Below are 72,089 nucleotides of genomic sequence, written 5' to 3'. Positions count from 1 at the left end.
ATGGTACGGCATGGAGGCATCAGCTTGGAGGTGGCACATCCCATTTCCGCTCATATCTCGTTGGCGAGAACTCCATCATATGCCCACACCTACCAGTACAGTGAGAAGTTACACTCAGCGGTATATTCTAGCTGTGTGTCCAGGAAGAAAAAGACCTCAACTTAGAACAGAGAGCCAGCCTCTTCCAGTGTTTATCCTTCTGCTCACTAAATATCCATTTCGCTCTTCTGCATAGGGAACACACGAAGCCCCCTCCTCAAGCAAGATAACCCCAAGTGCAATCCAGTCACTGAATACAACTGGATATGCAGGATCTCTGGTGATCTGCACTCTTCTCCACAAGATCCAGATGTTCCTTTTGTGGTTCGAGATATATGTTGGATAAGCAATGGTAAATCAGGAACAGGGTAAATATCATTAAAACTTTCATTCGGAACAGAGAAGAATGAAAACCACACAGCAGTCACTGAGCTATAGAAATTGTCAAATCCTGCTGGGGTCCAAGACATTTCTTGTCTCTATAAAAAGGAGTGAGAAATTGCTGATATTTGGAGAGTAGCTGGAGTGCAGAATCTTTCTATTTTTGACTTTTTAAAACTTTCATAGTTGTCTTGCTGGCATGTAGGATCAGGACACTATTTGGCAGCAATTTTCCTGGGATTTGGCAAGATCGCAGATGATGCCAGACTTGAACTACATGCTTTCCAGCCTTGCTGAAGATTCCTGTGTTTCAAACTCGGCAAGGGGGGTAACAGAGAGGGGCATTAGGACTACAAGCAGCCCAGAGATCACCATTAGACCAAGGATTAGGGGCCAACACTGGGAGAGGGGAAGTCTGAAGAATAATTAGTGTTGAATATCTCACTGGCCCTGTGGGTTTACTCTTGGGGTCAGTTTTGATTTGATTTAAAGAAATAAACAACTGGATATTTCTTCAACAACTAAATTTTAGGTTGAGATTCATACCTGTTACATAGGAAGGATTGTCCTCCAACCACAAAGATTTGGAAAGGCATGTTAAAGAGACACTTATCCCAGAACAGCAAAACATAATGGGTATCATATTGATATTGTTAAATATGTCCAATTTTGAGGAAATATGATTGGCAACAAAAATTTTAGGTAATGGGGTACAAATGTTGGCACCATCAGTGCAATACTGTCTGGGAAAACAAAAGCCCAGATTTCTTTCTTTTTTTTTTTTTAGGATTTTATTTATTTATTTGACAGAGAGAGAGACAGCGAGAGAGGGAACACAAGCAGGGGGAGTGGGAGAGGGAGAAGCAGGCTTCCCGCTGAGCAGGGAGCCCGATGCGGGGCTCGATCCCAGGACCCTGCTATCATGACCTGAGCCGAAGGCAGACGCTTAACTGACTGAGCCACCCAGGTGCCCCCCAGATTTCTTTTTTAAAAGTCTATGCAACAGAGATAATAATGCCCACCTTTTAGGGTTAAATTTCATAAAGTTTGTTGAGACCCTTACACATTATCTATAATGGTAGCTATTATTGTTTAATCAACTAACTTTGGATAGCAGTCAAATTACCAGCCAATTACCAGCTAATAAAATAAACCACAAGATGGAGTTATAAACCAAAGTAAAGTACAATAAAGCAAGCTTTGGTTGAGTTAAGATCTGCCTTAAGGATCAGTCGCTAGTCTACAGCGGAGTCATGTCAACCACATATGTGACTTTTGAGAAGTCCACTTGCCAAAATTTCAATGCGTACAGAATTCTGGCTACGTCAGCCCTGCGAGTTAGCATGAGATGGGACAGGTGCATCTTTCTCACAGTCTGTGTCCCAGTAGCTCTGACAGTGGGAGCATCTCGCCTCAGTGGATCTGGTTCTATTGTTTTATAAAAGCTGTTTCTCCTTTTTTGCCAAACATTAAGCCTGAAGCGTGAGAAAACTTTAATCTGGTGCTCACCTACGGAAGAGCAATCTATCTTAATACTGCAGGACAAACTAGTGTTGCACTTACTGTAGTCACAGGCAACGTCATGATGATCTCCAAGGGGTGCCTTCCCTCAGGAATCTTTAAAGGGGAACATTCAATACAGTTGATTTTCATTGTATGGGCTTATGCTGTGATGCCACCATATCCTCAACATGGTTTATTTACTGTGTTGTTGTTGTTTTTACCTTTGTTGAAACAGCAAAGAAACTTCAGTCCTAAAGCACTTGAGCCCTTTATTGAAAAGCACACTGGCTTGAAACTTCTGCATGACAAAGTACATTAATAAGTGAATCAGTCCAAAATTGTTGGCTTATATTTTTTATCGCCTATAAATGTTTTAAAAGAAATTATCTTTTCACAGTACTACAAATTCTCCAACTAATGGTATAAATTTTATATGGGAACAAATTGTTCTGGCTTTCCATTCAGACAGTGCATGGTTGACTAGATCTTCAACTCTACCAGTGTTTATTACTGCAAGCAATCTTATGTAAAAAAAAGAAGAAAAGGAATTCATGTTTTCATCATTTAGTTTGTTGATGCCTGAGGTTTAGAACCATTCCAAAGCACTGTTTGTCAGCTCTCTTTGAAGTCCAAAATATTTTCAAAGGCTACACATAATTTTCTGTGAAGTGCACCAAATCACGCGGATCCCCTTACATACTTAATGTTGATATACTTTGTGCTTATTCTTGTTACGTTGTCCTGAAAACCGTGGACCAGGTAATAAGGGCCTAATACCCTTGGGATATCAGTAATCTTTCCATGGCTTATTTTTCTGAGTTATACCATTAAATAATGAAGGTTCTTTGGTTTTAAGCAACAGCAATAATCTCGTTTTGCTGAAGTTAAGCAGAGTTTATGTGGAACACTCTCAGGGGCTAGTTTTTTTTTTTTTTTTAAGATTTTATTTATTTATTTGACAGAGAGAGAGACACAGAGAGAGGGAACACAAGCAGGGGGAGCGGGAGAGGGAGAAGCAGGCTTCCCGCCGAGCAGGGAGCCCGATGTGGGGCTCAATCCCAGGACCCTGGGATCATGACCTGAGCTGAAGGCAGACGCTTAATGACTGAGGCACCTAGGCGCCCCAGGGGCTAGGTTTTTAAATGGGCCAGAACCAAGGCTGTCTTTCAAGCTGCCAAGCAGGAATCAGCAGCTGGGACAGTCAGAACATCCTTCCCTCAATCTCCCACCCCAGGGAGGAATGAAATTCCAGCCATTGTTAATCTTTATTTCTCTGGCCAAGATTTACATTGATTTGGATTGGGTCACTTGCCCACCCCTTAGCTGGGGTAGGACAGAGCCCGTGTTCACAGGCCACCAGACTGTATTCAGTGAGGAAGAAGTAATTCTCAAATGCTTTGAGGGAAAGCAAATGGATGCTGGCCTGCCAAACCCAACAAATTTCTGCTGCAACTATAGAATTTTTTTTTTCGCAGAAGGAATTTTACTAAATTGTCATTTACTTAATTCCTCCTCCCCTCCCCCAGCGTCAACGTCCTAACAGGCTGCAAGTTTCCTTCTGTTCTCCATTAGGTAGTTTAACCCTAACCTGATATAAATCCTCACACTTGGAGACAAGAAAACGATATAAAGGAGATCTGGGAGGTGGCGAACGTCCCTCAGGCACTTGAGATTCAACAGGAAGCTGAGAGGAGTTACTGCAGGGGCCCCTGGAGAGGAGGAAAACCACCCCCACATTGCCAAGATGTCATCTTGAACTTGAAGAACGACGTCAGGGAACCTCTGTGTGCCAGCCACAGCGTAGTGTGGCAGCCTGTGAGGCAGCCCTCCCTGTCTCTCCGAGGCAAGGAAAGTTTCCCCAACCCCATGCGCTTTCAGCTGCTGCCTACTTGGCAAAGAGATTCCCACTGAGGTGCCCCAGCAGCTGCCGCTGTTCCAAAGGGGAAGGGGTTGCACAAGGACCCAGCCGCATTCTAAGTAAGGAAGGGCTCCTGACACAGGTGCTGAGGCATGGCCAGAGGCAGGGCGTAATTTTGCACGTAAATCTTTGAAGATTTTCACTTTCCTTTTATAATTTCCCAGTGTTGAAGTGAGTTTGGGCCTCTTCGTTGGAGTAGTTTAAAGGAGAAACTCTGTCTTTTAGGAAGTATCATTCGAGTCATCTTCCTGCCCTCGTACATTAATGAAAACAGAGTGATATATCTTCCCGACACATTAATCAAAACAAAACAAAACATCATAGAGGAAGGTGGTTTTTCACTCTTATGGTATTCTTTGAAAACATTACAAAACTTTAAAAAAATAGAAGTTAGGAAGTATTGTGGAGGAGAAGAAGAGATTATATTGGTTTGACAGATAAAATAGTTTCCTGGAGAAAGGGTTATTTGAAATGGCCGTGAAAAGTAGCCAGAATTTGAACTCTCAGATGGAACTTGGGGAAGATGGAGACAACCTGAGAAAAGACTCAATGAGTCTGATGGTTCTTTAGAAAAGTGTTAGACTTTTTAAAATATTAAAATGAACCCAACTGCAACAAATGGCACATGGTTGGAGATGTTTGTTGACTTGAGTTTTGACTTGTTTTTTTGTTTCTTTTTTATGTACAAAAAATCGCACATTTCTAATGCATACGGTTTGATGAATCCAGACATGTGCATACACCTGTGAAACCATCACCAAAATCAAGGTAAGAGACAAATCCATCACCTCCAAAAGTTTCCCTGTGGCCTTTTGGGTTTTGTTTTGTTTTGTTTTTTGGTCTGTTTTTGTGGTAAGAATAGTTAGCACAAGATCTATCCTCTTGACACATTTTTAAGTGCACGATACAATATTATTGGCTGTAGGTACTGTGCTGTACAGCAGACTTCCAGAACGAATTTGTCTTGCCTAACCAAATCTTTATACCAATTAAACAACTCCTTCTTCAGTTCCTGGTAGCCACTGTTCTCCCCTCTGCTCCTATGAGTTTGAATATTTTAGGTACTTCCTGTAAGTAGAACCACACAGTATTTGTCCTTCTGTGACTGGCTTATTTCACTTAGCATAAGGTCCTCCAGGTTTATCCACATTGTCACAAATGGCAGGATTTCCTTCTTCTTTAAGGCCTAATAAGATTCCATTGTATGTATATACTACATGTTCTTTATCCATTCATCTGCTGATGGACAGTTGCCTGACTAGCTCAGTAGATAGAGACTCGACTTATTTTTTAAAATTGGGCTCAGGTATCCCAAAGTTAAGGCAGACTTTTTTTCTGCTGATCTGAACTGGTGAGTCGTACATTTCCAGGATAAGAGACCTTAATGCCTTGCCATTCCTAAAGTCCCTAAAAAAATACTTAAAGCCCTCTAATTTATATTTTAATTTGTTAAATGAAATGAATACCTCTGAAATAATGTGGGGGAGGTACAAGGTACTTACAGGAGAGAGACAGCTTTCACTTAACCTTTTGCAAATCTGTAGTTTGAGGGAGAGAGATATTAACCAGTGAAAAGTCTCTCATAGGATTTTGCCTCCTCAGATTTTGGGCAAATAATCTAGCTTTGGGTATACTGATACATGCCTGGCACATATGTGAAGTAAGTGTTAAATGGCCTCTATGAAGAAGGAGCTGATTATGGTACACATGCCATCAGTGCAGCTTGGTCAAAGTTATTCTGTCTAAATGGCTCGCACTAAGGTGTGTGCTTGTCACAGATTTGGCAATTCGCTATTAATGAAGGATATCTCCTGGTGCAACAAACATGGGTGCGAGACAATTATCTAAATATTTTCAAACAAAGAGTCAAAACTCTTATTTATACAATTTCAGAATTATTCCACTTCTTGTCTTACTTTGCCTCGAGCTAGACTAAAACCATGGATAAAAATTGGAGGTGCACCGCAGAGGGAAGAAAAATGAAAGTATAAAGGAAAGGGTTGATTTCTATCCCAACCACAGTCAAAATGCAGTAGCTGTGGGTTAGTGTTTAGGTGTGAGGCATTAATAGTGGAATACTTCAAGGTCCACTATCTGCCCACACATCAAATATTAAGCTTTTTCAGGGCACAGTAGGTTGCATGTTATAGAGATTCCATAGTATATGTATGACTTGGATTGAACTGAACTCTGAAGTTACTTGCTTTAATTGCTTGCTGACTGAAAACGCTTGCCTGAACATATACAACCCCTACCATTTTGGGGGAGGAAATAGCTGGTATACATGGCTATCTTAATATGGAAAGTAGTTTTACTAGTTGTTAAAATGTGTTTATGTCTTTGGCCTTATTAATGGAAATGTTCTAGTCAAGTCTTCATGTGAACTGTCAGCAGATGGGTTTGCAGGGCTGTCTTACACGCATCCTTGTATCATATATTCAGCTTATGCCTAGACACCCTCCCTGAAAGAAAAGTATAGGAGTACTCTCCTGTAGAGCCAGGCTCAAGTTTCTTTTGTATCTTTACCTTTCTTTGACATTCACATCTTGATAGAATTAAAGACTGAGGGTTTTCATAATTTAACTTGCCATCGGCAGGCACTGAAACCAGAGTGGAAAAACAAATACACAGTGGCACCAGAGCCCAAAGCCTCGTGCATAACTCAGAGGAACTCAAGCAGAGAATGTAATTGCATGCTGAAATCAAAATGATTATTGATCTGCAAATCCTCACCTATATACAAAGAGAAAAAAAAATGTTCTGAGAACAAAGGACACCCACCCAATGCATCTAGGTGTAATTTCCTGACATTTTGTTGGCATGTGGACAAAATGATAACTGAGGGCAAGGCCCTACCTTTGTGGTATTCTCTACATGTGTGTTCCCAGAGATTGTCTTTTCTTCAGATTCATACTTAGCATAATTTCAGATATCTTAGGTTGAAAATTCATGTCCCTGGTTTTCAGCTTCTGCTTTTTTTTTTTTTTTTCCCTTAGGTAACATACAGTGCAATATTGGTTTCTGGATTAGAATTCAGTGATTCATCACTTACATACAACACTGCATGCTCATCACAACCAGTGCCCTCCTTAATACCCATCCCCCATCTAGCCCGTCTCCCATCCCCTCCCTCCAGGAACCCTCAGTTTGTTCTCTATCATTAAGAGTCTGATGGCTTGTTTCCCTCTCTCCATTTTTCTTTCCACCCTTCCCTTATGTTCATCTGTTTTCTGTCTTAAATTCCACATATGAGTATTTGTCTTCCTCTGACTGACTTATTTCGCTGAGTATAATACCCTCTAGCTCCATCCATGTCATTGCAAATGGCAAGATTTCATTATTTTTGATGGCTGAGTAATATTCCATTGTATATATACACCACTTCATTATCCATTCATCAGTCAATGGATATTTGGCTCTCCCCATAGCTTGGCTATTGTTGATAATGCTGGTATAAACATCGGGGTGCATGTACCCCTTCGAATTTTCAGCTTCCTATTTATAAGACAGCTATTGCCATTAGCATCCATTAAAGCATACTGATATTAGATAACCTTCAAAGAAGTAGACTTTAATTTATGTACATAGAACTAAAACTTGGCATACAATAGATCATGCTTCAAATTATATTTCCTGGAACACTTTGTTAAACTTGTCTGTAAGGGTTTTTGGTGCATTTTATCTAGAATAAAATTCTATAGACCTCAGTTGCTCACTCTGTCAGTTGGGGTCTAGTGAGGAAACAGAAACATCACCATAATTTGCACAGAGAAGATTTACATAAAGAATTAATAGTGAATAAAAGGCAAATGAACACTGAATGGGGTAAAAGAAGACCCTAAAGGGTCTAGGGATAGCCAGTTCTTTTTTTTTTTTTTAAGATTTTATTTATTTATTTGACAGAGAGAGAGACAGGAGTTGTTTATCTCTCTCTTTCTCAGCTTCTTTTTTCTCCATCATTTTGTCTTCTATATCACTATTCTCTCTTCTGCCTCATTTATCCTAGCAGTTAGAGCCTCCATTTTTTAAAAAAGATTTTATTTATTTATTTGACAGAGAGAGACAAAGTGAGAGAGGGAACACAAGCAGGGGGAGTGGGAGAGGGAAAGCAGGCTTCCTGCGGAGCAGGGAGCCCGATGTGGGGCCTGATCCCAGGACCCTGGGACCATGACCTGAGCCAAAGGCAGATGCTTAACGACAGAGCCACCCAGGCGCCCCGGGATAGCCAGTTCTAACTCACCTACAATATCTAGGCTGAAGAGAGTTGACAAAATAAGCACAATAACTTAGCAGAGGGCTCCCCCCACCCAAGACTGAGGATCAGACCTCTTCAAAAAGGGCAGGAACAGGCACCCTCCAGGATGGAAGAAACTTGCAGGAGGACACAGATCCCAGCTGGTGGCACAGTGAGGGTGTGGCCGGCTGGCGGTGATCCGGAGGCCTGCTCAGCTCCTGTGCTGAGTAATAGGGAATACCTGGAAGGATAGTGTCTTCTGTGCTATTGCCTGGCAGTGTCCCTTCAACTTTCTCTATTGCTGAACCCAACAGTGCACCACTGGCAAAGAGGCATGTTTATAGGGTGTGCCTCTGATATCACAAAGCAAGGCCAAAAATGGAGGATTTGGGGCTGAGGGTCAAGAAATGAATAATTGGGGCCTTCACACATATGCTTAGGTATCCAAGGTTTTATTTTTTAACATAATGGCCAATATCACATTTAGATGGTTTCTTTCATCATCTCAATCAAGAGTAATAAACTCACATGATCCTAGAAGCCCAGCAGATAACCCAAATGAGTGAAAATAGGATATATATATACATACACACACACACACACACACACACACACACACACACACACAACCATGAGGAGTGGTGTGCATTGCAATGAAGTGAATGTGCCTTGCCTCTTAAAAGTGATCCAGTTCATACCCGAGTATCTGTAGTCTGCATACAGACCCCATAATACTGTGTTAGCAATTATAAAACTAAATAATGAAACTGTCTGTCTATAAACCAGAGGATTTAGTTTCATTTTGGTGGGTTTTTGTTTTTGGTTTGTTTGGTTTTTTTTGTTTGTTTGTTTGTTTTGGTATGGCGAGTGAGAAATGCCATTCTCAAGTTAGTCATGGAACCCACAGATGCAACCAGTCATCCAATTGGTTAGACAGGATTTATCATTCATCCATTGTTTAAATGTTGTCTGCTATAAGACCGCCAAATAAACAATTCACAGTATTTCACCAGATATATGTATGAGTGGGTTTGGGGCTAATTAAAAGTAATCATTTTTATTTTATCCTGGAAAGAAAGGAAATGAGGGAAGCAAAGTTCCCTGTATTTTACTATTCTACATGTTATGCCTAATTTGAATTAGGATACATTTTCCACATTGGCAATTCCCTTGTTTATTATTTAAAGAGCAATGGTAATAGTAGCATCAGACTCTATTACAATTACTTTGTGGAGGTAAGAAAAAAATAACCACTTAAAGCATTGTAATTACATCAATGTTATTAAATCCTCTATGTGTGTTTTTAAATATCAAAATCCCAACATTAATTACCTTTCTGCACTGAAGCATGAAATGGCTTCAAAGTCCTTTAGCTAAACAAGGATTGAGACAAAATGAGTAAGGGTAAATACTGGACCCAAGAGCACCAAAAAGATGTGGCTGTAGAGGAAAGAAGTGTGTTTTCCAGAACCATATGTTTGGTATTTTGGTATTTCACATGGACCATATTTCATGTGACTTTATTTTTCTTTTCAATGAAGGTGATTTGTTAAACATATAATTAAATGCATTGGGCATTTTATTTTATTTTTTTAAAGATTTATTTATTTATTTGAGAGAGCGAGAATGAGAGAGAGAGAGAGTACATGAGAGGGAGGGAGGGTCAGAGGGAGAAGCAGGCTCCTCGCCAAGCAGGGAGCCTGATGCAGGACTCGATCGCGGGACTCTGGGATCATGACCTGAGCCGAAGGCAGTCGCTTAACCAACTGAGCCACCCAGGTGCCCAAGTATTGGGCATTTTATATCTTCATAAGATTTTTCACATAAACATGAAACTCTCTTTGTCAAACCTTGGGTCCCAATCTCTGTTTTGGAAAATCTATCCATCATAACTCTATAACAGCAAGAAAGGAAGCATCAGGTTTGCCAACAGTCAAAAACCGAAAGTAGTCTTAAGTTATCTGGATTTTAAAATGAGGTGTGTTCTGGGGCACCTGGGTGGCTCAGTCCATTAAGCAGCTGCCTTCGGCTCAGGTCATGATCCTGGGGTCTTGGGATCGAGCCCCACATCCGGCTCCCTGCTCAGCGGAGAGCCTGCTTCTCCCTCTCCATCTGCCTGCCACTCTGCCTACTTGTGCTCTCTCTCTGTCAAATAAATAAAATCTTTAATAAATAAATAAATAAATAAATAAATAAATAAAATGAGGTGTGTTCGATGGATTCCACAAAGTGTGGCAGATATACTTCCTTGCATTTCACTTCTGCAGCCAAACTGGAGGCCATACGCTATAGTGATGGGCCCTGAGATGCACTCATCCTCCAGGACTAGCTTCCCATTCCAGCTGTGCCTTTCGCTAGTGATGGGGTCCAGTACAGGACACCCAGTTGCTGAGCCCTGACTTACTTAGCTGGGATAGTAGTTAGCTTCTGGAGCTATTGTAAGGATTGAAACATATACTCCCTGCAAAGTACTCAAAACAGAGCTTGGTACAATACATTTTAGCTTTTTTATTTGAAATATACTGAGGTTGTTTGCATCCATATAGTAGGAGTGAAACAATGTAACAGTATAGACTTTTAGGTAAATCTCACATTCATTGTAAATTACAAATTTCCCTTTTTCCTGCTTATTTTGTCCCCCATCCTCTGCTATTTATTATCTTTCTACTTCGGTTCTACCTATTTTTTACATTCTGTTTTCTGTAGAAAATATATATGGATTTTTTTTTCTCTTTGGAGTAGTCTGTCACTCCCCCTCACGTCAGTGGCCCTGTTTCACCTAACTGCAATACAAAACTGTGTCAAAATTGGGGCACCACCAACCAATGATGGGAAAAGAGGGCAGCCAAAGAGTGGGGTCACTGCAGCCACCCAAGAGAATTTCTAAGTAGACAGTTAGGTGCTGATGGCTTCTATCCAAAGACCTTCTTCTACCTATTGTCAGGCCCTCTCATGTGCCCCCGCCCCCCCGCCATCATTCTACCAACATCTTATATTCAGATGGAAATTCCTTAATAAGATCAATCCAAAAATTGTCTTCTCCCTCAGTAGAGACAAACTCCCCTTTATTCAGTGCACCTCTTCTCAGCGATCAGTATTATTCAAAAGGAAGGAAATGTCACTTAGTAATTGTGTCTAAGGTGTGAACTTCTCGTGCTCGCTTCGGCAGCACATATACTAAGGTGTGAACTTCTCGATGTGTTAGCAGTTGCAAGCAGAATATTGTAAACCAAACTAATCTTTACATGTAATATCAGCACCTCTGTGAAGGATACCCTGGAACCCCAGACTGCTTTTCTTGCACTGAATGTGGACTTCCATCCATCACCTGATGAGAGAATGTTTGGAGCTTTCTCAGGACAGTGCTGCTTGCCAGCCAACACTCACATTTCTCCAGTTTTGCCACCTCTGTACCTATAGTAGTGTTTGTGAAATGTTTAAATAGTTTCTTGCAATTTGCCCTTATAATTTTATAAGAAAAAGAATTTTAAAAGGGAAAACAAAAGAGAAGGTGGTGAAGATCAAATCTAATGCAATTGAGACAAAGATTAAAATCGTGCTTCATGCCAAGAAAAGACCCTCAGTGGACTCACATGCTAATCATAGGTTCAACTGCAGAGGAAAAGAACATGAATGAATGCACATTAGTAGCTGGGTGTTAAAAGCGGACTCTGGTGCCAGTTTCTACGGAGGCACAAAGGGAACAAGAAGCTGAGTGAGTTTCACTTATTTGTGGAACATAAGGAACAGCATGGAGGACATTAGAAGGAAGGGAAAAATGAAGCGGGGGAAATCGGAAGGAGTGATGAGCCATGAGAGACTATGGACTCTGAGAAACAAACTGAGGGTTCTAGAGGGGAGAGAGGTGGGGGGATGGGTTAGCCTGGTGATGGGTATTAAGGAGGGCACGTACTGCATGGAGCACTGGGTGTTGTACGAAAACAATGAATCGTGGATCACTGCATCAAAAACTGGTGATGTATTGTATGGTGACTAACAATAAAATAAAATTTAAAAAAATAAAAATCACAATGCAGGAAGCATCAAGTTTATGTGATTCTTAATCCCTCACCCATATCAAAGTATGGAAATTGGGAAGGCAAAAGGAATGTTTAGGGGAGCAGTTTGTGTGCTGAGGGTACCCCAAAGTTGGAGTGACTCAAGTCAATAAAAGGACTTTAAGGAGGTGACTTGTAGAGCTAATCGGTATCCACTGCAGTTTAGGGAACATCATGGATCAGTGTCTGACTCTCACCAGGAAATCTGAGGGCAACAGAGAGGCTATGTAGAACACAGATGAACAGAGGACAGAACAGGTGGCTGGGTTGGGCAGCCACACTCTCAAAGCTCGCCAAAGCAAAAAAATGAGTTTCCCTTCCAGAGGGGGAAGTGAGGGATCGCAGGCATGCTGCCTTAGGTTTATCTTACGTCCTAGTGGGGTGGAAAGGGTTGCCCAGTGGGGTGGAAAGACTCAGTAGAAGGAGCTGGAAAGAGAGCTAGCTATCTGGGGACTGAAGAAGGAGAAGCAAAACTGGAAGGAATACAGAAGTAGCTGTAGGAAAGGGATCCAAAGAGATCAGGGTTGTGGGAAATATGGAGAAAGTTTTCCAAATAATCTCTGTAAATACCCACAGGAGAGTCAACTTGAAATATCTGCTGTGGCCAGAGAAAACTGTAGGATTGGCATCAGCCAGGTGAGAACTCTTCTGTTTCCTCTTCCTCTTCCTCGTTGATGTCTTCCAAGCCTGTGGTCCTCAGCAAATACAGAGGTAGGACTAGAACTACAGAGTGCAGGGGATATTAGAAGCCCCTGCTCTGCCACTGCAGGCAGTGAACTTGGGAAAGTCTCAGACTGGGAAAAAAATGAGCTGTCAGCTTTCACTGGTTCTGAACCAGTCATCGGTGGACTTTCCCCCTCTTCAAGGAGCTGGTGGATGGAAATTGGGGGTTCAGTGAACTTGAATGGGGTGAAAATAGTTGCATAGCTATTTTCATTAACCTCTCACTGAAATTTAGCCTCTCCTTTAATTATGAATGAATGAAACACCACACCGAAGTATTAGCATTATATGTGCAGAAATGAATTAACGTAGCAAGCCTGGGAGCATTATTCTTAGAAAAGCCTGCCGGCAAGACTGAACCCCTGACTAAACCTAGGAACTATAATTTCAGGAGAATTCCCACCCTGCGCTGATATGGGTGGTTCTCTGGGTCTAGATTGTGCTGGCCATGTGGTTTATGGGGAGCACCTGCTTTCCTGCTGGGAGTCTGGAGTTCTGGTTGCCTGCTAGGTAGGTGGTGCTTATGTGACCAGCCCCTAGTAAAAACCCTGGGCGCTGAGTCTTCCCATGGGCTCCCCTGGGAAGAAACATTGCACGCATGTTGCTAATTTTTGTTTGGTGGGGAGGGCTGGGGAAGGGGGGAGAGTGCACCCTGGATGACCTGTCAGGGGAGGGAGCAATCATAAGGAAGTCTGCAGAGGATTCCCCCAGACTCCACCTGTCTTTTTCCTTTCTGTTCTATGTATCTTCACTGCATCACCATAAATCATCGGAGCTGTAATCACAGCTAAGGTAAGTGCTGTGAGACCACCTAGTGAAATATTTGCATGTGGGGTAGTCTTGGAGACTTCCAACACAGTGGTGGAATTTGCTAACTCACTGAAATACAGCCACAGTGTTATTTTGGGGAATGAGGGCAGGGGCAGGGAACGAGGAGCCCCTGGTAGGTCGGTGGCTGTGGAGTCACTTTCCATGGTATGAAGCAGTGCTGCTTGTGATTAGAGGCAAAAGTTACTGATGCAATGTCAAAATAATCCATTCCTAGGAGAGGGGGCTCGATGGACCCCCCAGCTGCCTGGGGCCATGCAGGCTATGGCCCATGTGGTGAGGAAAAAGCCACCACAGCCAGGGTGATGATTTGTCTCCTTCCTCTGGGCAGCGAGAGAAAGGGCCCAAACATAAACATTAGTTTGTGGTTGCTCTCTCCTCTAAGGGGCAGGAAAAGAGGCTGGAGCAAGGCTTTAGATAAACCAGAGGGAAAAAAGAAAGAGAAAAAAAACCCTAGCCATTTTTTCAGCCTAGCCGCCGCTACTACAGCCGTCCCTGGCGACCCCGCAGTCCTGTTGGGTTCTCCTGTGAACCCTGGAAATGAATTTACTGCTAGGGGTTTGCATAAACTTGTAATGAAAAAAAAAAAAGGAATTTTAAATCACAGCTTTGCATTTTGTGGCTATTGCATCTGGATATATGATACAAAAATAATGGAGAATATTATATGCTTTCAATTTCATAAATGCTAGAGGGGTCATCTCAACCAGGGAAAGCTGCAAAAAAAAGTGTAAATGGGACACAGCTCCCTCGCTTGTTGTTACAGGTGGGCGGATTGAAATTTAAACTCTTAATATTGGAAACAGGTCTCTGTAATTGATGAATTTTTGCTAGGGTTTTGCCTATTGGAGTCTCAAGAGAGAAGGAGCCAATGTCCAGATGAAGATAGGCTTTGGAAATTTTATAAAGCATTTTTTAATTTTGCTAATGAGTTCTTGAAAAATTCAGATTTCTGACCCTCGGGAGCTGATGATTTTGTGGCCCCTGGTGTGCACATTTTTGCATGGGGCAATTTGGACCCTAAGACTGACAGGAAAAAGTACGTGGAAAAGCTTTACTTGTCACTTGGACTTGGAACACAGGCACCTGGCCCTACAGTGTCTTAGCTTTGTTGCTCCTGCGCAAAAGCTGCCGGCTTTTTGATTTACTGACTTCCCAGATGCTATTTTTCTGGATCTGACTCTAAGTTGAAACCTGATACTCCCTGCCCTGGGTTGTTTCCGTGCCAGCGACTGAGCAGACACAAGCTCGAGGAACAGAAGTCAGACTCTGGGACTGCCGGCAAGTTAGGAGCCCCTCTACAGGGTCATAGTTATGAAAATGTGGTGGCTGCTGGCTGGACCATCTGGGTCACTTGTGGATGTCTAAGGAAAGGGCTTGTTCTCGAATGAGACCATGTAAAATGAAGCTGCAGAAGGACTCCATGTTTCTGATGAGGAGCCTGACTGCGTTCCGAACCTGTGATTCCTGTTGAAAGCTGCACCCTGGGGGAGTGTGCCCCCCTGCCCACCTCTGACAGACCACATTCTGGAACCCCTGGGGGGGCGGGCTGTGTCACTGCCGTTGGCTGTGTTCTGCTTTCCAGATCAGTTGTGATTTACAACAACGGCTTCATGGCCCACCTCTACCCCGTCACCTTTCTCCCGCTGTACACACCTTGGTAAGGCAGTTGGGAGGTGCAGGGCAGCTCTCTCCAGAAAGGGATTGATCTTCTCTAGGCTGCTCACTGGAAAAATGATCAGGAAAAGAGGTCTGGGGAGAGGAGGGGTTATGTAAAATTTTTAAAAGATATTGAAAACTCAGGATTTCCCCCTGACCATTTCTTTGCCCTGGCCAGTTCTTGAATATGATGTGTCTTTCTGGTTAAGTAGTATAAAAACGTTATTCTGTGAAAATGCTTGTGTCCCTCTCGCACACAACCCTTCCAGATGAAATGTCTGGGGAAAAAAAAAATGATTAGGAGAAATTATAAAGCTAGGATTAGTGAGTGGGACACAGTGATGTTGCAACAACAAAACCTGGGTATATGGGGAGGCACGGGGTTGGGGGGGGCCTTAATCTTGGTTTTCCAGAACTGCTCCCCGGAGCTTTTCCCTCTTCCTGAAGGAAAAGTGTGCTGCCTGTGCCACAGCTGCCCTGAGCTCTTCGGAGGACTGCCAAGCCTGGGCCGCATGCGACAGTATGCCGCTGCGCTGCAGGGTCCTGCCCGGTCCCCACAGAGCGCCTCCATGAGCAGGCCACGGACCGGCGTTGCCGACAGAGCTCTTGAGAACTGACCCCCTCAGGCACTTCATCTGAAAAGCACCACTGAGAACCCTGGGGGGTAGGAACCACACGGGGAAGCCACACTGGGGGCCCCGTTGGCATATAGTGCATGACCAACGCCTGGCCTGCGTGGGATGCCCGAACTTTGTAAACTCTTTGTTTCCGGGGACACATGTACCTTCGGGGACTATATTTCTTGGATGTGTGCCCTGACCATCATACACTGCCTCAGCCCCTGGAAGGCTTGGGGACAGCTTCATCTCACATGCCAGGCTGTGCTGGGCCAGAATTGATCCCTCAGGCCAGATTAAAACAAAACAAAACAAACCGAAACAAAACAAAACAAAAAGGTTCATACAGGAAGTGATAAAGGAAGCCACCTGGCTTTGTAAGACAGAGCTTTATGGCTCATGGTCTGTGTTTTAACTGGCTAAGTCCAGAACCACCAAAAGGTATATGTGAGATCAATACTGTAGGTTGACCTCAGCCTCTTGTGTGGAGTCCTACTGATGATAAGTCTGTAAAGACTCCTTGGCCATGGGCCAAGCGAGTGGGTTATGCAGACGAGTTAGCATAGCAAGAGTGAGACAGCTATCATTAGAACGGCCTCCTTGCAAGGCCAACCCTTGGCTGACATCTGGGAACCTTTCTTTGGGGAGTGTTCCTGCCCTTCCCTAACTTGTAAGAGTGACTCACTGGGCCTAGAATGTGCAAACAGTGGGGTTTATACCGAGCATTTGCTTTCTTTCTCTGTGTTTGGAATTTTGGTACGTGCTTGGTGAAAGGTGTCTATGTGAGCAGCCCCCAATTAAAAGCCTACACTCTGAGACTCAAAGAACCTCCCTGGGCAGAAATATCACACACATGTTGCTGCATTTTCTTTCCTGAGGAAGAATGTGTGCTCTGCATGACCCCTCATGGGAGGGGGAGAGCAAATAGCAGCTTGGGCATGGACACATGGATTACTCCAGACGCTGCCTGTGCTTTTCCCCCTTATGATCAGGCTATGTATCCTTACCACATCACTATAATAAGTCTTAGCCCTGAACACAGCTGTATGCTGTGTCCCATGAGAGCTTCTAGCAAATCTGAATGGGGTGGTGACCTTGGGGGTCTCCCAATACAGTCACCAATGGAAATGTTGCATTTTCTTATCATACTGTAGATGTTGTAGATTATTTTGAAATTTCAATTATATTGATTATATTCAATTATATTGACTGCACCTGCCACCAGTTTACTTAATGTATTGATAAGGAAGCATATACATTATACATTTTAAACTATTTTTAAAATTTGACATTTTTACTATTATATTTTGACATAATTCATATCCTTTGTAATCCTGAGTATTTTATTTGCTGCATTATTCTGAGAGCCTGATTCTCAGATGTCCAGGCATTTACCAGGCTGCCAAAGGGGTCTGCACATAAGTTGAAGACTGCCTGCTTTGGGTTACTACCCTGGGCTTAGATGTATTAATCACTAATGGGCAATTTCTTACCTATAAGTGAATAAACATTTAGTGCCTTAAGCTTTATCCAGGGAGAAGGAAGAACTGGTTCTACAGATTACATGGACTGGGGCAGCAAAAGTCAACAATAAAGTCACTTTATGATTTTATAGGATGCTTCTTCAATGTGATAGTTACATATGTATCTTAAGGTTGAGATACCACTTAGGGGTTTATAACAAACAATGTTGAGCTTTCTACAACTACAGTGCCCCTTTATAGAAGCTTCTTGTTGAACTTTATTGTATGAAGTCTCAGACTAAATTTCTGAAAAATCTGACTTCACTTTCAGGTGTTTCTGTGATCAAGGACTGCCACTTAACTCCAGTTGCTCCAAAGACTGTCTTCCATACGGGAAGTGGAAGTGAAGATAGAGCTGAGTCAACCCTCGCCAATCCTGGCATGCAATAATATTAAATGTCCTGATGCCACTTACAAAGATAACTTAATCTCTGTTTATGTTCACTAGGCTTTTGATATTTTTTGAAGCCTTGCTTAAGCTCTGAAATTTTTTACAATCTAGTTAATAGTCAATATAACATTTATTATAATTTAATATTACAAACGTGATTTTAGCAGGTTCACTGGAGAGAGTCACTAAAGGTCTGATAATAGCTTATTAGAGCCATCGTCTGCTCTTTCCTTGGAGATGTACAGAGATGTGTTACCTGCTAGCACATGTGTTTCTCTACCATGAAACTGTATGGATCAGAGGATTTGCTAATTGTCTACCACTAAAATTCCTTTTTTTTTTTTTTAAAGATTTTATTCATCCATTTGACAGAGAGACAGCGAGAGAGGGAACACAAGCAGGGGGAGTGGGAGAGGCAGAAGCAGGCTTCCCGCGGAGCAGGGAGCCCGATGCGGGGCTCGATCCCAGGACCCTGGGATCATGACCCGAGCCGAAGGCAGACGCTCAACGACTGAGCCACCCAGGCACCCCTAAAATTCTTCTTTAATTGAATACAAAAGTATGCATATAAAAATAAGAAAGTTTATTTGTCATTTTTTCAAAACACTTCTGCCTGTGGCTCCTTCTTTTTCTTACATGGCCAACTGCACCTGCGGGGCCCCCACGCCTTCATAACCTCGCACAGAGCATCTCCAGCACCATATCATCCATGCTGACCGAACCAATGATGGGCCTGAAGAACAGTTCCACAATGACATTGGCATTGATGAATCTCAGAAGGAAGAGGGCACTGTTCAGTTCGGCGAACCTGGCTTGGTGCCTCCTGTGTGTCATCCTGATGTGGTCAATGAGGATCTGCTGAGTTCCCAACTGAAGTCCCTGAATGTACTTCACACACTGAAGGCCTGGCAGGTCTGGAGGAGAAAAGGGGACAAGAGTCTCTTTATTGTTAACAGCTCACTCGGCATCCTTAGCTCATTTAGATATGTCCATTTCTGCCCCTTCCCACATTAAACAAGAGTTCAAGCTTCCTGCTTAAAAGGGCTTTCTGAAACAAGGACAAAACGCCAAACCCGTTCTAAGTTTTCAGAAGCAATGCTTCTGAGATGAAATATCATCTAGTTATTTTATAGTCACTGTGTTTGTATCCTCACATGTAAAAACTGCACATTTATTCACTGTGACAGTAGAATATCATTTAATGAATCACGGCTCCAGTTCACTGTAGAAATAGGAAGACATTAAGATTATTTCAAGAAGTGAGCACTTGACCTTTTACCTATGGGAAACAGGCCATTGTAGAATGGCTACAGGTTTTGCCAGATGACAAATATTTCACCATCCTCCCTTGAATTTCCCACCAGTGCCATGATTGCCCAGCTGATGGGGGTAAACTTCACAGCCACAGTGACTCATGAGTCTCATTTTAACTGTCTGCCGACAGGCTGATTTTAATCTTGAGTTCCAGAGTAATTTAAGAGAGAACACTGGCCATTTAGCTCATTGTACCAGGGTTTCTGTATTGGGGAGGAATTTTTTTAGAAACTGATTTTAATAAATATTGCAAAAGCATCTTTTAAAAAATACTAAAGAAAGAGGTCTTTAAAAGCACTGTCTTACAGGTGTTAAAAAGTAAACATGTAAACATCATCAATTTCAACATGGTTCAAAAGTAACTTTTCAAACAGGGAATGCCTGACCTTCTTGCAGTATTATGTGATAACCCTACTAAAAGTGAATGAAATACAATGTAGGAAACATAATGTGCCTGTAAGTTTTATAAAGACGGTGTTAAGGGGAGGCTGCTTTTAAAAGTTCTTTGATCCTGCATGACAGTAATACTACTGTAAAGTTCTTTAACTTGTGTTTAAACAATTACCAATTTTACAGTGCTGTTTAAGGGATGTCAGTGATGATGGCAATTATTTTCCTTCCCTTTCCTACAGAATCCAGCAGTAAAGTATTTTAAAAGCACCATGGTGACCAACAGAGTAGCAGGACCAGTTTAAAAAATAGTAATGGTAACAGGCGAGTCATTCCTATCATAAGCAAATAGGTCTAATAAAAGTAGAAGGAAATTAGGCCACATCTGTGCTCCTTATTCCATTTCTGATTACCCTGATCCACACATTAACAATCCCCTACTACCTACACTCATTATCCAGACTTGAGACCCCATTTTATCGTTTGAATTCCACTGATGAGGGGAAGAGGAGGCTTGCATCAATCTCCACCAGAAATTTGAAGCTCTTCTAGTCTGGATTCACGGCTCCTTAAAATATCATCTTGTGAACTCCCTGTCCCTTTCCTCTGCTTTCAAAACACACCCTCCTTTTCCATTGCCCCCCTCCAATCCCCTGGTAAAAGGCAGGCCCATAAAGTAAATTCGGGAAAGAGAAAATGTGGAGAGATGGACTCCACAATAAAAAAAAAAAAAAGTTTACACATAAAGATCAGAAGATACACAACAAAAGGATAAACATCGAAGAAAGGCACACGCTTAGCAGGTGCATTTGTGTTTAAAACACACTCAGTTTAGCTGATTAAATTCACAGTGAGAGAGGATTCAGAGAAGCAGAGAGAATAAGGGAGATGCATGTGTGTGACCAAAGTACGCTAAGCAGGGTGGAGGGAAAGAAGCAAACTAGTGGAATGTAAAGTTCTGGAGGCTGAGCCCCTGCCTTTGTTTTGTATTCCAACAGAACAAGGCCCAAGGGAGATGTTTAAGAATACTGGCTGAAGGAGCAAGAAATGTATTCCAAATGATCTTAAGAACCACCTTGGGCACTTACTACAAATGCAGATTTACAGACCCTGGACCACAGCTACCGTATCAGAACCTCCAGGGAGGAACCTGGTAAGACTTTGAACAAGTGCCCCCCGCCCCCTATGGACAGGCAAGTTTGGAAAACCAGGATATAAGCAAAAGTTGACCTACAGTGATCGCTGAGATGAGCTGAGGGCTCTAGGTCTTGAAATGTGAGTTCTGAGTGAAATATCATCCTATTAAATATTGCTCTCTACCCTTTCAAAAAATGCTAGGCAGCAGGCAGGGACATAATCAGAGACTTCTGGTGTTAGGGAAAAGAAGGTGTGGAGGGAGCATTATAAAAACTATCCCAACTCAAGCTGCCTGGAAATTTTGTGCCCGCTTGTGACCCTTTTGGAAGGATTCTGGTCAAAGACAACTCTAGTAATGGGACATACTCAAGAAAAAGTGCTGGGTGGTCCACGGAGATGTTCTCTCATGATTTGGTTGGACTCTGTGGCACAGTGTCCAGCACCTAACAGCCTAAAGTGTGTTGCCACAGACATGCCCTGGAGGCCAGGAGAGCCATGCTCTATGACTCACTGGTCATTACTATGGAGTAAAGTCATTTGGGACTAGGCTCCCTAATCTGGAAACGGGGTGGAGTAAGGGTGAAGGGCAGAGGGGCTTGATTAGGAGGTCCCTAGGGTCTCTGAAAGCTCTAACAGTGCTCCTGCTGGCATTCCCTAGTGCTTTTTCCCTGCCCCCTTGGTACTCTGATACAGATACTCCGAGGATGACATAGTCCAGATGCTTAGGACCATAAACATGATCATTCAGAGGCAGACCCACGAAAGGCTAAGTCCAGTGTCCTGCATGACAGTGTCCCCCCGCCCCCGGGGGGATGATCTAGTACTCCTTAACAAATGTTTCCTTTCTTACCAGCCTGAATAGATTTCCTCCAACAAAAAGGTTCTAGTAAATTTCAGAACTGCATCTCAGAAAGACATGTTGCAGAATTTGCAGTGAACACAAACTTTTTTTTTATAGCTGTACTACTGGATTCAAAAGACTAGAGGAGAAGGACCAGCCCCGTACCTCGATGGCACAAACTTTTTCTTAGTAGCAGAAAGAGGTAGAAAGAGAAGCAGTAAACCTCAACAAACAATCCCCCTGTGCTCTGCTGAGTGTCTGGCAGCAGCCCACCCACAAGGAGTGCTTTCTGGAGTTCCCCCAACTCTGCAGAGTTACTCGTGATTCTTCGCCGGTGCCCCGACACTCCCCCGACCACCGAGAACTCTTCAGTGCCTGCGCCTTCAGGTAGGCACTGCCCAGGGTTTTTTTCTGAACAGAGAAAAGCCTGCGCCCGAGGCCGCGCCCTTACCCGGGTTAAAGAGCACGGTCCCCTTGAGGTAGGCGTACTCCTTGGTACTGATGTCCAGGCTCCAGCACTTGGCAAGGAAGCACTTGATGGCTTGGACTTCAGCGGCCGAAGGCAAATGCCCGGCCTCGGGCGGCGATACCAACGGCGGCGGCGGCGGCGGCGGCGGCGGCTGCAGAGGCGGCGGCTCGTCGCCCGCGGTCTCCCGCCGCCTGGTGGTGAGGATCTTCTGCAGCAGGCTGGGCTCCGAGGTGTCTACCGTCTCAAAGTTAAAGCGGTCCTGGGCCAGCTCGAGCAGGAGCAGCGGCGCCCAGCAGTTGCGCACCAGCACCAGCTGCTGGTCCAGAGGGAGCACCTGGAAGCAGGGTAAGTACTTGACAAAGCGCAGCGTCTTCAGCAGGCCGGCCGAGGCTGCCTCGCAGACCACCTGTGGACTCTTGAGGGCCAGCCGCCGCTGCGCGCCACACTGGGGGCCCCACCAAGGGGCCGTGGGCTGTGCCTGGGGAGCCCCGTGGGTCTGCTTTGCGCTCGTGGGCAAGTGCTGGAGGAGGCTGCCCGGGCTCGGGTGGTCTTGCCCGCAAAAGCAGCGGCGGTACAGAAGCGCCACTGCCGGCCGGCCCGGCAGCTCCCCTCTGCCCTCCAGGCCCTGGGTGCCGTAGGAGCGGTCCCACCACGCGCCCCCCGGCCGCGCCTCGGGCGCTTGTGGCGCCACGTGCGTCTGCTTCGCGCTCGTGAGCAAGCTGTAAAGGATGCTGCCTTGGCGAGGGTGGTCTTCACCACAAAAGCAGCAGCGGTACAGAAGCGCCATGGTCCGCCCGGCAGGCAGCCCCTCTCTGCCCGCCGGGGGCTCCGAGCCGCAGGAGCAGCCCCAGCACGCGCCCCCCAGCCGCGCCTCGGGCGCCTCCGGGGACGCGTGCGTCTGCTTCGCGCTCGTGAGCATGCTGTAGAGGATGCTGCCCTGCCGCGGGTGGTCCTCGCCGCAAAAGCAGCAGCGGTACAGGAGCGACCCTGCCCGCCCACCCGGCAGCCCCTCTCTGCCCACCGGGGGCTCCGAGCCGCACGAACAGCCCCAGCACGCGCCCCCCAGCCGCGCCTCGGGCGCCTCCGGGGCCGCGTGCGTCTGCTTCGCGCTCACGAGCATGTTGTAGAGGATGCTGCCCTGCCACTGGTGGTCCTCGCCCGCCATGGCCCGCGGTGCCCAGAACCCAGCTCTGTCCGGTGGCGGCCGCCTGGGATCTATTTATACCAAGCGCGCACGCACGCGCGTCGGCCGTCTCCGCCAGGGCAAGGGCGCGGAGGGGGGGCGCGGCGCTGTGCTTTGGTGTGTTCGCCCTTGACCTCAGCGGTTCAGAAGGGACAGATCCGCCTTAAAGGCTGAGAATGAAGGAGGAGCGGAGGCACTGGAGCTCCTGAACACGTCCTTCTTTCCTCTCATTACACCCTTCCCTGCCTCTGGAAAACAGAGCAGAGAGCAGGTAGCAGGTATTTGGGGGCAGTGTTCCAACTCTTTCCATTGAAACCTGGCATCTAATTTGCTCCCTTTATTGGAAAGGGAGGGGTGCCTAATAAAAGGGGGGAATCTATTTGTGCCATCTTTGAATACTTTCATTAAGTGATCAAACTTTGTATGACATATTTTGCATATGGACAGGGAAGTCTCATTTTCAGGGAACTTGAAAAGTACAGACCATGGACCAGCGGTATCAGCATTACATGGTAACTTGCTAGAAATGCCTAATCTCTGTTCCCAGCCAGAATTTCTCACTCTGAATCTGCATTTTAATATGGTCCCCAGGGTATTTGCATGCATTTTAAATTTTGAAAAGCAATGGTTTTAGGATTCTGTCATAAGCGTTTTGTTTAATTCAGTTGATATTCATGAACACCCACTTTATGTACTAAAGAGCATGAGTGACCAGGATGTAAAAGTGGCTAATAATTTGGGGATATAATCACAAGGCCTAAGAGTTTGCTACAGTGAGAACTTCGGATTCTTCTAGAGGTACTACCTTGGGTAGTTGTGTAATTAACATTTCTTCTCCCACCCCTCCTAATTGAATAATGAGAAACACAGGTTTCAGGAATCCTGGCTCCTTTGATCCTCACTTGCCACAGAGCCTCCTTTCTTGAGTTCTATACAGGCACTGAGATCTGTGGGTCTTTCCACATCACCACCTACCCCCTTGTGTAACTGTTTCATCAACCAGCTGCTTAACTTCAAAATCACAGCCCTTTAGTCCTCGAATTCCTCATCTCTAAAATGGGAGGTTTGTTTAGTGGATTTCGTGGGTCCAGGACTGAAGACTAATGTATACCAGCTGGTCTGGGATTATCGTTCTCCTTTTGTAGTTTCTCTGGGGTCTCAAATTCTGAGCATAAGAGGAATACCTACGAGACACTGATTCGCATTCAACCTGAAATTTTATTCTGTGTGTGAGAGACCCTACAACACAGAGGTTAAATCTCCATCCCTGGCACCAGATTGCCTCAATTTTAATTCTGGCCCTGACACTTTGCAACTCCGTGGCCTTGGGCAATGTATTGGTTTCCTATTGGTGCTGTAACAAATTACCACAAATCTAGTGGCTTACGGCAACACAAATTTATTATGTTACAGTTCTCTAGGCCAGCGGTCTGAAATCAGTTTCAATGGGCTAAAATCAAGGTGACTTTCCTTCTGGAAGCTCCAGGGGAGGTTCTATTTTCTTGCCTTTTCCAGCATCTACAAGCTGCCTGTATTCCTTGGCTCCTGGCCACATCACTCTTACCTCTGTTTCCACCTCCGTTCCCACTCTTTTAAAGACCCTTATAATTACATTGGGCAAAGCCACATAATCCAGAATAATCTCCCTATCTCAAAATTTGTAATTAAATTACATCTGCAAGGTCTCTTACCGTGTGAGATAATATATTCACAGGTTCTGAGTATTGGAATATGGACATCGTTGGGGGGACATTATTTAGCTTTTCACAGGACAGTTCCTTAAGCCACCTGTGCCTCACTTTCCTTGTAAAGTGGGGGCAATAGTGTCTGTGAGATGATCCTCATACATGAGTTACTCCTGTAAAATGTTTGCCTGATATGTGACAAGTGGGGGATGTATCAACCATTATTCCCACCACCTTTTAATATCATGTGGGATAACTTCAGAGCTAGGAGGTGATATTAGACCCACACTGCCATTATTCCATCTCTCCTAGGGAAGCGCACCCTCAGTCTCCACCCAGAAGCTGTCTCTTTTTCTTCTGCATGCCCACATATCTTGGCCCAGACTCAAAGCACTGCATGGGTCATCTGGTCCACAACAATAATTTACTTTTGGAAATGTTATTTCATTGTCCATGTCATCATTTGCCATTTCCCATATTCAAGTTACTATTTGGGGTATTGTGATGGCTACTTCAGTGATCTTCCTGCTTGAGGAACCCCTGCTATCAGCCTTGCTGAAAAAACTTGGCCTACCTCAGTCCCCACCTTAAGTTGCCAGAGAGAGTTACTTTTTATTATGTCATCCTATATTATTTTCTTCCTAACATTTATCAGAATCTGATATGATTGGTTTCATGATTTGATGTTTGTCAATTGTCTCCCCATACTAATGTAAAAGTCCCCGAGAAGACGAGGAGTCACTCTGTGTCCCAGCAACTAGAACAATGTCTGGCATACAGTAGGTACTCAAACATCTTTGTTGGCCAACTGTACCTTTAGAAAAAGAGGAGAAGGCTATAGCTTGTTCTTTCAGCACCAAGGGCAAGCATTCCCACACAATTATTGCTACATTTACCCTGGAGGGGGGAGAAATTAGCAAACTCTGGAGGACTGAGCTTTCTGGAGGCCTTTTTTTTTGATACTCAGAATGTTACAGGCACTGTGGGAAAGTAACAAGAGGACGGAGTTAACAGTCAAAAGATGGTTTTGAATCTGGGCTCTTCCACTCTAAAGATAAAACAAGTCCCTTCAGCCATCACACTTGCAAAATGGGCAAAATTCTATAAACCTATGTTAACAGGTACACCGTGTTCTTCGTCACTCAAGGGTTATTATTATTTTTTCTCTCAATATGGCCCTTGAGAGAAATGTTTGCTGACCTCTTCATTACACTGAAAATATAAAGCACCTTAAGTTTATATTCATTCACTTTTAGAGCATTTAACCTTATGTTAGGCTTTTCGCCTGTGAAACTGGAAAAAGTGCTATAAACTATTTTAATATATGTACCCTAGCCCTCTGTGATTCAAAGGTATTTCTAAAACTCTTCGTCTTATCAACTATATTTTTAAAAATCCTAGTTCAGCCCATTTTTTTTGTTACTTTAATCATTCACACCTTGTATGTATTTGATGCCTTTGACTTTGACTTTCTCAAATTGAAGCTTCAGTACACAATGCTGAGAACTATGAACTTGCAGCATATCGGTTATAATTCCTGTTCTTTGCCAGGAACAGAGTCTTCTGATTTTCTTCCTCATGTTTTTCTTGAAGTTTCGATCTTCTACTTGCAACTCTGGAGGACTTTCTAGGTTCTTTGGATTGACTGTTTCTAAGGAGAGATTGCCTGCTTGTCCTTCACAAGTATTCATCCTTAGAAATGTCAGGAGAAAACTGACTTCATCATTCTGCTTTCCATTTTTTTCCCTGAACAAATAGCTCCTGAGAAACAAAATCACCATAACACACCAGTGCAGAAATTTGTACCACGTAATGCCAGCCTGCTGGTTGCTACAGGATTAGTGAAGACATAACCTTCCAAGGCAGGCACAAGCTTCTTCATTTGATTTGTTCTGTGTCCTCAGACCACTGTGACAGCTAGACAGAAGGACACTTATCAACTGCACCTGTCATGTGCTGAGTTTGTCCACAACTGCAAGTTGGATATTTACACTGAGTCATTGTTCGGTGACCTTGATCAGTTGGACACCTGCTCTGTAGAATCCATTATCTGTTCCAACTCAGGGTGGGAGTAAAGCTGCTCTGCCTGCTTGAATGCAGCCTTCAACTTCAAAGTAATATACTTTTCACTAAAGGATGTAGGAGTGTAGTACAGGTTGGGATAAAGCCGGGTAAAATTGTAAAACTGACCTTTGCACAGCAAGCTGCTCTTGACCTAGGAAGGCATGAGGATCTGAAACCTGATAGGAATTTTCAGTCTAGACTTAAAAGAGCTGAAATGCCTCAGAATTCAGTTCCTTCAGTAAATGGGTGACAGAGAGTAACAGTAGTGTTTTTCTTACCCTTCAAGGAAAATGTTGGGAAACTATTGTAGAAGAAGAGGGGCTGATCAAATCCAAGAGATAGCCCCCTTAATTTTCCTTTCCGAGACCCAGAATGTTTAAAGCTCTGTCTGTGGAAGAATAGGCTTTAGGTGCTGACTCATGAAACGCCTAAAGAAGATCAAGTCATCATTATTTATTTCCTCCAGATGAGCTACAAAGAAGGTAATCTGCTGCCCTAGGGGTCACCTAGCTGCTGAGGCAGAATACTGACACTTACACTCAAAATAATTCTGGAATGTTCTAAAAGCAACTTTCCAAATCAGTCATATGACCACTTCATTTAAGGAAAAAATGTTCACCAAATCAATTAATTTTGAATGTAAATCTACCGATTTTGCATTCATCCAAATACTGGATGTTGATCAAATTATCTAATTAATAAATTCAGTTGACTGGCAGGTTTAAAAATGATTGCCCCTTTGGTTGACAGGCTATTAAAATTGATTGGACCAATCAGTTTGTGAATCATTGCTCCACTGGTCCGTCCACGCAGCTACATCCCCTAATGGTGATGGTAATTTTATCACAGACTCCTGTCTCTATCAGGGTCTGGAACTGTTGTAATAACTTCCTCCCCAGAAACTGCTTTCTTTTTCCCTCTTTCCTGACTTCTCTTAGCAAGTTCCTTCCCACGACCAGTGTACCTAGAATGCCTTGTACAGTGTCTGGCATATTAAAAGTACTCAGTACTCCTGCTAAATGAAACCATGAGTGAAAAGTTTCTTCCACAACTACAGATCCCTTAACTTCACCAGGTTGCCCAACCTGCTCTCCTTTCCTGTGATTGTGTGTGTTTTAACAGTCTTGCAGTCCTGGGGGAAAACTCCCTGTTTTAACCACTCTGATTACTACTTTGATCATCTTAAAAATGAGAGTAAATATATCATCTGTGTTTACTTTACAAAGTTGTGGAAGGTAGGAAATGGCTAACAATACCTCAAAAATGTGAATTATTGCAGTTAGATTGCAATTTCTTTAGGTTAGAAACCTCAGACTGTGTAATTATTGCCCACTTATATCACAATAAGTGATATGTTGCCCAACTAAATCAAATTTGTGTGAGGAAATTCTCTGTACATGTACATATTAAATACATTTGAAATAAGGGATCCTGCAGTTGATAAGTCATTCAAGTTTGCAGTTAAATGCATTTAACATTCATAGTGTACGAAGAACAAAATATTTGTGAATGGATGTAGGTGAATTTCTTTGCAGCAGAGCCAAATGCTGGTCATGAAGAAAATCAGAACTTTTATTTCCAAACTGACGTTTTTGCCATGTCAGTTGTGGCTGAGTTACTAAAAAGAAGCTGCCTTAGCTTGAGTTCTCTGAAGCAGGCACCAGACAAAGACCGTGTGTGTCTTGGGGACATGATTTACTGGTGAGGGTGCAGGAAAAGTAAAACTACGAACAAGGGAAGGCCAATGTGCATTAGTGAAGTCACTGCTATGAGCAACAGAAGTGACTGTCCCAGGGCCTCCCAGAATTGCCCACCCAAAGGAGGAGGCAGCATCATTTATCCATTAGTTTCCAGCCCCCTGAGGTTAAACGTTGCCATCAAGTTTCTGCCAGTGTCCGTGGTATTGCAAAGCACAGTTAGCCTGAGAAAAAACACAGCCTGCATGGAACTAACTGTCCACCCACCTGTGCTTGGATTTGGATCAGAGGTATGGACGAGAACATACAAGGTGGGGAATCAGATCTATCTGAGAGAGAAGTTCATGGCCCGTCATCCTTAACTTGTGCCCCTGTGGTCAATGCCAGCCAATACGGGAGCTGGGTGAGGTGAAGCATCTATCTCAGCACTCTTCCGCTGAGCTAGTTCATCTTTGAAAACCATATTACCATTTTGTCCCAAGATGTTCCATTTTTTAGGTAGGTAAGGCTTGAGTGGGGAAGCAGGCAAGAACATTTACTCATCGTTGAATAATAATTTGTCTTGACTGAGCCTTTAGTCAGTGCCATTACCAGCCATTCTCTTCTAAACAGACTGGGGGGGAACCCGCCTATTTATCAGTAAAACAACAAAATTTCACCAGATAGGGACAACTTTTTTTGCAAAAGAGGATGTAGCATTTTACATCGGGTATTTCATTAGCCATATTAGCCACAGGCGGTTAAGATTTTTCAGTCTATTCAAAGAAGTTTAAGCAAAACCAGAACCTTTTCACAGGCCTCCTCGTGAGGCTCAAGGCCTGGCTGGAGACGGCTATTCAAACTACATTGCTGGGGCATGTGTCTTGAAGCTTTCTGATCTCTTATTCGAGGTGAATTATCCTTGACTCATATCCTGCAACATGCTTCAGATTTAACAAGTGACCATCACTGTCATCACTACACCCTGGCTCCAGCCGCCATCTTGTCTGGCCCTCAACTCTTGGAATTAACTCCTCACTGGTCTCCTGCTTCCATTCATTCTCTGCCTACAGCTAGTTGTCCAAATAAAGAGTGATGCTTAAGGATGAGTGAAATTGTGTACCTTTCCATCACACTTTGAAAAAGTCTAGTGGTAGGGGCCCTTGCTTTTCGGATCTTACCGGATCTGGCCCTGGCTCTCACTCTACCTCGTCTGCATCACTCACCGTGCTATACCTACATGACCGCCTTGACAGGTGCTCAAACCTGCAGCCTCCCTCATCTGGATTGTGAAACTTCCTCCTTCACAAAATCACTCGGTTCATTCTTTTAACTTTTGTTTGGCTTTGCTCAAATGTCCTGTCCTCAGAGAAGCCCTCACTGCCTGACTCCTCAGTCTAAGATAGCAGCTCTGTCACTCTATCCTTGTGACCTGCTTTACTTTTCTTCTTGGCCCTTATCATTAAACATATATATTTATCAGATTGCCTGTTTACTGTTCGCCTCTCCTGTGAGAATATACATTCTTTGAGAGTAGAGACTGAGGCATTCACTCTTCTGTCCGGACACCAGGGGCGGGGCCTGGAACGTGGCAAGTGATGAATAATGTGGACTGGTCATTCTCCATGTTTCCTGGACCTGAATGCCTGTCTGGAACTTCTTCTCATTCTGTTGACTGAGCAAGCTACTACATGAGCAGTTCCTTAATCCCCTGACCTGTCCAGCTGCCTGGTCCTGTTCTCTGCCAGGTGGGAAATGCCAGCCTTCTCCATAGCTTTCTCTTGTGATTTTTGGGTCGTGTTTTTTTTCCTCTGTCCTGGTTTACCTCTCATAACTATATCTTCCTTCTTCCAAAAATCTATCCAAATCTCTGTTCCATAGGTTGTTTTCTTCTCAAAGCTTTAATGGATCTCTCTCATCTCTACCATTTATGTTGTCATTTCAATAGGATCCTATGAAAAGAGACAAATGTTAGGTGTTTCACCTAATGCCTTGAGCCACAGGCTCTTGATTAACAGTTTATTAGGCATGAAACTGTTAGGAGTGTGTGTACTTGTGTGTGTGTGTGTGTGTGTGTGTGTGTGTGTGTGTGTTCCTTAGAAATTGTTTCAAAAATGTTCTGGAGCCCACAGGTTCGGGATGGTGGAATTTGGTTTCTAGGCTGGTAAGGGGAGACTGTCCAGTGCCACTTGCAACCCCATCCAGCTGGACTCTAATGGATACAAGTAAAAGGAGCCAGTACGGACCAGACCCAAAACGTCCATTCAATAACTATTCAGCTTTTGAACTGGACATTCCACATATAAGAAAGGACACACAGACACACATAAGAAATTAAGCTTTCGTAACAATTCTGCTAACATATACCCAAACTGGAAGTACTGTAATGTAATAGAAATAGAATTTGACATTTCCATTGTATCTGGAACCATATGTGGTGTGAGAGAGGTGACTTTTGTGTTACTGGCATCTTTTAATTTTCCAGATGAACTTAAATCTTATTATAAGCCCTTCCTTTTCAGACAGAAAAGGCCATTCTAAATGGCCTCTAAACATTAAGCCCCTCTGCAGCCATTCTAAATGGGTTTACCTTATTTGGCATATATTAAGTGTTAATTTAACATTATTAATTATGATTACACATTGATTTGTTTGGTATCTTTTTAAAGTTCTTTGATGAAGGGTCAATACAGCTTAGCCTTTCACATATGAGGACCATGGAGCCCTGTTAAAAGGGTCAATTGTGTATGGTGACTAACAATAAAATAAAAAAGCGTCAGTTGTATTATGCAGTGTTTCGCTACATTTGGCTTTTGATTAACATTTCCAGTGTCAATAAAAGTAATCCCATTACTTGTAAGGGAGAAAGGATGGCTGAACAGTGGACACATGCTTAGTTAGAATTCCAAACGTAGCCCTGGCAGCAAGGGGGAAGAAGAATTCTTAATATTCACAATGATGTTTTCTTTAAAATGTCCTCAAATGGGGACGCCTGGGTGGCTCAGTCGTTAAGCCTCTGCCTTCGGCTCAGGTTATGATCCCAGGGTCCTGGAATCGAGCCCCGCGTTGGGCTCCCTGCTCAGCGGGGAGTCTGCTTCTCCCTCCCTCTGCCTCTTCCCTGGCTTGTGCGCGCGCACTCTCTCTCTCAAATAAATAAAATCTTTAAAATGGTTTTATAACAGGGATATTAATGGCTCAGTAAGTCCTGGCTACACAATGTACGGTCCTCAGAGCAGCAGTGTCAGCGTCATCTGGGAGCTCGTCAGGAATGCAGAATTTCAGGCCTTGCCCCAGACCTGCTGAAACAGAATCTGCATTTGAGCAAGATCCCCAGATGATTTGCACATTAAACCTTGAAAATCACTCCATAAATCTCTGCTTCTCAAATTTGGCTGCTCTTTGGTATAAAACTTGGGAGTTTGAAAAATTACTGATAACAGGATTCCACCCCCCCCAGAGATTCTGATTTAATTTGTATGGGCTGTGACCTGGGCATAGACAGTATGAAAAACTCGCCAGGGAATTCTAATGAACAGCTAAGTTTGAGAATCATTGCTCTTAAAAATAAAACCCGACATTGTATTCGTTATGCAAAAATAACAGTAATAATAATAATAACAAGTAGGAGGAGTAATATTTTGAGATAATAAAGTCTTCAGAAAGCCCAGATGAAGGAAAACATAGAAACTGTAATTATTAAAAATATTTTGTCCCATTTTCACGTGAATGGTGATGAGTTTATCAGATGAGCAGAATGATGAGGGGATGGGAAAGAAGCGGTAGAACTTGAAACATGGGGTGAGGCATCTTACGCTAGACCTTAGAAAGCACCAGAATGCAGGGCCTTCAATAGCAAAGGTTCAGTACATAAATGAGTGTGGTCAGTACCAAATTTACGTTTGCAAAACTGAGGGCCCAGGAAATCCCAGGTGGTTTCCCTGCCCTGTTGATGGTACTCAGGCATCTAAGGAATTCGTAGGACCAAAGGGGAAAGGTCAGGTCTTAGCACCACCTTAGTTCGGATCCTCACATACTCTTGATTGTTTTATAGCACTGAGCTCCTAACTGGTCTCCTTGCCTCTCATCATTTCACTACCCCATTCATCTTCCAAATGCCTCCAGAGTGATCTTTCTAAAGTATGATTCTGAGCCCATCAAACCTTTGATTTAAAAATACTCCCAACACAATCATTACATGAAAGCTTACCTCCTTAGCATAATGGGAGGGAACTAAGATTTATTGAGCATTAGATACTTCTTTTGTTCTTCACCCCAAATCTGTGAGATAGGTGTTATAAATCCCATTGTACAGATGAAGAACTAATATTCTTTTTCGAGGGGAGAATATTTACTGGCAGAGACAAAATCAGAATCCTGATCTACCTGTATCTTTGCTACCTCCCTAGCATGGTATACAAGACCCTTCATAATCTAACAAGCTTTCTGGATTCATCGCTCAATTTTCCCCCCACGTTATGCAGACATTATACATCCCCCCAACCACATCATGCTTCTTGCTGTTCCTTTATTTTTTCCCCTCAATTAATGTTTTATTATTTATTTATTTTTTAATTTTTTATTATGTTATGTTAGTCACCATATAATACGTCATTAGTTTTTGATGTAGTGATCCACGCTTTATTGTTTTCTTATAACACCCAGTGCTCCATGCAGGACGTGCCTTCCTTAATACCCATCACCGGGCTAACCCATCCCCCCACCCCCCTCCCCTCTAGAACCCTCAGTTTGTTTCTCAGAGTCCATAGTCTCTCATGGTTCATCTCTCCCTCCAATTTCCCCCCCTTCATTTTTCCCTTCCTTCTCCTAATGTCCTCCATGCTGTTCCTTATGGACTGGAGGAGATTATGCTAAGTGAAATAAGTCAAGGAGAGAAAGTCAGTTATCATATGGTTTCACTTATTTGCTGTTCCTTTAAAAATTAATTTGCTTTCACACCTCTATACTTTTGAACATGGTATTTGTTTCTAGAATGTCCTCCTTTAAAAAAGGGAACTCTTATATAGCCTTCCAAATTCAAGTTCACTGATAGTTCCTACATGAACCATTCCCAGAACTTCTCATATAGGGTTTGTCTCTCCATCTTCTGTGTAATCATAGTATTTTCCACATGTTTTATTAGCTTTTGATCTATTGTTTTGTAATTATTCTGATATATTTATTTCCCTAATATAAAATGATGTTCTTAAGGATGCAAATCATGTCTTACTTTTATAAGCAGTATCTCCTTGATCTTGGGATCTTTATCAGTCAATTTGGGCTAAGTTATACCGTATAAGAATTAACTCCCCAAAACTCAATGGCCTACCGACAGCAAAGGTGTGTTCCTTGCTTGTGATATCATGGGTAGGATGTGGCTCTGTTTCACGCTATCTTCACTCCAAGACCTGGGCTGATAGAGCAAATTCCATCTGGAACATGTCTGGTTTTGTGACCAAAGGAAAATAGATAGGGTGATCCATGAGATTATAAATAAATTTTCTGCTTCGCATCGACGCACATCACTTCTACCCATATTTCATTGGCCTAAGCAAGTCATATGGCTACTTCTAATTTCAGCAGTGCTGTGATATATAATTTTACTGCAGGAATGAGTAGTAAATGAGCATTACTGATGTCAATGAGACGGGTATGTAAGCCCCTCTCCAGTGAGAAGAGGCAGTGAACCATACCATCTACCACAGGGCCATCTACACCTCAGGAACTCTTCCCATTCCTCACACAGTGAAGTTGCATTTTACACAAACTTCTTGTGTGTTCACTTTAAATATTAAGCTGGGAAAATATTAATAAAAATCTTACATTAAGCATAAAATTTGAAATAACCTAAATTTCTTACATTGCAATATTCACCCCCAAATCATAATGTCAAAACCGGAGGGCCAAGTGAATTGAAAAGTCTATTCTGTTGCCAAGCGGTAACACTGTTTTAGCTGGCACATGGAAACACCATCATCCTTTGTTAGTGCTAGTCTTTATTATAGGAGCCATCAGGGAACACATTTCTTGTGTACGATTTCACTTATTACAGGCAAACTATACATATTGCAACCCCATTCACGACTCCTGCACTCTTAAACATGTAATTCCCACTTTCATCCCTGACATGACCACTAACCACTTCCCCACAGACTTCAAAGCAAGTCAGATTGCTTCTCCTCCTCATTCATGTAAGGAATGTAAACATAATGCTAAGATCCAGAGTCTGTTTTGTAGATTAGATGGGTCACAACATCAGATTTTATAATCAGGATCTGTAGCATTCTCCTGGTTAATGCAAAAGAACACTGAAGTCCTGGTTCTCTTTTCCATTATCCAGGCAATTAACAAACCAATGAAGTGTGCTCAGAAACTTTTTCTTTCTTGGTCAATTTTGATCAAGTAAAAACTAGGTCCGAGAAGGTTAAATTCTGCCCAATAACAGGTACCAAAAAAAAAGGGGGGGGGATTTTCCTATCAAACATAGACCTTTTATATTTAACATGCCAATATCATGGAGACATTAATCCTGGAGTCTATTACTATAGTTAACATGTGACAATGCAAGTGTGTTGAGTTAAGATGTAATCTTCTCTCACTCCTGCTGCAAGTGTTCCACGCACATCCACACATGCCTGATACTCCTACAAATAGTGTGGTGTACTTTCGAAACATGCACGGATGACGTACAATTTTCCATAATAGTCATTCTGAGGATAACTTAGAAAAAGGCTTTTTGTCCAAATATGAGCAATTAACTCAAATAAGATCACTAAAATATGTTTTATACCTAAATATTGAAATCTTTGCTGAAGTCACTGAGACACTATGCTTGTACAGATGTCTGAAAAGTTCAGACTCTCAACGAGTGTATTTGTCGATGTGTTCTACATGTTTGCCTTTTTTGCATTTTTGAACAGTGACACTCTTCATCAAGACAGATTTTTATGGAGCACCTATTATGTTCCAGGTACGGTGCTAATAAGCACTTTCTGTGGATTCTTTCATTCAGTGTTAAGAATCTCAGGAAATTCTTTTAAAAAATGTTTTCTTACGGAAGTATAGTTGACATACACTGTTGCATTAGTTTCAGGCATAGACACAGTGATTCTCCAGTTCTGTACATTACGCAGCGCTCCTTGCACTAAGTGCACTAAGTGTGCTCATCGTGTTACCATACAGTGTTATTACATTATCATTGACTGTATTCCCTATGCATCTTCGGGATTGATTTATTCTATAACTAGAAGTGTGTACTTCTTAATCCTTCACCTCTCTCACCTATCTCCCCTCCCCCTTGGCAACCACCAGTTTGTTTTATGTATTTATCAGTCTGTTTCTCTTTGTTCATTTGTTTTGTATTTTAGATTCCATATATAAGTGAAATCATATGGTATTTGTCTTTCTCAGTCTGACTTATTTCACTTAGGGTAATACCCTCCAGGTTCATCTATGTTGTCTCAAATGACAAAATCATTCTTTCTGATGCCTGAGTAATATTCCATTGTATATATGTACCACATCTTCTCTATCCATTCATCAGACAGTAGACACTTGGCCATTTCTATAATTTGGCTATTGTAGATAATGCTACTATGTTGATTATTCAAATGCTATATTTAAACATAAGACACTATTTGGCTGCTTTCTTAAGTATGCAGTCTCACTGAAGTTAATGAGAATTTTATTTTTTTTAAGATTTTATTTATTTATTTGACAGAGACAGACACAGTGAGAGAGGGAACCCAAGCAGGGGGAGTAGGAGAGGGAGAAGCAGGCTTCCCATGGAGCAGGGAGCCTGATGCGGGGCTCGATCCCAAGACCCTGGGATCATAACCTGAGCCGAAGGCAGACGCTTAATCACTAAGCCACCCAGGCACCCCAAGAGAATTTTAAATTGTAACAAACAATACTGTGATAGTAGAGTACTCCAATAGACAGAAATCCACTTTACACAGATTGGATTTATTGCCTTTCAAAATGTGTGTGGGACTACTGCCAACAAATGGAAACCCTTAAGTATCATGATGTTGTCATCAAGATAAAGCACAGAAAGAATCGCACATCCCCAAATCACATGCCTACAGAATATGTTCCTCAGTCTGATTGATAAAAATGTGGAAAACATGGCCCATTCTATAATTCTGTTCTACCAGATTGTTCCAGGATGTGATCACTATAAACTTTTCTTTCATTGTCTGCAAATGTAGGAAAAGAGGGAATGAGGGTTCTTTTTAAATAAATACAAACGTTGACACTTACAAATTAGATACAGAAAATATACATTATGGGCACCTGGGTGGCTCAGTCACAGGGTCATTATATCATGCCCTGAGTCGGGTTCCACACTGAGCGTGGAGCCTGCTTAAGATTGTCTCTCTCTGACTATGGACTCTGAGAAACAAACTGAGGGTTTTAGAGGAGAGGGGGGGTGGGGGGATGGGTTAGCCTGGTGATGGGTATTAAGGAGGGCACGTATTGCATGGAGCACTGGGTGTTATACGCAAACAATGAATCATGGAACACTACATCAAAAACTAATGATGTAATGTATGGTAACTAACATAACATAGTAAAATAAAATTTAAAAAAAAAGATTGTCTCTCTCTCCCTCTGCATCCCCCCACACTTGTACTCTCTCTCAAAAAAAATATGTGCATTAACTCAACACCTCCATAAATGGTGATGGTATTATCGATGGTATTATCAACTTGTTGTCTGCTTGTTGTCTCTCCTACTCTGTTCAGCCACATTTGTTTCTTTTCAGTTCCTTGACCATGCCAAGATATTCCCCACCTAAGAGCTTTGGTCCACCTGTTCTTTCCACTTGAAAGCCTCTTCCTTCCCCTGGTAAATCCCATGCATCCTTCAGGGCTTGACTTAAATACCACTTTCAAAAGAAAATATTCCCTTTGGAAATGCATCTATTCAGGTCCTATGTCCATTTTTCACGTGAATTATTTACTTCTTTGGTGTTGAATTGTATAATATGTTTTGGATATTAACCCCTTATCAGATATATCATTTGCAAATATTCTCTCCTATTCAGTAGGTTGCCTTTTTGTTTTGTTGATGTTAGATTGTTGTTTTGTTGAAAGACTTTGCTGTGCAAAAACTTTTTATTTTGGTGTAGTCTCAATAGTGTCAATTTTTGTTTTTGTTTCTCTTGCCTCAGGAGACGTATCCATAAATACATTGCTAAGTCTCATGTCCAGGAGATTACTGCTTGTGTTTTCTTTTAGGACTTTTATGGCTTCAATTCTCACATGTACACGTACATTTGTATATGATGTAAGAAAGTGGTCCAGTTTCATTCTTTTTCATGGAGCTGTCCAATTTTCCCAACACCATTTTTTGAAGAGACTGTCTTTTACCCATTGTCTATTCTTGCCTCCTCTGTTGTAGATTATTTAACCACATAAGCATGGGTTTATTTCTGGGCTTTCTATCCTGTTCCATTGATCTGTAGGTCTTTTTTGTGCCAGTGCTGTACTGTTTTGATGACTATAGCTTTGTAGTGTACAGATGGTCAACAGACACTTGAAAAGAGGCTCAACATCATTCATCATCAGGGAAATGCAAATCCACACCACAATGAGCGATCACCTCACACCTGTCAGAATGGCTAATATCAAAAAGTCAAAAAATACCAAGTGTTGGCAAGGGTGTGGAAAGAAAGTAACCCTCTACACTGATGGTGAGAATGTATATTGGTACAGGCACTAAGGAAAACAGTATGGAGGTTCCTCAAAAAATTAAAACTAGAAATGCCATATGATCCAGTAATTCCACCACAGGGTATTTACTCAACAAAAACGAAAACACTAGTATGAAAAGATCTGTATGCCCCTATGTTTACTGCATTATTAGGTCCAATAGACAAGATGTGGAAGCAACCTATGTGTCTATTTCACTCATGATGGCACTCATATGTAAAATTTAAGAAACAAAACAAATGAGCAAAGAGGGAAAAAAAGAAGGAGAGAGCAGCAAACCGAGAAACAGACTCTTGACTACAGAGAACAAACTGAGGGTTGCCAGAGGGGAGGTGGGTAGGGGGTTGGGGAAACAGGTGATGGGGATTGAGGAGGGCACTTGTGATGAGCACTAGGTGTTGTAGGCAAGTGCTGAATCACTATATTGTACACCTGAAACTAATATTACACTGTATGTTAATTAACTAGAACTTAACAAATAAATACAGCATTTGATATTTTTTGCTGCTTCTCTTGGTAATTACTGAATAACAGGATCTTGCCTCATGTTACTTCCTTGGGTATATCTTCTCTGAAAAATGAATTTTCTTCCACTTTCATACTTTTATTGAAAACTTTTGGAATGTTCAAGTCATTTCAGTGTCTTTACCGTGTCCCTTGTTACAGCCCTAGTTGGATAAGGTTAGGTTTGTCTGTTTGCGGCAGTCAGTCATTTAATCCAACATGTCCTGATACATTGCTATTGCAATATCAGTGGCTATATTCCTTATGCTGTACCTTTTATTCCTGTGATTTATTTATTCCATGACTGGAAGCCTGTATCTGCAGATTGTTTTGGCTGTTTGTGGTTTCTTGTAGTTCCATATTCATTCAGTAAAGTGGGACCATCTACTATTTCCACACGTCTATAGCTAATCCCATGGAGTGGGGTATGTTCTGGCTTTTAAGGAATGATTTTGTCATCCCAGCCACACACAATTGGTCAAGGTGATAGCTGAGTTACACAGTTGTCATGGAGTCTATCCTGTTGTTCAGCTGTTCAAATAATCACATGCGCATGGGGTCATATTATTATTACCCCCCCCAGAGTAATGAAGACGAGCATGCAGAACGTCCATACGTGAAGTATTGTGGCAATTTCTCTGAAGTTTTCTTCAAGGTGTCTAGCTTCAGCAAACAACAAACATTCAATAATTAATCAGAACTAGAATTCAATATCCACAAAGGTGTGTTATTGAAACATAGTTTTTCACCCTCATTTTCAAAGATAGCCAAATCAAGACTAATTCAGTTGAAAAACAAATCCAACTGTAACAAATTTGGCCTTATTATTTACATAAGCTCAGCAAGAATAGTGATTGACCATACAGATTCTTTGAAACATGCTCTGCTGGAGCTTTTCATAAGGAATCTCTAGATTGAACCTTTAATAGCCTCTCGGGGCCAGAAGACAAGCCAGATACTTGCCACCAGACTTTCCTGCAATACCTGTAGATTTGAGTGAGTTCCTCTTTTTGAGGTCCCCAAAATATCTTGCGGTTTCCTGCACCTGCTAGGAAGTGACATTCTTCACTCACCTGGTAAGGCTGTTGGGAACTCTGTGAGGTAACAGGCCAGCATTTCCAAGGGGATGTATTAGCTTCCTAAAGTCAACCTTAATTCCTTTAAGCTATGTGGTCATACCTGAGTCTATGCATGTCTCTCTCAATTATGACATTCCAGTCAAAGCCTGAGTAATATAACCAATGTTTCCAATGATGTCCTATTACAAGGAGAATAGATCCTTATTGAACTTATGTAAACAACTGTAATTACCAAGAAAGAAAGAATGCCCACTTGAGTGGTTCTGAACTCTGGAGGGTTCAGATAGAAAAGTTAAACGTTTCAGTTTGTTCCCAGAGGAGTATTTTATCATATTTCTGTAAGTCATAGATATCTTAAGAGAAAACTTACTTAATCTGGAAGAGCACACATTAGAGAACCAGTAATGTTTCAAAAAAAAGCGTCATAAAAACTATAATCCTCTTTCTCAATTCATTTAGTCCCACGTCATTCTGATTCTGTTCGAATGCAGCTTTCCCATTAGTTCTGCAAATTGCTACTCAGCTTGGTTTCATTATCTTAAAGATAACAGAAACCTGTGTTTGTCAAAAGTCCTTCTTAGGAATCTCCTTGAAGATGAAATGCATTTTCCAAGAGGATAAGAACAATAACTATAGATGACAAAAGACTCAAAAATAGATATGGTTGAAGATCTGATGAGAGTTCATTATAATGCTGTTGACAAGGAAATCCAGTTATTTTTGTAACACATGCCATTTCAGTAATCAGAATATCAAGTGATGACCTTACACCAAGACATATTAAATCTCCAGGAATTTTATGTATTTTCTAGAACGGCTATAGCATTTTCCTATATTACACAACCTAAGGCTTATTATCATTTGTTTGACAATGCTTCCCATGTAACTTACCAAATAAACAAGCCTAATTAGTCAAAAGACATTCATTCAGAATTTGAATCTTGGGAACTTTGTTAAAAAATCTCAGAAGATTTTGGGGCACCTGGGTGGCTCAGTTAGCTGAGCATCTGACTCTTGATTTCAGCTCAGGTCATGATCTCAGGGTCGTGGGGTCAGTCCCCAAGTTGGGCTCCGTGCTCAGTGGAGTGGGGAGTCTGCTGGAGATTCTCTCTCTCCTGCCTCAGCCCCTCCCCCACTAGCGTGCAAGCTCTCTCTTCCTCTCTCTCTCAAATAAATAACTCTTTAAAAAAATATCTTGGAAGGTTTTAAAGCACATGCCTAAATGGGATTACAGATCACTACACAACTCAATATTTATAAATAACCGAGGTGGCAATAAGGGATTCTACAGGAAGTTATATAGTTTTTAGCAAAATTTAGCTCCATTAATATTGAGAAGTTTTAACTTCAAGTAATCAAGAAAAAGACAAAACACAGAAGCCTTGGTTTTCTGGGTGGATAAAGAAAAGGGAAAAGAAAAACTTTGTTTACACTTTTCTTATCAAGAGCAGACCAACAATCCAAGAAAACTTTATCTTTTTAACAGAGAAAAAATAAAATAAAATCCATTCATTTCAGGGTGCCTGCCTGGCTTGGTTGGTGGAGCTTGTGACTCTTTTTTAAAGATTTATTTATTTATTTGAGAGAGAGAGCGCGCGCGAGAGCATGGGGGAGGGGGGCTGGGCAAAGGGAGAGGGAGAAGCAGGCTCCTCACTGAGCAGGGAGCTAGACAGACGTGGGGCTCCATCCCAGGACCCTGGGATCACTACCTGAGCCAAAGGCAGATGCTTAACTGACGGAGCCACTCAGGCGCTGCTTCTTGTGACCCTTGATCTCAGAGTTGTGAGTTCGAGCCCCATGCTGGACGTAGAGATTACTCAAAAATAAACTCTTTAAAAAAATCCATTCATTTCAACCTTAGTCCTGACCACACATAAGATTCTTTTCCAAAGATTCACCTTCATTAAACCTACAACTTTCTTTTTCATTCAGATTTTGTCTTAAGCCTTTTCTCTCTAACCAGTCTCTTTTTAGGACAAAATTACTTTTTTTTTCCCCTCAACAAAATGTATTCCCATTTTGTATACCTTTCTCATATATCTACTACTTTCCTACATACAGAGTTGTTTTCTTTATTTCCATCAGTTTTAATTACATTTAGCCAAATTTTATTTAACTCTTAGAAGCCTTAGTCTCCAGTGAAAATTAAGTAGTAACAAATTGTGAACTGTATGTTACACCAGAATTCTTTGGATTGGCAAATTTATGAATACATTTCATAATTTCTGGAAACATATGCTTTTCCATAGTGTAGTCTTTTAATAAAACATAAAGCATTTACCAACAGACCCAAATAAGAAAAAACTTCAGTTTCTCTGTAGTAAGAAGCCAAAAGCACAAACCTGTGTTCTGTAATCAACACTTTAGTATTTTATCTTATTTGGAAAAAACTTAGATACCCAATGAATTCAATCCAGTTTATCATTAACTTAGCAACACTTCAAAGTTTCAGGTTCCCAAAGATTTTGAAAGCTATTTAAAAGTTTTACCTATAAACTTTTTTATTTATTCAACCTACTTGTTCTTCACAATTACCCATGAAAACTTTATGAGACAGACAAAATTCACCATCATTTCATGTCATCCTTTTGCTAACAAACTGCAGAAGAAATAACATGAACTTCTTTGACCTTTAGTAAACCTTGGTGGAATAAAAGTATTATATTTAATGCTGATAACCCTAACGACATGTCTATCTTAATTAAGCTAACAAACTTATATTAGCTTTAATACAGAATATGCTGCACCTGTGTCCACTAACTAAAAATCAATTTGTTCCCCACTGTCGGTTTTTGCCTGGGGTACCTGTAGGGAAATCTGAAGTGGGTCGTTTAAGTCCAGGGGGGTCCCTGGTCCCTTTCGTGTTGATTTTGAAGGTGTTCCAGCTTGAACTTCATAAATAAGTGGCCCAACAGCTTGGGGTGCCCTTTGCTCCTTGACAGTGAGGGTAGGAGGAGGGGAGCCAGTGACATTGGAGGCACTGGGGATGGTATAAGAACCAGTTAGGCAAGCTGTGCCCGTGGTGGCGCAGGAACAGGAGGACGAGGGGGTAGAGGCAGAGGCTCAAGGATGCCATCAGGAGGGCCGGAAGCAGATTAGACTCCAGTTCCTTTCTTTTTTCTCCTGTCTCTTCCTCCTGCCAAACAGGTGGTTTTTGTTTTTGTTTTTTTTGTTTTTTTTTATTGTTTTTCCGTCTTCTGCACCATTTATTTAAGATAGGTCCTAATGGACTTTCTTTGGGAACAGGAGTATTCCCCATCTTCCTGGGCAAAAGTTCAGAAAGAACACAGAAGAAACAAAACCAAAACCATGACTGAACGGAGCCAAGAGGACCTCTGTTAGCATTCGTTCTTCCCCCAAATTGGGGGGGGGGGGAACTTCACCAACTGAACCAAATAGCTTCTTAGTTTCTGCTTCCTCCCCTTCACTGACTGAGTCAAACAGCTTCTTAGACAAGCTGAGAGAGCCAAACCAAAACTCCTTATTTGGAGGCAGCCACATGGGAGGAAGGAATCCAAGAAAGCGATCTTTCCTCTGAGCTTAACATGCATGACAAGGCAGTGTTACAATAAAAATCATCTTTTTGTTCGTCATAGGTCCCTGGTGACACTCCTTCAGTTTACTCAAAATTCGGTCTAGGGGGCTATTTGGTGGGATAGAGATGGAACTTCCCATTATACACAAATTTAACATAACACAGCATAACCCCCCTACACACACCAAAACAATTCTGTTCCAAATTCCAAATTCCAAATAAATTGGCCATTTATTCAAGTCCCTTTTAGTTTCTCCCAAAGCCACGCCTTTCTAACAGGGAAAGCATAATCAACAGAACAGAAACCACAAATGAGAAACTTGCCTCCGCGCACACTCCCACCGACTCACCCGGTCCCGAAGCTTGTCAGCTTCCCCAAATGCTCCTTTCCTTTCCAACCAAACCAAAAAGTGAAATTGGCAGCTAGCGTCTCTTGGGAATCAGCAGGGAGTTCTCCCCCTGAGACCAAAATAGTCTCGGCAGCTGCAGGGACAGATCCGTGGATTCCCTCCCCCAGACCACCTGGCCCCCAGCAGCTAACCTCCCCCAGCCAGGGGATTTCCTAGCCCCGGAAATGAACCAGGAAACCCTGGTGCACTGCCATGGCTGTGCCCTGGGATTCCCAGGGGAACTGGATGCCACAGGGGCCTTGGCTCCTGGCTGGCTCGCCGAATGTGTTACCGAAACCCCAGTTCGGCTGCCCTTTGCTCCAAAGGCCAATACTCAAGAGCCGAGTTTTGATTGGGAAAGAATATGAGTTTTATTCAGGAGGCCAGCCACCTGGGGAGAAGGTGAACTCTTGTCCCAAAGCCAACTCCAAGGTTTCTGCCTGGCCCAGTGGTTTTCTAGGAAGTTGAGGGTAATCAATAAAGGAAGTATAGTGGGCTCTATCATTTCTTGATTATGTGCAGACTCAGTGGTGCCCACTACAGATGTTATCTCAGTGCTCAGAGGTTGTGCAAGGGGGTCTGGTTCCTTAGTGCCTGGGGGTTGTGCAAGAGTACTCTGTTTTTTCTAGGAAAGAATGCAGGATCTATAGATACACAAAGAAAGGTTACTTAATCACTCGGGCTAAGGGTGCTGGCTAAAGCTTGAAGACTCCTTGGTTGGCCAGAGGGGCCCAGGCAGCTTCAGTATGTCTAGCTGTTCTGTTCTTTACTTTAACAAAAAAAATGGAGTAAGAGACTCTTAACTCTAAGGAACAAACTGAGGGTTGCTGGAGGGGAGGTGGGTGGGGGGTGGGGTGACTGGGTGATGGGCATTAGGAGGGCACTTGATGGAATGAGTACTGGATGTTAAATGCAACTGATCAGTAAACTCTACCTCTGAAACTAATAATACACTCTATGTTAATTAATTGAATTTAAATTAAAAAATAAATTAAAAGTCCTACAAGAGTGCAAGGGAAAAAAAAGGGGGAGTATTAAAGTCTCCGGCTATTATTGTTGAACTGTTTCTCCCTTCAGTTCTGTCAGTTTTTGTCTCATGTATATATTGGAGCTCTGTTGTTGAATGTATCTATGTTTACAATTGCCGTATTTTCTTGATGGATTGACCCACTAATCCTAATAGAATAATCCAGTTACATTTAATGTAATTACTGACCACGAAGGATTTACCTCAACCATTCTGCTTCTTTTTCTATATTCATACATTTTTGTTCCTCAGTTCATCCATTACTGACTTCTCCTGTGTTTAATAGGATTTTTCTTGTATTCTTTTTGTTCCCGTCTTATTTCCTTTACAATTTATTGTTGTTATTTTCTCCATGATTACCTTGGGGATTACAATTAACATCTTAATTTACGATAATCTAGTTCACATTAATACTAACTAAACTCAAGAAATTCAAGAACATAGAGAGATGGCTCATGATTTTAGGGCATGGGGGCACATGGCGGGTAACTTAAGGATGATTCCCAGATGAGGATAAACTCAGAAAAAGCAGGGAGTAGTGTGAAGAGACAAATCCAAAACAGTGCCCAGGCAACCTGGTGAAAAGTAATTCCAAATCAAAGGATTCTTTTAAGTGGCTTTGGAATTCAAGGAAAGGTAATTTGAAAGGAAAACAGGAGATTCCTACAAGCTCAGGTAAGCAGATTAACAGAGCCTTTTGAAATATGCCTTTGATCTCACTCATGGGTGACTGGACAATCCAAATGGTTGAAGGAACAGTAGTCAACTCAAATTATTTTTTGAGAAAAGATGATATATAGAATATAAGTCATTAAATATTTAACGGTTGGAATTTTCTGTTTTGGAACACGAGTGAGAAAATATTTGTAGATAGGAAAATAGATGGCAACAGTACACTCTCTGTGAACAAGGATACAGTATCACACTATACCCTAGAGAGAAATTCTGTACCTTCCTATCACTTGATTTTGCAAAAACAGTGGTAATCACTACATTTGAAGGATTAATAGGACCCTTATATTTAAAAATATACATTAAGAGTGTTTTTCTAACAGAAATTCAGGATGAGCTTTAAACAAATACCTGCAAAGATGGAAGCCAGTGTTTCCAAATAAGATTTGCTTCTTTCCAAAATTAGATCCATCATCGGTGTATTTGCCATCAAAACTACTGAAGGGAAGGAAGAATTGAGGGAAGGAAGGCAGATAGGGAGGGAGGGTGGGGCAGAGAAAGGGAGGAAAGGGAAAAATGAGAGAATTTTCACCCGTGAAGTCACTTTTAAGAGATAAATCACACAAAGTTTTTGAAGACTTTATTATTATTATTATTATCTTAAGTATTTGGCACTTTTTTTATTTAAATTCAATTAGCCAGCAGATAGTACACCATTAGTTTCAGATGTAGAGTTTAGTGATCTATCAGTTGCATATAACACGCAGGGCTCATCACATCATGCCCATCACCCAGTTACCCCATCTGCCACCCATCTCCCTTTCCGCAACCCTCAGTTTGTTTCCTAGAGTTAACAGTCTCTCATGGTTTGTCTCCCTCTCTGATTTCTTCCCGTTCAGTTTTCCCTCCCTTCCCCTATGATCCTCTGTGCTATTTGAATAATTTAAATAAGGGTTTTACCTCCCAGGTCAACTATGAAGAGTATATTGAGGTGTGTTTTTGGTGTTATTGTTTAAATGTTTGTTATTCTGTATGAACATGTGTGCTGGTAAAGCCTAATGAGCCAAAGATTACCAGAGACGGGCCTATAATCTGACAGAATCATATTTATTACATCTACAGAGTGGGAGGGGTGTACCCCAGAGGGACTGTGGATTGCTTCTGTCAACAAGAAGGATGGAGCATGTTTTGTAAGGTTCAGACTTCTATTGAAGGATTCCGTGGAGGGTCTTAGCAAAGTGGGGGCGTTTCCAAACTGGTTAGTGTGTTCCTGAGGCAGGATCAGGGGAAATAGAGATTGACTCAGGATTGGGAATTGTCATGATTCAAGGGCAGTTTAGCAACTGGGTATCCTCGGTAATAGATAGGAAGAGCAGAGCGTACCTGGGAGCATCATTGGTAAGAAGGTAGTAAATGCTCAAAACAAGGTTGAAGTGGGTGATGCAGGAAAGATGTCAGGGTTTGAAGCCGATGGCCAAGAAAGAATTCTTGAGATGTCTTTGGTGCAAAAAGGTGGTTTTATTAAAGCATGGGGACGGGACCCGTGGGCAGAAATTGCTGCACAGGGGCCATGCATGAGGAGTGGTCCATTATATACTTTCAAGTTGGGAGGGAGTTAGGGATAGCATAAGTCTCTAAGGAATTTTGGAAGCAAGGTTTCCAGGACCTTGAGGTGGCTAGCTATTGTTGGGAAAGGGTCATTTTTTTAGTGTCTATAAAACCTAAGTCATGAGACCCTCCGGATGTATATCAGTGGGCCATTTGCTTGGGGGATGATTGCCAACATGTATCTTGGGGGAGGGAGTAGAGATAAAGGAAGTTTCCAAAGGAATTTTTATACGTTAAAGTAGACTTACAGGATCTGAGGGGTTGAGCTAAGATCACCTGTTGTCTTTAGCGAAGTGTCAACATCGAGGGAGTTGAGTCCCTAGAGGAATGTCACTCTGCCTATTTCAAGGACTTGTCAATGGGCTGTAGGTAGTAAGGAAGTTTAATAATTTTTCTTCTGCCTTTGTTTCCCACATCAGTGGGGAGAGTAGTTGTGTAGCCTTGAGTGAGCCAGTATTTCCTGTTAGTTTTGCAACTACTATTGTCTGTGTCTGTCCTCCCAGCATGATTAACAACAGAGCTGCTTTTCTCTATTTTAATCCAAGACAGTTTTGTTTTTTTTTTTTCAGTTTCAGACAGATTTTTACTCCTTCAGGGTGTATATTCTAGCCATCTCTTGAATGTCATATATAATTAAGAGCTTGTTTAGTTTTAAATGACATTAAGTCTTTAAGGGTACTCTTTAGTACAGGGACAAAGTAATTTCTATTCTTTTGCTTAAATTTAAATTCTCTTTTAAAAATGGACTAGGAAGTTAAAGTCTCTAGGATCTCCTTTTCTCTGTCTTGACCATTGACTCTTAGGGGAAATAAAACAGGAGAGTTAATCAAGTTTGGCCTCCAGCAGCTCTGCTCTGGTTTTTTAAATCTTTCACACTGGTGAGGAGCTAGTTTCATGCAAAGCTGGGTCATAAATAACCTGGCCCAGGGTATCTGCAAACTGCTTGAGGGCAAGGATCTTGTTTTATTCACATTTGTGCCCCCTCGCAGCTTAACACAGGGCCTTGTATATATGACTCTTAATAAATATTTGTTGGGTTGAATCCTATTTGGAAAAGAACTTTGAGAGCACTCCGTAAAAGACGGAGTATATTATGAGACGAGAAAGAGAGGACTGTTGACCTTAGCTGTACCTGGAAGTGTGTGTGTCATTTTAATGCTTTCCCAAAGGCTAAAGGATAATCAGTCTCGAGAGACAAAACCATGCTCTTTTTTTCAATAAAAAAGTGAGCTTCCACATAGATTTAGTGAAATAATGGCCTATCCTTCATTGAATGCCTTAAAATCATGTCTTAGTCATGTTTTGTTTTCCACCAGTCTATCTAAAGTTTATTAAATATATAAATATCTATAAAAATGTAGAATCACAATAATGGTATTCATCCTTATTAGTTAACATATTAACCATTACAGTCACAATGACTCTATTCAACCTATGACTTGGTATTTATTTTGGGAACATCAAGTATTCCTGAACACAATGAAGTCTATTGGTAATAATGGTATCCTTTGTTATTTTGTCTCTTTTGAGAAGCTATGTCTGTGATCTGTAGAACATTAGGTAATAGTTTGTATTTCTTTTGTTTTATTTAAAAAGAAAACCTTTTTTTCTTTAAACCTGTTTATTTAAGCAGTGGGGAAAACTTTGTTGTGAATTGAGCCTATAGCCTAGTTTGAACAGCACATTTGTTTTATGATTCCATGTATGATTTGTGTGTGTGTGTGTGTGTGTGTGTGTGTGTGTGAGAGAGAGAGAGAGAGAGAGAGAGATTAGACCGTTTCCCAGGGGTGTGTTCAATAAGAGAGGAACATTCAAAGAGCTGTGAGAGCTCAGGCAACTCAGAGCTCTCTTTGGTTGTGGAAACACTGGACATAATTTCATGGAGGCTGAATGGGAGCTGGGTATTGAGGAAGGAGATACCCTTTCAGTAGGCACAAAGGTTTCCTAAGGAAGGGAATGGGGTGAATACTAGATGGAGATGAGAAAATCCTCTGGGAACTTCAAGTTTTCCAGTTTAGTGTGGTGAAGTTTTAAGGTTAATTTGGGTCAGCTACAGCAAGAGGCAGTTTTGATTTGGATTCTCCTCAAAGTTGCTTCTGAGCAAAGGATTTGGGTGAATGCAGGTGGTTTATATTTGGGAATGATTTTCAAGAAGAGAAAATGAGGAAGTGAGACGGTGAAGGGAGAAAAGCACCCCCCCCTCCAAAAAAATCGTTCATTGATGAGTGAGTCACCTCTCTGGGCAACTGGGGCCCAATCCCTTTGGGGAATTTCCTGGAAAACCATGTGGAACATAATGCAGAATTATTCCACTGGCAGAAGGGGAAGCTGGAGTATTTATCTTTGAAGTCTCATTCCCTACTGGTTGAGAGTTGAAAAACACGGGTTACAACATCACCGCACTTCTAGGTTGCTAGTGCAGGCAGCTAGTCAAACTCCCAGGTGCTGGGGAAATCCCTCAGACAGAGAAGGAGAAACACAGAAGCTCAAGATAAAAATGTGACAGCAGGTTGGGAACTGTCTCCCTGTGCAGTTTCAGGTGAACTCAGGCAAGCTGAGTATATGGGAAAGGACATCAAGAGTCTTCATAAGGCCTTGAATGCCAAGGTGAGGATTTTTCACTAGTTGATCAAACTCTTGAGGCCAGCTGAGAAATTGAGTAATATGAGGACAGGTGTTCAGGAAGATGCATGTAGAATTGCTTAGAGGATAAATACTGGAAGGCAGGGCAACCAGATGTGGAACTATAGATGTAATTTGTGCAATAGTTCATCAGGTTTTGAATTATCTGTGGTATAGGTAGAGTGGGTCATGGCAGGAATGGAGAGAAGAAATGTTCTGGGTAAAGTTTCAAGAAAATGTGTTAAATAATCATTTGTGGGGTCATATGATAGAGAGAAGGTTGAGAAGTAAGAGGAAGTTAAAAACTTTCTATTGAAAATAGGTAACTTAAGTTTTTTTTGAGCCTAAATCATTTGGAGATTCATCGCAAGCCAGACAATATGCAGCAGTGGGGGGAGGGGTGCAGAGAAATTAGGAAATCAGTTTTTGTCCAGTCAGTTCAGAATTATAGGAACATTAAGACTTGTCTGATACTCTCCAGTCTCATTTCTACCTCTGGGACAGATTCTGGTTTGAGTCATGGTTCTCAATTTTGCTACCCATTAGAATTATCTGAGGAGGCTTGTAAAAATCCTGATGTCTAGGCCTCTCCCCAGGCCAATTAAATCAGACTCTCTAGGCGTGACATCCAGGCTTCAGTGGTTTTTAAAGCTCCCTGGATGATTCCAAGGTGCAGCCATGTTCAAGAATGACTGGGTTATAGTCATGAAGTATTTAATAAGTTCTACTTTAATATTCAACATTCAGTCATCAGTTCTCATTCTGGCTTTGTCCCAGTAACTGAGTTTTTGCTTTTTCCTGGAAAAAAAATTATCTTTCTAATTCCACCACTATGGTAACTGCTTCCTGCTGCCTTGATAACATTCCCAGCATCCAAATCCTCTCTTTTTGCCAACACTCCCCAGCCTTGACCAATCTCTGAACTTTAGTTCTAAGGTTAGAGCTTTGTTGGCAGGCATTTCTGATGGCAGTAGCCTGCCGGCCTGAAGGTGTTCACCACAGTCCAGTGTCCCAACCAGAGCCACAGGAAGTCTCGAGGTTCAATACAGCTCAATTCCTCCCAAGTTCACAGTTAAAGTAAGGTTTGTTTCTCCTGATTTATTTTTTATCATTTTTTTCTATTACATAATAAGAATCTGTTACATTTCCCTTTTCTGGAAGAGCTGAGTGAAGCTTTAGTTTAGATTTTTTTGGAAATGTGAAATTACACTGTGTGGAACACTTGCTGTCAAGAAATTGAAGCAAATTGACCAGACAGACCCCACGTCTTCCTACCTGCTCCCCCCACTGCCACAGAAGACGCTGAACCCAAAAGATGGGGTCTTTCACAGCTTCCTCAACACATGTAGCCACTTCTCCTGCAACTCTCTCAGCAGGGCCTCCTCCCTCCAGCTTCAGTTTGGGGAGATGTTTCTCTCCTTCCCCCATCCAGTTCCAGCCCTCGTGCTGTGGAGTCCATACTTTTGTTTATTTTTTTAACCAGCTTACCTCGTTAATTTGCATCTCCCTCCAATTACCTAGATCTCTAAAAGGCTGTTTGTATCTTACATCTTTAAAACAAACACACAAAAAAAACGATCAAACAATAATCTCTTCTTTGGTCTTTAATTTTCCTTAAGGCAATATTATCCTTTCTCCTTCCCTTGACTGCGAAATGAGTTTGAAGAGTAGTTGACACTCAGTGAATTCACTCCTTCGATATATTACAGGCAGACTTAGGACAATCTTCTTTACCGAAACTGCTATTACAGGGGTTCTCAGTGACCTTCCCGTTGCTAAAACTAAATAAATGTTTCACTAATTGTTTGATGTTCGCCCTACAGCATTTAACAATTTCACTCAATCTCCCCTTGAAACATCTTCTCCACCATGGAGTCGCATCACTGCCTTGCCCCTCTGGCCACTCTGCGTTCTTTTCCTTCACAGGCTTCCTGTGAAGGGAGACCTCCACTCTTGCCTTAAACATTATTTTTCACTACAATGCCAGTGTTGACATTCTTCTAAACTCATGTATTTTCCATGAGTTAATTCTTGCCTATTGTTGATTCCAAGGTCTTCATATCCCCACCCAAGTATTGTGTCCTAAACTGCATTTTTTTCAGCCTCCCTCTGCATGTACCATAAACACCTCAAATTCCACCTAGAACTTTCCAAACCATCACCAACTAGCTACCACCTCCTGCTTAGGGAAAGATCTCCAGTGCTCTCCTAGTTGAAAAATCCAGTGGACATTCCCTCCTTATGGAATGTATCTTACTTCCAGGCTTCTGTATTCTCCTGTGTCATATACTTCCTCTCTGAACATTTCTTCTCTCTCTCCTACATACTTTTCTTTTCTGGCTTGCTCCATGGCTCTTGTTATTTCCCACACTTTTGACCTGATACAGTTAACAGGTAGCACCTACTGAGGGAATCTTCATGCCTGGTGTGGTGGAAGAGTATGTGTCATGGAAAGAAAATTAGGGTTTTTTTTTTTTAATCCATTCAATCTCTCTGTGTCTTTTTGTTTTCTTTTTAAAGTTTTTATTTAAATTCTGCTTAGTTAACATAGTGTAATATTTGTTTCAGGAGTAGAATTCAGTCATTCATCACTTACATACAACACCTGGTGCTCATCCCAACAAGTGCCCTCCTTAATCCCTACCACCCATCTAGCCCATCCCACACCCACCTCCCTCCATCAACCCTCAGTTTGCTCTCTATAGTTAAGAGCCTGTTTTATGGTTTGCCTCTCTTATTTCCCCCATGTTCATCTGTTTCATTTCTTAAATTCCACATGAATGAAATCATGGTATTTGTCTTTCTCTGACTGACTTGCTTCACTTAACATAATACTCTCTAGCTCCATCCATGTCATTGCAAATGGCAAGATTTCATTCTTTCTGATGGCTGAGTATGTATATATATACTACTTCTTATTTATCCATTCATCAGTCGATGGACATCTGGGTTTGTTATGTAATTTGGCTGTTGTTGATAGGCTGCTATAAACATCGGGGCTACTTTGAATCAGTATTTTTGTATCCTTTGGGTAAATACTTAGCAGTTCAACTGCTAGGTCATGGGGTAGTTCAATTTTTAACTATCTGAGGAACCTCCATACTGTTTTCCACAGGGGCTGCACCAGTTTGCAGTCCCACCAGCAGTGTACCAGTGTTCCCATTTCTCCACACCCTCGCCAACACTTATTTCCTGTTGTTAATTATAGTCATTCCAACATGTGTGAGGTGATAACTCATTGTTTTTTTTTTAAAGATTTTATTTATTTGAGAGAGAGAGAGCACATAAGCAGGGGGAGCAGCAGAGGTAGAGGGAGAAGCAGACTCCCAGCTGAGCAGAGAGTGCAACACAGGGACCAATCCCAGGACCCCAGGATCAGACATGAGCTGAAGGCAGACACTAAACAACTGAGCCGCCCAGGTGCCCATTATTATTATTATTATTATTATTATTATTATTATTATTCTCCTTCTCTTTCTTCTTCTTCTTCTCCTCCTCCTCCTTCTCCTCCTCCTCCTCCTTCTCCTCCTCCTCCTTCTCCTCCTCCTCCTCCATCTCCTCCTCCTCCTCCACCTCCTCCACCTCCTCCTCCTCCTCCTCCATCTCCTCCACCTCCTCCTCCTTCTCCTCCTCCTCCTCCTCCTTCTCCTCCTCCTCCTTCTCCTCCTCCTCCTCCATCTCCTCCTCCTCCTCCACCTCCTCCACCTCCTCCTCCTCCATCTCCTCTACCTCCTCCTCCTCCTCCTCCTTCTCCTCCTCCTCCTCCACCTCCTCCTCCTCCTCCTCCTCCTCCACCTCCTCCATCTCCTCCTCCTCCTCCTCCTCCATCTCCTCCTTCTCCTCCTTCTCCTCCTTCTCCTCCTCCTTCTCCTCCTCCTCCTCCTCCTCCTCCTTCCTCCTTTCTTCTTCTTTTTTGGTATATGATCCTTCTAATGTATTATTGAATTTAGTTTGCTAATATTTTGTTTGGGATTTTTGCATCTATCTTTATCAGGGTAGTGGCCTATAATTTTGTTTTTGTTTTTTGGTAATGTCTCTGTCTGGTTTAGGTATCAGGGTAATGCTGGCCTCACAGAATGAACTTGGAAGCATTTTTTCATCTTCAATTTTTTGAAATTGGTGCAGAAGGTGGGGTTTTAACTCTTTTTTAAATGTTTGGTAGAATTCACCTGTAGAGCTTTCTGGTCATGGATTTTTGTTTGTTGGGAGTTTTTTGATTAATGCTTCAGTATCATTACTAGTAATCAGTCTGTTTTCTATTTCTTCCTGATTTAGTCTTGAAAAATGATATGTTTCTAGGAATTTATGCATTTCTTCTAGGTTGTCCAATTTTTTGGCATATAACTATTCAAGGTTGTAACAAGAGACAGAGAAGGGCATTACATAATGATAAAGGGATCATTCCACCAAGAAGATATAACACTTGTAAATATTTATGTACCCAATATAGGAGCACCTAAATATATAAAGCAAATATTAACAGACACAAAGGGAGAAATTGACAATAATACAGTAATAATAGTGGACTTTAACACCTCACTTACATCAGTGGATAGATCATCCAGAAATAAAATGAACAAGGAAACATTGGCCTTGAACAACACAGTAGACCAGATGGACTTAATAGATATATACAGAACATTCCGTCCAGAAACAGCAGAATACACGTTCCTCTTTAGTGCACGTGGTACATTCTCTAGGATAGATCACACGTAAGGCCAAAAACCAAATCTCAATAAATTAAAGAAGATTGAAATCCTATCAAGCATCTTTTCTGACCACAATGATATAAATCTAGAAATCAGTTATAAGAAAAAGGTGGAGAAAACACAAACAAATGGAGACTAAACAACAAACTACTGGTCAACGAAGAAATCAAAGAGGAAGTAAAAAAATACCTTGAGACATGTGAAAATGAAAACAAAACTCTTCAAAATCTATGGGATACAGCAAAAGTAGTTCTAAGAGAGAAGTTCATAGTGATATAGGCCTACTGCAAGAAATAAGAAAAATCTCAAATAAACAATCGAACCTTATACCTAAAGGAACTAGAAAAAGAAAAAGAAACAAAATCCAAAATTAGTAGAAGGAAGGAAATAATAAAAATTTGAGCAGAAATAAATAAAAGAGACAAAAAATTAATAGAAAAAATTAATGAAACTAAGAGCTAGTTATTTGAAAAGATGAGCAAAATTGATCAATTTTTAGTGGGACCCATCAAGAAAAAGGGCCAAATAAATAAAATTAGAAATGAAGGAGGAGACTTAGCTGATATCACAGGAATACAAAGAATCATAAAAGACAACTACAAATAATTATACACCAACAAATTGTGTTTTAGGGGCGCCTGGGTGGCTCAGTCGTTAAGCGTCTGCCTTTGGCTCCGGCCATGATCTCAGGGTCCTGGGATCGAGCCCCGCATCGGGCTCCCTGCTCTGCGGGAAGCCTGCTTCTCCCTCTCCCACTCCCCCTGCTTGTGTTCCCTCTCTCGCTGTGTCTTTCTCTGTCAAATAAATAAAACCTTTAAAAAAAAATTGTGTGTGTTTTAGAATAAACTTTAATGACCATCATTGTGGTCTTTTCACTCTGGCTAGGAACCAGCAGTCACCTATGTGTCACCTTATTCTCTGGTTGTATAATTTGTATTTAGAGCTGAGAATAGGGTAAATTTTGAGAGGAAGAGTGTGAAGGTAGAAGACTTCCCTGTACATTATTCAGTGAGAAACTGCTACCAGGTCAGGGGAGATCCAGGTTTTGTCACACCTAAAACATTTAAAATATGGGGTGAGGTTGGGGTTCTTTAAGATATAGAATACAAAATTACATGCACAAAAATTGGAATAGGGTTTGGGAGGGGCCTATAAGGTGAGGAGCCCTGAAACTGATGTTTCATTATCTTCATGGTAAGTCTACCCCAGCTGTGAATGGGTCAGGAGAAAGCCAACCTTTGGTGATCTCTCTATTTGTACCCCTTTCTAGTTATTTTTCTGCCCTGGGCTTCAGCAGTGTTTTACTCCCTTAGCATCCTCCCCTTTCTGAATGTTATGTTGGTCTGAACACTTTAGTTATGTCCTGGAAATGTTTGGCCATAACTTATGATCCTGTACTATTAAGACAATAGATATTTTAGCTACTTTACACCTGGAAGTCTTTTCTCCCTGTTAGCCATCATGTATCATTTCTGCTTTCCATTCCCTTGTTCTTTATTAATGTAGTAACCCTATAGCTAAATTTGCTGAGATAGTCCCAGTTTATGCCTGTTCTCCTGGTATAAGTGTTAAAACTGCCTCCTTTCTGGAGCCCCAGGGAACCAAAAAGTCCTAGGGCCATAGCAGAGAGGGAGGAACTTGGTAAAGAGACCTGAGAAAGTTGTTTTTGAACTCCTAGGTTTACCCTCCACCTGGGCATACATAGATCTGATGTTAGGTACCAAAGGCTCTATGGACTGACCTAACAGATAGACCTCCACCCAGGTCCCAAACTAACCACTGGATGGTGCCCTTGAGGGATAGTTCTAAATAACCTGCAAAGCCTTCAACAACTGCCCTGACTTTGGTACCACAGCCCACAGAAGGTAGGTTGAAACTTGCATCCTGAATCAAATGAGGTCAGGTACATGCTATCACAAAAATATCTTAGCCCAGGAGGGGTAGCTGCATACATTGAAGGACACAACCAGCAGAATTAGTGCCTTTTGCAAAATTGAAATCTTGGCAGGTCTAGAAACTAATGCCCAATTCCATTTCACAGCTATCAAAAAATACTTCAACTCTTATACTCTCACAGACAGAATAGGTACTGGACACATACAGAGGCATTGCTTTGATGTTATTATACTTCAAGTTAAGGTCAGAAAAAACACCAGCTATGAGAGCAACATCAATGAATTTTAAACTGTACCTCATCTATTAAGTTCTCATGCCTGGAGAAGGTAATGTCAGCTCATCATGTGATACTCAATTTATACAATAAACTGTGAACCTGGAAAAAATTCCTAACCCATTCAAGCACCAACTAAAAAAATACCAACATCCTTTATAGAATTTAAACAAGACCTGGTCTCATCATATAATATGCAAAATGTCCAAGAAACAATCCAGAATTACTCAGCATATGAAGAACCCCAGAAATCTCAACTCACATGGAAAAAGACATTCAGCAGGTGCCAATAAGAGGACACATATGATGGAATTTTCTGACAGACTTTAAAGCAGCTATAATAAAAGTGCTAGAAAGACCAATCACAAACACTCTTGAAATGCATGTTAAAAATATCTGCAAAAAAACAGAGTATATAAAAAAGAGCCAAATGGAAAGTTTAGGACTGAAAAACACAACTGAAATTTAAAAACCTCACTTGATATACTCAATAGTAGAATAGAGGAGACAGAGGAAAGAGTTAGTGAACTTGAAGATATATTAATAGAAATTCTCAAGTCTGAACAACGTGTAGAAAAAAGGATTAAAAGAATTAAAGGAGCCAGATGGACCTGTGAGTTTACAATAAAATGTCTAACATTCGTGTCATTGGAGTTCTAAAAGAAGAGTATGGTGTTGAAATATACTTGAAGAAATAATAGTTTAAAACTTCCCCAGTCCTACAAAAGACCTACAAATTCAAGAAATTGAATAAACCCCAAACAGGGTAAGCCCCAAAAATTCAAGAGTAGAAACATTATAATCAAAAATCGAACAGCTCAAAACCAAAGACAAAATATTGACAGCAGACAGAAAAATGAGGCATTGCCTATAGAACAGTTATTTAAATGACAATGGATTTCTCTACCAGGGAAGGACAAATCAAAACCACAATGAGATATCACCTCACACATGTTAGAATAGCTAGAATCAAAAAGATAAGAAATTACAAGTTTTGGCAAGGATGTGTAGAAAAAGGAACCCTCATGCACTGTTGGTGGGAATACTAATTGGTGCAGCCACTGTGGAAAGTATGGACATTACTCAGAAAACTGAAAATAGAATTATTGTGTGATCTAGTAATTCTGCTACTGGGTATTTACCTAAAGAAAACAAAAACACTAATTCAAAAAGATAAGTGTATCCCTATGTTTATTGCAGCAGGATTTATAATAGCCAAGATATGGAAGGAACCCATGTCCATCCATAGATGAATGGATGATAAAGAAGATGTACATATTTATACAATGGACTATTACTCAGCCATAAAGAAGAATGAAATCTTGCCATTTGCAACAACATGTATGGACCTAGAAGGTCTAATGTGAAGTGATATAAGTCAAACAGAGAAAGACAAGTACCATATGAGTTCACTCATATGAAATTTAAGAAACAAACGAATGAAGAAAAAGAGAGACACAAGAAAACCACTCTTAAATACAGAGAACAAACATGGTTGCCAGAGAGGAGGCAGGTGGGGCAATGGGTGAAAAAGATAAAGAGAATTAAGGGTACACTTATAATGATGATCAATGAGTAATGTATACAATTGTTGGATAATTATATTGTATACTTGAAACTAATATACTGTATGTTAATTACACTTCAATAAATATAAATAACAAGTAAAAATAAATAGAGGACAGTTCCTCATTAAAAACCACGGTGGCCAGAAAAATAGGGATAGAACCTTTTTTAAATGCTGCAAGGAAAGAACTGTCAATTCAGTGTTCTTTATTCAGAGAAAATATCCTTCAAGAATACAGGTGAAATAAAGACATTCTCAGACGAAGGAAAACTCTTAAAAAAATTGCTAAAGCAAGTTCTTCAGATAGAAAGGAAGTGATACCAAAGGGGAAAGCTGGAACATCAGGAATGAAGGAAGAACACCAGCATTTGTGAATATATAAGAAACAGAGAGGGAAGATAGAAATTACCAGTATCTGAGAGGCTATCACTCATAACTCCACAGACATGGAAAGGCTTAGAGAACATTATCAACAACTCTGTGAATAATTTAGATGAAATGCACCAGTTGCTTGAAAACCACAAATCATCAAAACTCACCCAATGTGAACTATATAATTTGAATAGCCCTATAACTACTAAATATATAGAACAAATCATCATCTGTATCTTGATTATACATAATCTGTATCTTGAAAACTACAAAAAGCTGAGAAAGAAATCAGAAAAGACCTAAATACATGGAAAGACATACTGTGTTCCTAGATTGGAAGACACAACAAATTAGGGATCTTAATCTTCCCCAAATTGCTCAGTCATTTTACAACAATACTAATACAAATTCCAGCAGTATTTTTTTTGTAAAAATAGGCAAACTGATTCTAAAATTTGTATAAAAGGAAAATGAAGTAGAATAGTTAAAACAACTTTTAAAAAGAAGAATAAATATGATTTCATTCATATGTGGAATTTAAGAAACAAAAGAAATAGCAAAGGGGGAAAAAAAGAGAGGGAGGCAAACCAGGAAACAGACTCTTAACTATAGAGATGGTTACCAGAGGGAGAGGTGGGCAGGGGGATGGGTGAAATCAGTGATGCGGCTTAAGGAGGGCACTTGTGATGAACACTGGGTGATGTATGGGAGTGTGAATCACTATATTTTACACATGAAAGTAATACTACACTGTATGGTAATGAATTGGAATTTAAATTAAAACTTTAAAAAAGAAGAAGAAAAAAATAGGAATAATTCTGATATTAAACCTTGCTCAATAGCTACAATAATCAAAGTGTGGTATTGGGTAGACAGATATATAGAACAATAGACAGAATAGAGTCCAGAAAAAGACAAACATGGCTGTTAAGCTTTGACAAAAGTATACAGAGAAGCTGGCGGTTGCCAGAGGGGAGGGGGAAGAAGGATTGGGCAAAACGTGTGAAGGGGAGTGGGAGACAGACGTTTCCAGTTATAGAATGAATAAGTCATGGGAAATAAAAGGCACAGCACTGAAAATATAGTCAATGATATTTTAATAGTATTGTGTGGTGACAGATGGGAGCTACACTTGTGAGCAGAGCATAACATGTAGAGTTGGTGAATCACTATGTTGTACATCTGAAACTAATGTCACATTGTGTGCCAACTATACTTGAATAAAAAATTTTTAAAGGATCATAGATTTAAATATAAACATAAAATTATAAAACCTTAAGAAGAAAACATAGGAGATCATCTTTGTGACATGAGTTTAGGTGAGGACTTCTAAGACATGACACCAAAAGTACAGTTTGCAAAAGAACGAATTAAAAAATTGAAGTTTATCAAAATTAAAAAGTTTTTGCTCTGTGAAAGACACCATTAAGGAAAAAAAAAGTTAAGTTATAGACTGGGAGAACATATTCTCAAATCTTATATCTGACAAGGGTACATATCCAGAATATATAAAGAACTCTCAAAACTCGGCAATAAGAAAGTGGACAGTCAAATTACAAAATGGGCAAAGGCCTTGAGCAGATATTTTACCCACGAGGATGTAAGGGTAGCAAAAAAAATAATAATTTGAAAAGATGTTCAATGTCATTAGTCATTAGGGAAATGCAAATGATCACTGCAATGAGATAACATTATGTAACTATTAGAATGGCTAAAATAAAAAATACTGACATTATCAAGTGATGATGAGGCTGTAAAGCAACTGGAACTCTCACACACTACTGGTGGGAATACAGAATGGTACGGCCACTCTGAAAAATGGTTTGACAGTTTCTCAAAAAGTTAAACACTTACCATATGACTGAGTTATACAACTCCTGGGTATTTACCCGAGGGCAAAAATTGGCAATCTTTTTCTGTAAAGAGGTAGATCGTCATTATTTTAGCTATTGCAAGTCTTACGGTCTCTGTCACAACTATTGAGTTCTTCTGTGATAATGCAAAAGCAGCCAGAGGTGATATGTAAATGAATGAGTGTGGCTGTATTCCAGTGAAACATTATTTATGAACACTAGTCGTAAACCAGATTTGACATGAGTGCTGTATGTAGTTTGCTAACTCCTGCCCTAAAGAAATGAAAACTCATGTTCACACAAAAACCTGCATGTGACTGTTTAAAGCAACTTTATTTATAATTGCCAAACACTGGAAAGAATCTAAATGTCCTTCAGTAGGTGAATGGATAAACACACTGTGGTATAGTCAGTCATTCAGTGGAATACTACTCAGTAATAGAATAATTAACTATTAATAAACAAAAAACTTGGATGGATCTCAAGGGAAATATGCTGAATATAGAAAACCAATATCAAGGTTACATACTGTATGATACCATTTATATGACATTCCCCAAAAAACAAAACTATAGTGATGAGAACAGATCAGTTATTGCCGGGGGGGCAGGTGTGGGGGACAATGTAGCTACAAAGACATAGCACAGGGAATTTACTGAGATGTTCTGTGTACTGATTGTGGTGCTGCTAACACACATTTATACATGTGTTAAGATTCATAGAATTTTCTCATGCTAAAATTTTACACCAATGAAAAAAGCTCGTTTTACTTTATGATAATTTAAAAAATACAACACAGATAAAATAAAAAGTTTCCCCTTTCTCCCTTAAAGTGTCCCAGGTTGGATGATAAATTATTTGGTTAGCCCATTTATCAGCTCTTTCACAACAATGCTATCCCCTCCTAATCTTGTTCCTCATTTACAGATGAGCAAGCTGAGTTCCACAGTTATGCAATTATAGGATGGTTGTGCCGAGGGCTGAACCTGTGCCATCCGAATGCAAAGCTTGAGCTTCAGCTATAAGGCTATCGAGCCTCCCATCAGGTGGTTTTTGACTAGATCAGCTGTCTCCATGCAGTTGGTCTGCTGACATCAGGTCATCCTTTTGGGTGAAACTTATCATTGAGTTCTGAGGTAAGTTGAGCCAGGAGGACCTCTCTGAGGAGTTAACATTTCAGGCCTAAGTGAAAGGAGGAAGTGAACCATGTGAATTTCAATGGTAATGTGCATTATAGGTATAGGATTTGTGCACCATTTGAGGCAGGATCAGATCTGTGTGTTTACCAAGTGGCAAGAAGGTCAGTGTGACTCAGACAGAAAGGGAGGGTCGTAGGATAAACCCTCAGAGAAGTAGACCGTTCCCAGGTCATGTACAGCTTTGCAAGTCATGATGGGGACTTCGGATTTTAAGTGGGGTATATTGGAAAACCAAGGAAGAATTCTAAATAGGGAAGTGATTCTTCTGGTTTATGTTTTTGAAATAGTACTCTGCACTGTAGGGGGGCAAGTGTGAAAGTGGGGACCGGGAAGTGGGTGCAGTTAGGAGGTTATGGCCATATCCTCGGCTGGTGATGAGAATGACCTAGGGTAGGGTGGTAACTGATTTATGAGAAGCAATGAGATTCACGATATAGTTTGAAGTCAGCTTGACAGGATTTGTTGATGGATTAGATAAGGAGTCTAAGAGAAAGAAATGTTTTCAAAGTTTTGTGCTAAGCACTGTAAAAGTCCGATCTCAGCGCAGTGACAGAAATAAGAAGTGCTCAAAGTGAGGATGTATTTTGAAGGAAAAAAACCCAGTAGGGCTTGATAATAGACTGGAAGAAGGGTGGAAGGAAAAGGGAAGAATTAAAGATGACCCCTAAGTTTTAAGTCTGAACAAATGGGCAAATAGAGTTACTGTATAATAATGTGTAGGAAACACTGAGGAAGCAGTAGACTTGGGAGGGGAATTAAAAGTTATATTTCTTAATCCAAGTGGAAATATCAAGCAGGTGGTTGCTTATATGAATCTGGCATTCAGGAAAGGTATCAGGGCAGCATATATAAATTTGGGAGTGATCACCATCTAGATAGTCTTTAAAAGTCACAGGACTGGATGAGATCACCTAGGGATAAGGTGTGGATAATGAAGAGGGACAGAGACTGTGCTCTTAGGCACTATTATCTAGAGGTCAGGAAGATGAGAGTAGGTTTTCAAATGAAATTGGGAAGGAGCAAGCCAGCAGGGAAAAATCTGGAAGCCCAAGTGAAGGGTTTCAAGGAAGAGGATCCTCAAGTGTGTCAAATGTGCCTGCGAGGTCGAGTAAGGTAGGGACTGAAAATTGATCATAGGCTTGGTATTAAGTAGGTTGGTTACCGGTGACCTTAATAAAAACCTGTTTGGAGTAGAGGGAATAAAACTCTGAGAGTAGGAGGTGAGAATGTGGAGACTAACTCTTTCATTGGGGTGGAATAAAGAGGGGCATGACTTCACGTGGATGAATTTTTTAAGTGGGTCCAAATGTAACGTAGTTCACAGTGGATAAGAGTGTCGAGATAATTACCGTGTTCCAAGGACACATTGTTAAGGAGCTCTATTGTAATTAGAGTTTTAAAATCAATAAAAGTTATTTTCTATCTTGAAAATATAAATGTCGTGTATTAAATGATGAAGCAGAACCAAGTTAATATTTAATTCAATAGGATAATCTTTGAGGTCAATTCCATACATTTAAATGAAGCAAAAGACTAGCTCCAAAGATAGCTTAATAACTTTACATCTTTGAGAGGCATCTCTAAAATCACAGTAGCTGATATAGTTATCTTCAGAGCTAGTCATTTAATACGTGGCATTGACCTACTTTCCTCTTTAATTATTTAAGAGTTAGCTGTTCAGTTGAATTTTGTCCTTGTGATGTGAGGAAGAGGGCTGTAACTTGTACATTTTTTAGTTAAAATTACAGAGTTCATCCAACAAGAGGATCTGTTACAAAGAAATGTAAAATAAATCACCGGATACTGAACTCATTTTTAAAAAACATTGGTTTTCCAGCGTGAAGAATTTAGATTACCATTTGATTACCATTTGTTCCCAATTTTTTGATGTTAGAAAAATTGACTTCCAAGTTATGTACTTGAGCAGTGACTGACATCTAGCGCGTGCATTTGTGAAGATCACGGTGTCTCCTAGTTTATGTTCCCTCGGTCAATATGAAGTATTTTTGTGGCTGGGATGAAAAGACAGTCACCTTCCCATCAACAGCAAGACTGTGTTACCTGCCCAAGTACACCAACTGTACTGTATGATAGGAGGCATTATGATTTCTGTATTTAAAAGCCTGATTTCTTTCCCCTTCCACTCAAGATTACCTACCTCTTGATTCACAGTTGGGTAATAACAAAACATTGCCCAAACTGTCCCAACTGGGACTAGAGCAAGAATGCGACTAGAACAGCAAACACGGTCTCTCCCTTTGCCCAGCACTGACTCAATCTCTTGCAATTTAGCATAACTGTCTCTTGTAAATTAGACAGATATTTTTCTAAGTGAGAAAGAGAAGTTTCATAAAACCCAGGAATAAAGTAACTGATTCAAACTCTTGTGAGCCATCAGGAACTCTGGTGACAGAAAGCACATACTTTTTTTTTTTTTAAGATTTTATTTATTTATTTGAGAGAGCGCAAGAGAGATCACAGAGGGAGAGGGAGAAGCAAAGTCAATGGGGGGCTCGATCCCAGGACCCTGAGATCATGACCTGAGCTGAAGGCAGATACTTAACCAACTGAGCCACCCAGGCACCCTGACAGAAACCACATAATAAACTTTATCAAGCTGTTTCCAGTTTGACTCTGAAGACAAAGCCAAGTAGAGATGTGTTTTTTAAAAAACAGAGGAATCTCGAAATAAACTCAACCCAGGACAGTTAACTGTAATTAATGATCAGTAAGTCACAGACTCATAGATGTACATATTTTTTTTAAACCAGTCTTATACATTTGCTGAAATGGTTCCTTTTCTAAAACAACCAACCATGATCTCAGTCCTGGCGGGGGGCGTGCTAACTTCTCTAGTATAACTCAAAGTCTTCATAAATGTCAATTAATATGAAACTCTTATAATATCAAAATTCTTAGTACATAGCAAGCATGATATTGAAATGAATAAATTGTAACCTAACTTAAAGTATGTACAAAATTATTTTTTAATTCTCATTTTCTTCTCTAAGATGTTTTGAGTGTCAGGGGATGAGTACGGGTCAACAATTGACATGAAGTAGATAGAACTCGGATATAAATTAGAGACAAGCAAAAATAATGATCAGAATGAGGTCTTGGGAAGTCAGTACTTGGAAGAAAGAGACTGAGTGTGTTCTGCCCCCAAAAAGGCAGGGTTTGAATTTTATTTTATTATGCTTGTTAGTGGAAGACAGAAATGAATATAATACCATCAAATAGCACTGAAAATATGCAAGCAAATCAGCAAAATGTGTGTAATGGCAGAAATAAAGAAGACAAGAAGGTGAAAAGTAAAATAAGCACATGGAACATAGCCCAAGAGGCTCTGTGTAGTATGTTCTCGCAAGAGATAGACCACACATTGGTCTCTGTGCTCCCCTGCAGAAAAGGCAAAGATGTCACACAGTAAATCACATCATACGGACAAGTTTTGTACAACAGTCATACCGTTTCCTAGTATTGAGGCCAGAGAAATAGGGTGCTATGTTACACGATTATCAATGCCCTCAACAATCTCCTTTCAGTGAATATAGCAGCGGATTTCATAGGGTTGCTTCTTTTAACTTCCCTTATTGAGTGACTGTGAGATAATATCAAAGAACATTCAAGAGAAGCATTTCTAAGAGATACTGAAACAACATGGGGCAGGAATGTCTCATGCTTAGTCTGACACAATATAGAATAAGGATATTAACCTGTACTGTCCAGTATAGTAGCCATTAGCCATGTGAGGCTATTTACATTTATAGTTAATTTAATAAATTTAAAGGCAATTAAAAACTCAGTTCCTCAGTTATATGAGCCACATTTCAAGTTCTCAGTGGCCATTTGTGCCTGATCCTACAATGTTGGACAGCATAGATGAATATTGCCATCATTGTAGAAAGTTCTGTTGGACAGTGCTGATAAAAAAAAGAATGTGCTGGATATCTTTCAGGCAAGCTTGTCTCAGCTAAGCTTGTGATAGTCAGTGAGCAATTGTGAGTTCAAGGTTATGCTCTCATAACTACAAATAGGGCAACAATTGCACACTGTTTGTTAAAGCTAGAACCATAGCTTTAATAAATAATGCAGAGGTCTTACTAATTTCCTCCTGGGACAGAAATGAATGGTGGTGGGCTTAATGCTTATTGAACAAGGCTGGAGAAAGGCAGTTTGTAGTAATACAAAGAACAAGATGACACAGTAAGAAACAGTCTAAAGAGTTGGAGAAGATACTTTACAGTTGCTCAGAGACATGAGAATACAAAGAACAATTACCTTTCTGTCATGAATCTGTGCCCTCCAATCCTTCAAAATGCTATGAGCTTGAAGTATTGACTGTATATCTATTAGGAGTTTTAAACAGTGATCATTATCCTCACTTCTAGAAGTTTTATCATCGACCTAGGCAGAATATCAGGAATACAGAATCTGGAGATCTGTTGCAACTGATTTTGTCACAAACTCATCAGAATTTATAAGCTTAGATAATACTTGAAATTATTTACTTTGTCCAGCATGTTTTCCACAAAACATTGTTGCAATCCTTTTGGTATCTGCTTTGTACCTATTTTATAAAATACTTAAGCAAAAATGGCATGGTCTCATTGCTTCTACCTTTGTTGTCTTATAAATACTCTCAACATAGCAACCAGGGTGATCCTCTATAAAAGTATATCACGATAATAGCACTCCTGCGTTCAAAGCATTGTGATGGCTCCCACCTCACTTGGAATAAATGCCGAAGTCCCTATAATGGCCCATCATGCCCTCCATAACCAACCCTCTTCTGTCTCTCGCCTCCTCTCCTACCACTCACTCTGGGCTCAGTCAGCTCCGACCACCCTGGCATCTCTGTTCTTTTTCAAACACGACATATGTGATCCTACCTCAAGGCCTTTGCTTTTGCTGTGCATGTTTTCTGAGCCATTCTTCCATAAGACATCACGTGGTTAACTCCGTTGGCTCCTTTAAGACTTTGTATAAGCCTCATCTTCTTAATGAGGTCATCTTTATTCGGTGTCGCCACCTGCCCACCCCTGCACAGCCCCCTAACCATTGTACTCCCCAGCCTCCATCCCTCACTCTACTTTTATTTTTTCTACTGTGCTTACCCTATAATACATTATAGTGCTATATAATTGATTTCTTTTTTTTAATTTTATTTTATTATGTTAGTCACCATACAGTACATCATTAGTTTTTGATGTAGTGATCCATGATCCATTGTTTGCGTATAACACCCAGTGCTCCATGCAGAATGTGCCCTCTTTAATACCCATCACCGGGCTAACCCACCGGGCTAACCGGGTCCGCCCACCCCCTCCCCTCTAGAACCCTCTGTTTGTTTCTCAGAGTCCATAGTCTCTCATGGTTCATCTATATAATTGATTTCTGTCTACCTTCATTGTCTGTTATCTATCTTGTCCATCTAGAATTTAAGTTCCACAAAGAGCTCTTTCTTCCGTTCACTGATATATCTCCAGCACTAAGGAGAGTGTGTGGCACACAATAGGCACTAAAAAAATATTTGCTGAATGAATAAATGACATTGTAAGAATTCCCATTAGAATTCCTTTCTAAACATAAAATTCCTCCAGTTTCAACACTGGTTTCTAGCCATTTCCAGATGTCAGGTCACAAAATTGTATAATTTTATAGTTGAAAAGGCTCTCAGCAATAATGTAGCCCAATCACACCTTTATGTGCATAAGTAAGCCATGACCCAGAGAGATTAAGTGACAGCACAAGGCCAACAAGCTAATTTACAGCAGAGCCATAGGACTACAGATTCTTAATCTGTCTACAAATTAGGATTTTCCAACACTGGGTATACTTGAAAGAATATGCCACCTAGAGTTATACCAGAAGAGAGATGCTAGCATATTTTCACCTATAGCAGCACACTGCAATAAATGTGTATCCTCATCAGCAGCATGAACTTGAATGCATAAATTTAAGAGTCTTCCCTTAAAATAGTCCTATAAAAATAGTAAAATAAAATAGTCACATAACTTTAGAAATACATCATATAACCCCTCACCAAACTATAGTTTTTAAATATAGTGAGTGCTTCACTTGGAGTAAAAATTAAGTGTGTCCAGAAAAAAAATTAGGATCTAATCATAAAAACATAAATTAAACCTTGATCATTTTCTATTTCCTTTATATTTTCTGTCACCTGGGCTCTACTTTATCCCCTTGCTGACAGCTGTAGTCTTAACATGCATCTTTGAGAAAATAGGTGCTTTTTGGTCCAAACCACTTTTATCTTTGGCTTATTAGAAGCATCCATATATCATACCCTGGGGAAAGAAGATAAAATAGGGCATCTTTCTTGCATATAAATCATGGCTTGTGGATCATCGCTGTTAATTAAAAATCCTTGCAAGCCTAAATTCAACATGATGGAAGTTTAGGACATCCTTGCTAAAGGACAAACCTGGAAGGCAAAGTATCTTCAAATTTCTCTAAGAAAGAAACTAGGATTGGGTCATGATGAAGCCTGGCTCTGGAGTGAAGGTTACCATTTCTGGTGCATTCTTGACTGCACACTAATTTGTTGCCGACTGGATGTCATGTTACTTTTTGTTCAGTGGCGTTTGCCTGTTTCACTCTTGGGTGGCAACATTACCATTTCTGTATTACCTAGCACAGGAAAGACACAGCCTTGATCATATAATCTGTGAATTTTACAAGGTCAAAACCAAATAAGCAGAATTGTCACCATCCCGTTTTAGTGACATTTTCAAAAAAGAGGTGCATTAGCCTTCAGTCTGGCTTGCATGGTTATTTTATACCCTTAATGCATAAAGGAGAATGGTGAGTATAGGTGTCTTTGTGAGTATGAATGGATATTTATTTTAGGGTTGTGATTACTTATGCTCCTGGTTGGTGCTAGTCAGGTCAATAGGATTATATTCCAGAAATTGATTTTTCCCCCAATGAGTAAATAATGAAGCAATTTAACCTCATCTGCTTCCTAATCTGAAACCTTTCACTGGTACCGTGAGGAAAAGCAGCTGCCTCAGCTTGTGATGTGCTCATGCGCAAGGCCAATAAACACCTTTGAGTTTTATATGAAGGTCACGGGAAGCTGATCATTTGGGAAATGTGTACAGTTGAAGTGCATCTTCTGTTCCTTGCAACCATCACTCCTGGCTTGCAGAGATGTCTCCACCTATGTTAAAGGGAGAGCACAATCCTGCACTAATCATGGGTGTGGTTGCTGCCCCGAGAATTTCTCTTTCATTTGTTTTAATTTAAGTGTTTATTCAGACACTAGCATGGAAAGAAAACAGCATTTAGCTGGAAATGAAAATAAGACAGGTGGAAAGTAGTAATTGCCTAGATTATGAGTTATCTGGGCTTGCTTTATACAATGCCCAGTTGTTTTATTGCGGCACAATCTGTGGCTTCCCAAAGACCCTAACACACCTGGAAATCAAAATTAGCCTTCAAGATTTGACTCTCTTGTCATAGATGAAATCACCTAGCAGTCAAAATTGTCCTTACTTTCTTCACGATTCATGTGGCTAATAATAATGACGGTATCCAACATTAAGACACATTTACTGCACGCCAGGCAGGGCACTGACACTTTACTTGCATTATCTCATTTAATTCTTTTAGGATTGGGCATCTAGCTGGCAGTGGCTTCAGAAATCAAGGTCAGGCCATTCAGTTTCAGAATCCGGGTGTTTGGGCGGTGGACTTCACAGCCTCCTGTCCCCGTAGTTACTGATACACAACAAAAATCATTATCCTCCACGCCAGTCATTCACTGGTTATACCTCCTATGTACATAGAGGACTGTTTTAGAGAGGTACCTTTGGGAGCTTCCCATTCATTTGAGGAAATAAAAGATAAAAGGGCTGGAAAGTGCTACAAAAAGTGTTAACTTAGTTGAAAATTATTTTTCATTTCCTTCCCTAATGTTTTCAAAAATTGGTGATATCTTTCCCGTATGATAAAATTTAGAACTTTGATGCAATTTGGATTAGGCCTTTATTTTTAGTTGTCTGAGATTGTTAATGAAAAAGATGCCTATGATATTTAAAATTTAAAAATAGGTAAGTCTGTCTTTTCTAGCAGGCAACATTTTGATATATGGGGTTGACGTTAAGTGGCTTTGCATGAGGAGACTGTAAGTTCTGTGAGGAGAAATGTGTAAGCAGTCTTAACATAAATACTTTTCTCATTTATTCCCCCAAACATTTGTGAGGTGCCCACTGAATACCAGATGAAGTGCTAAGCACTAAGACCTATCAGTTTTTGATTAATTGCTTCTCTTAACTATTCCCCAAAACCATTAGACTTCAAATTTGAAAATACTTCGCCTTCCAGGTTTGTCCTTTAAATTTTCTGATGATTTGTCTTCTTTCCCACTAGACACTGTGAGAGCAGGAAGTATGTCTACTATATTCAGTAGACAATGCCAAATGCCTAAGAGACTATCCGGCACCTGAGTACACAGCGAGACCCACTTTTCCCTGTCTCCATTGTAGTTAGGTGTGAACATGTGTCTGAGTGATGGTCAATGGAATGTAAGCCAACGGGCTAGGTGACTCTTCCAGAACTGGCCCACAGAGACCTACCACTCATGATCCTTTCTCTTTCTCTGTCCATGAACTAAATGTAGAGGACTCTGAAGACCTCAGGGAAAGCCTACCTATAAGATGGAAAGAGCTTTGGTCCTTGACTGGAACACAGCTACCTCTCCCTCTCATCAATCCTCACTGGAGTGAGAAAAAAATAATTTTTTGTTGTGTTAAGCCAGAATTTTCCAGGTTTATATGTTGCAGAAGCTGGGCTTATTTACCTTAACTAATACAGAGGAATGAGTGAGCATACCTGTCATCAAGGGGTTCTCAGATTAATTCTTCGGCTTTGGAAATATCTTTCTCTTTCCTATTTGAAGAGCTTTTTAAGAATCACTGGGTAGTGGAAAAGATGAAAGATATTTTTATGATAGTTGCACAAAATGTGCTCAAGGAAACTATGTGGGAGTGTTCTAATGGGAATCTGAAAATCATTTGCCTCCACATGTGTCAGATAATCCAAGCCCAAAGGGTATGAAAATAAAAGACAAAATTCATGCCCTCAGGGAACTTGCATTCTAGTGGGGAGGAGAGGAAGGTTAGTAGAAACTTACAACTCTGTCTTATGATTCCTCAAGCAATCCTCTCTCTCCTTTCCATGCCTTCTCCCAGACAGTTCTGCCTGTGGTTTTATCATCCATATGTTGACAGCTTTCAGTGTATGTCCCTACCCCAGAATGCTTCCTCTGAGATCCACGGAGGTATACTCACTGCTTATCTGACATCTTAATTGGATGTATCACCAACATCTCAAAGTCACCATGTCCAAAATCGAACTTGGAATTGGCCCTCACCAAGCCTGCTTCTCCTCTGGTGTTCTCAACACACAAAGTGGTACCACCATCCCCCCTCCACAGTTGTGCAAGCCCCAAATTCATGAGTCATTCCTGACACTCTCCTTTTCCTCCTTCCTTATCTCATCTCAACCATGGAGTCCTGTCAATTTTACCTTCTCAGTATTTCCCCAGTCCTTCCAGTACTCCCCATCTTGGCCTGTTTTATTCTAAGCACATAGCAAATGCTACCAAACTAGCTGCACCATATATATTACAACCCATTTTTTATCCATTACCTATAGTGCATCTGGAATGACATTTTAAAAATAGAAATATGATTATGTATTCTCTTAATTGAATGCCCTTTGATGATACCCCATTTTCCATAGGGGAAAAGAGAATCCTTAACAATTCCAGTATCCTTGAATTTTCTGGCCTCCATCTACCTCACCACTGCCATCTCACACTGATCTCTCTCCATGGCTCCATCACCCTGGCCCATTTCTTAAACGTGGGCCATGCTTCTTGCCATAGCAAGGTGTTCTCTCACCTGGAATGCTCTCCCCGTTCTATTCTGTGTTAGCGTTAACATCATACCCGGCAATCTGGCCCTGCCCTTCTGCTATATATCAGGTTCCTTTCCTTCTTCTTACACAGTAACTTATAATTGCAATTAAATATATCATTATAATTCATTATTTAATTGTGGCCTCCCCTGTTCAACCATATGCTCTGTGAGAACAAGAGAGAAGGCCTATTTGTTGACTGCTATCTTCCTAGTGCTTAGTATGTGTCTGGCACAAGGAAGATACTCAATAAATATGTGCTTAATTAGGGGTGCCTGGGTGGCTCAGTTGGTTAAGCGTCCGATTCTTAGTTTCGCCTCAGGTTGTGATCTCAGGGTCATGAACTCAAGCTCCATGGCGGGTTCCGCACACAGCATGGAGTCTGCTTCAGAATCTCTCCCTCTCCCTCTTCCCCTCCCCCTTCTCATTTTCTCTCTCTCAAATAAATAAATAAAATCTTTAAATACGTGTTTAATTAATTAAACACATAAT

At 41.1% G+C, this 72,089-nt stretch overlaps 1 protein-coding gene and 1 pseudogene across 1 annotated transcript; one reads left to right on the top strand and one right to left on the bottom strand.

Moving 5' to 3' along the window:
• Positions 1–18,265: 18,265 nt before the first annotated feature.
• NR0B1 (nuclear receptor subfamily 0 group B member 1) lies at positions 18,266–23,190 on the bottom strand. Its single transcript, XM_028088663.2, has 2 exons — positions 22,008–23,190; positions 18,266–18,788 (listed from the first exon to the last, which is right to left on the bottom strand). The coding sequence occupies exons 1-2, from the start codon at positions 23,188–23,190 to the stop codon at positions 18,544–18,546; spliced, it is 1,428 nt and encodes a 475-aa protein (XP_027944464.1). The 3' UTR covers positions 18,266–18,543.
• A 26,532-nt stretch (positions 23,191–49,722) lies between these two features.
• LOC148163126 (ATP synthase F(0) complex subunit k, mitochondrial pseudogene) lies at positions 49,723–56,694 on the top strand (annotated as a pseudogene).
• The last annotated feature ends 15,395 nt before the right edge of the window (positions 56,695–72,089 follow it).

The sequence above is a fragment of the Eumetopias jubatus genome, unplaced genomic scaffold, assembly GCF_037043125.1.
Source record: "Eumetopias jubatus isolate StellerSeaLion01/CBP00866 unplaced genomic scaffold, mEumJub1_p1.0 scaffold_11, whole genome shotgun sequence".
NCBI lineage: Eukaryota > Metazoa > Chordata > Mammalia > Carnivora > Otariidae > Eumetopias > Eumetopias jubatus.
This window is presented reverse-complemented; position numbering and strand designations above follow the sequence as displayed.

Coding starts and splice junctions, on each gene's coding strand:
- NR0B1 (XM_028088663.2), bottom strand. CDS start 23,190: ATGGCGGGCGAGGACCACCAGTGGCAGGGCAGCATCCTCTACAACATG. Junction 18,789..22,007: donor GACCGTGCTCTTTAACCCGG/GTAAGGGCGCGG, acceptor TTTCTCCTCCAG/ACCTGCCAGGCCTTCAGTGT.